At 44.4% G+C, this 67,432-nt stretch overlaps 2 protein-coding genes across 5 annotated transcripts; one reads left to right on the forward strand and one right to left on the reverse strand.

Moving 5' to 3' along the window:
• Positions 1–2,535: 2,535 nt before the first annotated feature.
• Positions 2,536–24,324, forward strand: SERINC3 (serine incorporator 3). The gene is made up of 10 exons (XM_004430370.3): positions 2,536–2,687; positions 7,417–7,578; positions 8,428–8,621; positions 9,984–10,063; positions 10,737–10,874; positions 13,634–13,803; positions 14,817–14,907; positions 15,991–16,171; positions 20,529–20,756; positions 21,636–24,324. Exons 1-10 carry the CDS (start codon positions 2,649–2,651, stop codon positions 21,772–21,774), a joined length of 1,422 nt encoding a protein of 473 aa, XP_004430427.1. The 5' UTR covers positions 2,536–2,648; the 3' UTR covers positions 21,775–24,324.
• Positions 24,325–26,889: 2,565 nt separating this feature from the next.
• TTPAL (alpha tocopherol transfer protein like) lies at positions 26,890–42,795 on the reverse strand. Of its 4 annotated transcripts, none has more exons than XM_087445234.1 (6): positions 42,707–42,795; positions 39,562–39,704; positions 38,307–38,766; positions 35,220–35,413; positions 33,115–33,225; positions 26,890–31,205 (listed from the first exon to the last, which is right to left on the reverse strand). In XM_087445234.1, exons 3-6 carry the CDS (start codon positions 38,749–38,751, stop codon positions 30,927–30,929), a joined length of 1,029 nt encoding a protein of 342 aa, XP_087301360.1. In that variant the 5' UTR covers positions 38,752–38,766; positions 39,562–39,704; positions 42,707–42,795; the 3' UTR covers positions 26,890–30,926. The 4 variants fall into 4 exon arrangements, with proteins under 4 accessions (XP_087301360.1, XP_087301361.1, XP_004430428.1 ...); XM_087445235.1 differs by having other exon boundaries at positions 39,562–39,707; positions 42,707–42,792; XM_004430371.3 differs by lacking the exon at positions 39,562–39,704 and having other exon boundaries at positions 42,707–42,777.
• Positions 42,796–67,432: the final 24,637 nt, after the last annotated feature.

The raw sequence follows: 67,432 nt of genomic DNA on the forward strand, positions 1-67,432 counted from the left end.
AAAGGGCTGAGGTAGTGTTGGGGCCCAGGGCAAGCCACCCCAAAATATCCCACAATAGCATGTTGATTATTTTGAATTGAAGTTACCTGAGAAACAAAAACGGCATTTCAACCCCCCGTCTCTGTTCCCCCTGAAAGCAGGAAATACATCTCCCATGTGAAAGGTGCTCCCCCTGCATCCTTATCAGCAGAGCTGGAGAATTCTAGCCAAGAAGCCTGCATAGACAAACCTTGCTAAGTTACTATCTCAAGCCTGAACTCTGCTTAAATTCCACACTAATTACATACCACAAACCTAGTTTCTTTGTCCTGTCAATTCTTCACAAATTTACTGTTTCTTTGTGTAAAAGATATATATACTGCCTGCTTTGTTCGCTCTCCAAGCATCATTTCTTTATGATCTCCAATACGTATGTATTAAACTGGGTTTTTCTCCTGTTAATCTGATCTTGTGTCAATTTTACTTTTAGTCCAGCCATAAGAACACAGGAAGGGAAGAAAGGGGATTTTCCCTGGCCCGACAGTAGGAATTAGAAAAGTTTGGTAATTCTTCTTCCTCTGCCATCAACCCTTTCTGTGGCCTTGGGCAAACCATTTCACTTTGAGCCTTTTTCCATTTCTGTAATAGAAGAGATTGGGAGATATCTCTAAGGCTTCTTCCAGCCTACATAGTCTAGGATTCTGAACTCTACAGGTTCTTATCTTCCCAGGCAAATGTTTCCCTACATTAGTCATTTGTATAACATTGTCATCATTGTTGCCATATCTGCATACCACCTGTACTGTTATGTACATAAATAAATCATTTTTTTCTTTAAATGGACTCTCAATTTTTACTTAAATTTACATCACTGCTTAAATGGAAAACCAGGGGCCGGCTGGGTGGCGCAGTGGTTAAGTTTGCACCCACATGCTCCCATGTGCTCTGCTGTGGTGGCCCGGAGTTCGCAGGTTCGGATCCCAGGCGCGGACCTACACATGGCTCATTGAGCCATGCTGTGGCCGTGTCCCACATATGAAATGGAGGCAGATTGGCAACAGATGTTAGCTCAGGGCCAATCTTCCTCACACACACACAAAATAATAAAATAAAATAGATGAATACCAGCATTGCTTGGTAGAAATGGAAGAACTTCTGCAAACACACACACACACAACCCTAAAACAAAGCAATGTTATTTAACTGTAGCTGTGGTTGCCTTTTGGAGACAGCTAGAAAATGAAACTTCATTTTGTTGAAAAGGGAGATAAAACATGTGTTCAGAAAATGTTAAATGTGGACTAGTCTCAAACAACTTTTCTCTTTGGTTTGAAACAGGACTTCTCACTCACTCTGCCTTTCAATGTTATCTAATGTCATGTTCATGCACCCTGAGATCTTTCCTTTATGCCAAATGGCATATATAGCCTACATTTTAGGTGATGAATAAATGAAAAGCAATAAGATATATTGGAGGTATGAAGAAGCTGTTTGGTTTAAAACTAATTCAGCCTGACCTTTTTTTTCCAGAAGGGCCTGACATGGCCTGTTGAGCATGTATTGTACATCTGCTTTAAACATTTACAATGTCCCAAAGCCGAGAATGATGCCCTTCGAGAAAGGGATGTTGCCTCTCCCTATATCAGCATTTCTTTATAGATAAGCATTTCTTCCCAGAGACCAAGGATTAATTACTGACCTACTGTGCTCATCCCATGACCACTGACCTGCTGTGTCAGCAAAGCATCTAGTGACTGTAGTCAAAGGGATATTCCTGTCATATGTGATGCATGTTCCTTGTTCTGATACCATCTATAACCATTCAGTACATCTTGCTTCTTTGAGGAGCTTCCTTCCTTGGTTAAGGTCACTTTGGTCTATAGTCCTTAAAACTGGCTCATATAATAAACTCATCCTGATTTTGATTTATAGATTGATTATGGATTATTTGAATCCACATAGGAAACAATGCCCGTCTTTTCCTGATGAACTTGGACTCACCCTTCAGTTCTCAGATTAAATATAAATTCCTCAGAAAGGCCTCCCAGGACTACCCCCCAAGGAAATTACTTTCCCCTTTCAGAGTAGGCATTGAATACACTGTTATTGACAGAATACTCCCTCAAAACTACTTTTTCATGGTACTCATCACAATATGTTATGGTGCATTTCTGTTTGTTGTCAGTCTCTTCTTAACTAGGCCATAAATTCTTGTACACTTCTGTACCCCAGATCTTGACACATAATGGGCTCCCAGTGAATATAAATGAGGTGAAGGAACAAAGCTTTCACAGTTTCCGCAGCCACGGGCCGGTTAGCCCCGCCTCCGCCCTCAGCCCTGGCTGGGTTAGCCCCGCCTCCGCCCTCAGCCCTGGCTGGCTTAGCCCCGCCTTCCCCTCAGCCCTGGCTGGTTTAGCCCCGCCTTCTCCTCTGCCCCGGGCTGGTTTAGCCCCGCCTCCTCCCTCAGCTCAGCGCTGATTTAGCCCCGCCTTCCCCCTCGGCCCGGGACTGGTTTAGCTCCGCCTTCCCCTTCTACCAATGACAGCTGGGGACACGCGATGACGCGTTTCCGGCCTGAGAAACTCTGGCGTTTCTGAGGAGACGCCTCAACTGGCAGATACCACCCGGCTGGAAGCCTCGGGACCGGCCGCGTCCATCGCAGCGTCACCATGGGGGCTGTGCTGGGCGTCTTCTCCTTCGCCAGCTGGGTGAGCTCGGGCTGTGGTGTCTCCGTCGGACCTGTGGTTTGGGGGAGGGCGATAAGGAGCCCGAAGCGCAGACCCACTCGGCCTCGGCTCCAGAGGCCCGGGGACGGGTGAGGCCGCCCCTGGGCTGCAGAGGGTGTCCGGGGGCCCAGGCCGAAGTCCGCGATGTCCCCCCGTCGGGATCAGGCGGCTCGCCTTCCGGGTTTGTTGAGAAACGCAGGAGCGGCCGCCATTGTTTACAGTTTCGATTGCCCCGCCCCCGCCAGCCTTCCGGCCTTGGAATTCCTTGGCAGCGGGCGGAGCACCGAGGAGTGAGCTCCCGACGGGGGCTCCGGTTCATTTCGAAGCACCTTCCTAGGGTGGCGTCATTTAATTTTGGGTGGCTTAAATAATATTTTTACTCCATAGCACGGGATTTGCCAAAGCTGCAGAGTATGTGGCAGAGCTGGAATTTTAAGCGAGGCCCGTCTGCAGTTCTGATGCCCGGGAAAGGCGGCCTTGTGCATTATTATTCAGAATTGAAAGCCATGGTCTGAACGTTTTGAACCCTTGTACAAGTCACTTATCTCTGGCTTCCCGTAGGATGGGGATAATCAACCCAGTATTCCTCGCCTCGATAGCTGTTGTGAGGATAAAGTGAATAACTGGGTTGAATCACTTTGTAGATTGTAAACGCCATGTTTTAAAAAGGAGATTTTAGGATCTATAGAGGAGAATATGTTGAGTTCCCTCGTATACTCGCTCCAGAGGAGCATGATTCCTTGAAATCATTTTCTTGTCTTCTCGTTCCCCAGCTGATTTAATTGACCAAAGACGGCATCTCAGCTCATTCCGCTACTATATCTTAGGGACAGAATGTATTTTCCATCCTTTAAGGTTGTTGCTCTTAAACCAAAAGGGCATTTGGTCATTTACGGGTTCCTTGAGAGCAGTGGCTTTCCGATTTTTTTGACCTTGACCCAAAGTAAGAAATACGTTTACATAGTTGATTTAATACACTCAAGTGTTATGAAATAATTCTTACCTTTACCATCTGCTTTACAGTTTTTCTATCACATTAAAAAAGAAATCCTAGTCAGTTGATTTTTGCCATCCACTAGGGGGTCAAACTCACTATTTATAAAATAGATTTAGAAAAAATACAGTTAAGAAGCTCGTTATTAAGGGATGAATTTGTAATTAGAAACAAATATGTCTTTCCTATCCTAATAACCTGAAACACACTTTGGCTTTGATGTAAAGCTAAGATCTGAATTGAAGCATCAAAGTATTTCTTTCTATAAATCGCTTTTATATTTTATGAATCCCTTTTGTTCCATAGGAACAGCAAGGAGTTCAGTGTACCAATGAATGAAATGAGTGAGGGGAAGAATAATAGGAAATGAAGTCAGAAAGGTAGCAGGGAGCCAAATCGTGTAGATAACACATTGTATGGTCTTGTACTTTGGCTTTTACTCTTAAGTGATACGGGGATCCCTTACAGAAAAGAGGAATCGTATGATCTGGCTTGTGTTTACACAAGGTTGCTGTGTGGAGAACAGATGGTAGAAAAGAAAGGGTGAAGCAATGTAGGGGAGAAGAAACTTTTCTTCCACCCTCTGTGGGGTTAGGAGTTGGGGGCCTGCAAATTAAACTGACAAAAGACAGATTAGCAAGAGAAAAAAAGAGTTTATGTACACAGGCAACACACATACACATGGCAGTGCTCAGTGATGAATAACTCAAAGGGGTGGGTAGAATATAGGGCTTATTATATATCTAACTTGATGGGGGAAAGGAGAGGGGAGAAAAGGGCTTCTATAGGAAGAACAAATAGGTTTCTTTAGGAAAGACAAATGGGTTTTTAGGAGAACAAACAGCAGATAAGAAAGCTTGTGATAATGCTTGTTTATGTAGGTGCAGAGGTCTTTTTGTCTTCTTCATGGCCATAAAACTCCCCTGGAGAGAGAATTTGTGGCAGCCTCATATCCTAGACGTTGCTGCTTTTAGTCACATGAGGAAAGCTCCAAGAACGCCTTTTTTCCTGTATCTGTTGAATCTCAAATGTCTTCATCTTAAAATAATCTTTATACCAATTCTGGGTTCTGAATGGGTCACTACAGCAGTGAGCCAGGAGCTACTGCGTTTAATCCAGGTGAGAGATGATAGTAGTGGCTTGGACCACCGTGATAGCTAAGGATGCTATGAAAGTGGTCAGATTTCTGGATATACTTTGAGAGTAGAGCTGATGTGCTGACAGATTGGATGAGGGTTTTGGAAGAAAAGGCTCAAGATGACTACAAGGTTTTTGGCCTGAGCAAGAGTAAGAATAGAGTTGTCATTTACTGAGGTAGGGAAGTGACATAACATATAGTAAGATAGGTTTGTTCCACAGATCAAGTACCTACTGTGTAAAGGTGCAAGAGATAGAACACTGGGTGCCCCCCCTCAAGATATTTACATTCTCATGACAGTTATAGACAAGTGAGTAGGTGTATTAGTTTGCTAGGGCTGGATAACAAAATACCGGAAACAACAGAAATTTATAGTTTCACAGTTCTGAAGGCTAGAAGTCAGAGATTAAGGTGTCAGCAGGGTTCATTCCTTCTGAGGGTGGTGCGGGAGAATCTGTTCCAGCCTCTTCCCTAGCTCCTGGTGGTTTGCTAGCAATCTTTGGTGTTCCTTAGCTTGTGGATCTCTGCCTTCATCTTAACATGGTGTACTCCCTGTGTTGCGTGTCTGTATCCAAATTTCTCCTTTTTATGACACCTGTCATATTGGATTGGGTGCCCACTCTTCTCCAGTATAACATCATTTTAACTAATTAAATCTGTGATGACCCTATTTCCAAATAAAGTCACATTCTGAGATATGGGGATTAGGACGTCAACATGAATTTTAGGCGGGGGGACACAGTTCAATTCATAGCAAACAGTAGGGAATTATTATGAGATTATTTAGTTGGACAGAAGAAAAAAATAGCTAAGGAAGTCAAGAGTGAGAGAGTGCAGACAGAATAAACCTGAAGCAATTATTGTCATTGTTTTTGGCTATAAAATATCTGTATTTCTGTCTGTAGCCAGATACAGACTTTTATTATGGTCTTTTGGCCCAGATTGTAGTTAAGAATTGGAGACTGAGGCTGGGTGGTCAATATCCCATGCCGGTTGCAATTACAAATGTTAATGGCTGCCATGATATGCCGAGCCCCTGTTAATGTCAGGCATGCTGCTAGGTGCTGTCTGTTCCTGACACTGTCTCATTCTTCACACAGTAACTCTGTTTGGGTAGCTGGTGTTATGCTCATTTTTATAGCTGAGAAATCTGGGCTTTTAAGAAGCTTAGCAGCTTCCTCCAAAGCACACAAAACCATGGTAAAGTCCACACAAGATACCATCTATGAAAAGTAAGGATTGTTACTTAAGTAAAGATTGTTACTGTACTATATGACCAGAATCCCCAGTTGTTTACATTTGCTGCTTTGGCTGATAATTCTGAATTAGTCTCTCCTTGTAATGTGACTTGATAATGTGACCTGTCAAAGCAGTTCAAGCAGTTTCCTAATCAAGCATATATAAGAACAACTCAAATTATATCCTCTCTCATCTGGAATGCTCATTGGGAGATTTTGGCTGACCAAAGATCCAAGTTACTCTTTTCTTTTTAAATTGAGGTAAAATTCACGTAACATAAAATTAACCATTTTAAAGTATATAATTCAGTGGCATTTAGTATGTTCACAGTGTTGTGCTGTCATCACACCTATCTAGTTCCAGAACATTTTCATCACCTCAGAGGGAAACAGGATACCCGTTTAAGCACTTACTCCTCACTCCTCTCCCTCCATCCTCTGGAAACCAGTAATCTGCTTTCTGTCTCTGTATTTACCTGTCCTGGATATTTCATATAAATGAAATCACATGATATGTGCCCTTTTGTGTCTGGCTTCTTTGACTTAGCGTGATGTTTTCGAGGTTCACCTATGTTGTACCATGTACCAGTACTTCATTTTTATGGCTGAATAATATTTCATGGTGTGGCTATGCTACATTTTACTTATCCATTCATCAGTTGATAAACATTTGTGTTGTTTCTGCCTTTCTGCAATTGTAAATAGTGCCACTTTGAACATTCATGTACAAGCTTTTGTTTTAATCCTGTTTCAGTTCTTTGGGTGTATGTTTAGGAGTGGAATGGCTGGGTCATATGGTAATTCTATGTTTAACTTTTTGAGGAATCTCCAGGTTACTCTCAGTGGAGCTAAATGGCTCTTGCTATCATTATTTATAAGGGTTTCCATGTAATGTTGCTTTATGCTGTAATATCAGATTTGTTAACTAGGATTCTCAGTAAACAGCAAGTGGAGTTAGGTTTGTATTTTTCTCAATATCAAGGTATATTGTTTTTAAATAAAATATGTTCTCTATGGATATAACCAATTTATTGGGCTTTTATTATATTTTAGGTGCTGTGTTGAGTGCTCATTTAGTACAGCAATGTCTGAGGGAGGAAAATTCTGTTCGAGTCTATTTTACAGATGGAGAAATTGGCTTAGATTATGTAACTTGCTGAGATAAAGTGGCAGAAATAATATTGACTCCAGAGCCCCTGCTTTTAACCACTTCCTCCAGCTGTAATGCTCTCAGTTAAAACTGTTGAAGCCTGGTTTGCCTCATCTGCTGTTCTGCGACACCCATGTCTTGAAGGAGTCCACTGAAGGAGGTCTCAAATGGCCATGATGTGGTTGTTACAGGTTCCGTGCCTTTGCGGTGGTGCGTCATGTTTGCTGTGTAGTTGCTGTCCCAACACTAAGAATTCCACTGTGACTCGCCTCATCTATGCTTTCATTCTCCTCCTGGGCACTCTTGTCTCCTGTATCATGCTGTGGGGCGGCATGGAAAATCAGCTGAAGAAGGTAAGTAGAAGTAACAATACCCTTAAAATGTACTGGTTATTTTTATTATTTTTGTATTTTGCAAAATTTTAGTTGTAATTAATGTTCTTACTTATTTCTTCACTGTTATGAAACTCAGTCAAGTTCATTGTAATTGTTGGGTTTTTAAATTACTTTTGGGTAGAGTCAAGACACAGAATAGGAAGGTATTAGTCCTTTTCCAGAAATAAAGGTAGTCAGAATGAATATCTTCAGCTCTAGTCTAACAACTGAGAGAAAACAGAGTGGCCCTAAAACGTTTTCTTTCCCTGTATGTTTAAGATTTAAAACATTTACAACTAGACTAGCCCTTCACCTTTGGAAGGAGTGAATTGTAGCATGAAAATTCATGGGAAAATGGGAAACAACCTCATCAGCAGAAAAGAACAAAGAAGAAAGCGTTTCACTTTTATTTTCAAAATGTAAGTTGTTGGGCCAGCCCCGTGGCTTAGCGGTTAGGTGTGCGCGCTCCGCTACTGGCGGCCCGGGTTCCGGATCCCGGACGCACGCCGACGCACCGCTTCTCCAGCCATGCTGAGGCCGTGTCCCACGGGCAGCAACTAGAAGGATGTGCAGCTATGACATGCAACTATCTACTGGGGCTTTGGGGGGAAAATAAATAAATAAATAAAATTATAAAAAAAAAATGCAAGTTGTTTATGCTTTTTGGTGACAAGGTTTTAAGTGAATTGGAAGGCAAAGAGAAAAATCCCACAGGACAGCCTTGGAGTTGTTGAAGTAGTCAGTTTTATAAATTCAGCTTTTCCTGTGGTGGGATAGAATCTCTGTTTACATGTGGCTCTTCCTGTAGCACTGAAATTATTTTTTCAGATTCCTGGATTCTGTGAAGGGGGATTTAAAATCAAGGTGGCTGATATAATGACAGATAAAGATTGTGATGTGCTGGTCGGTTATAAAGCTGTGTATCGGATCACCTTTGCCTTGGCCATCTTTTTTTTTGTCTTCTTTCTGCTCATGTTAAAAGTGAAAACAAGTAAAGATCCCAGAGCAGCAGTACACAATGGGTATGTAAGATCTATTTGTTATTGTTAACTTGATATGTTATGGTGTGAATCCTCCCCTTCAGCAGTTCATGTTGCCATTTGGTGGAAGCAGTAGAGTATGTAAATCAGCGGGCCAGGGGTATTTCTGACCTATTATACATATGAGGTTGTTTCAGTGTCATTTTCAGTTGGAGTCCTATAGCTTGGACGATGTGGAGGGGATGAGGAGAGTCTTGTCTTTTTTTTGTTAATACCTTTGCTTGAAGTTCCTAGATTTTTATTGAACAGCTGAGAAGCAGTTCAAGCACTGTGCTGGGCACTATACACACATTTTTTTTCCCTTTTATTGTTAAAAGATAGTCGTATACCTGATATATCTAAACAGTATACAGTAATATACACAGTGAATACATTTGGGCCACTGACTTACATATTCTGTTGCTTCCCATTCTTGACCCCCTTTTACATATTTTTCTAATTCTCGTTTGAAGACCGAAGGGAGTTTTGTAAACTTTATATGTATTATATTCCCCTCTGTACAGATGCAATAACTGCATTTCAGAGAGGTTAAATAAATTGTCTGAGATGTCTCGGCCAGTGAGGGTTGGAGCTAGGATTGAAACTCAGGTTGGGGGGCCAGCCCTGTGGTGCAAGCGGTGCGTGTGCTCCACTGCCGCGGCCGAGGGTTCGCCGGTTCGGATCCTGGGCTAGCACTGACGCACCGCTTGTGAAGCCATACTGTGGCGGCGTCCCATATAAAGTGGAGGAAAATGGGCATGGATGTTAGCCCAGGGCCAGTCTTCCTCAGTAAAAAGAGGAGGATTGGCAGATGTTAGCTCAGGGCTGATCCTCCTCACAAAAAAAAAAAAAAAAAAAAGAAACTCAGGTTAGTCTGGCTCCAAAGCCTGATTCTTTCCACTCTGCCATACAAGACAGGCTGTAAGATCATGGACTGAAAGCCAGGTTTGGTCCTGGCTTTGCCAGTGGTGAACTGTGTGATTGTGGGCAAGGCACTTAAGTCCTGTGTTATAAAGGAAGGATTAGGTGATACCTTTTCCCCCAGATCTAATAGTTAATTGCCCTATGTTTAGCTAGCATTATTAGTTTAGAACTCTCCAGAATTCTAGAAAAATTCCTATTTTTAAGTTCTAAAAGTAGGGAAACTCTGAAGTTATGAATGTGAATGGTTTGTTCTCTGTGCTAATATTTCTCCTTAAATTGTGTGAAATATTGTGTGAAGTAGGTTCATGTCAAATGAGGAAATAAGCCCAGACAATCAGGTTGGAGGCTACTAAAGCTTTATTTTTGCATTTCAGAAATTCATTTTTCTCAGTGTAAGGATAAAAATTAGCATTTCATAAATGCACTTTTATATTTTAATAGGTTTTGGTTCTTCAAAATTGCAGCCATTGTTGGTATCATGGTTGGATCTTTCTATATCCCTGGGGGCCATTTCACTACAGGTATGGCTCACTATTAAGGGGGTTAATTATAATATATACAGTCTCTACAAATTATTGAACTAAAGCTACATTTTTCATTACTGATTTTGCAAAACTGGCAATTAAATGAGGTGGTGCCCAGTTATATGATTTGGTACTAATATTAAGACGTTGATTGAGTAAAGCCAGGAGGCATTCAGCCCACTTCTCAGCTGTTCTGGAACCATATGTTAATCATTTGCCAGTATTTTAATAGTTTACCTTCTCATTTGGCAATACTGAGTTAATTGGAGAGCTTGTCAACATAAGGACTTGTAACTCATGTGCTCCACTATCTCTGTCTTAACCTGCTTTCCTAACATGGCATCAAGTGACATCTGTGAATTTCCACTGTGATTTTTTTCCCCCTGTAAAGTAAAGGAAAAGGCTTTATAGTACCATTTGGAATGTCAGATCCTAGGCTCGTCTTGGCACAAGCTAGAACAAGTTTTAAAAGGTCTGAAACCCAACAGAATACTTCTCAGAGAAAGCCTTTGAGTTTGGAATTGAAATAATCTTGCTGTACTGCTGGAGACAGAATATGTCCTTACCACCTCTCTCTTACTTGAACTGAAATCTTTTTAGGATGTTGGACAGTAACATTCTGAAATATTACTCCTATGGTAAATAACAACTTTGTTCTTTTGGTTTGTAGCCTGGTTTGTTATTGGCATGGTAGGGGCCTTCTTCTTTATCCTCATCCAGCTCGTGCTGTTGGTAGACTTTGCTCACTCTTGGAATGAATCCTGGGTAAATCGAATGGAAGAAGGAAACCCAAGGTTGTGGTATGCTGGTAGGTATCTAAACACACCAGTGAGAGCCATATTGCATTATGCTACATTAAACAGGGAGTGCGATAAAAATCTACACTGATTTAAAGGTATAAACTCCCAGTGTAGAGCTGATTTTTTAAAAACTACAATTTCCTAGTTGAGTCAATTCTGAATTATATATGTTACTAGAAGGGAGTAGAGTAGCACAGATAATATAAGTCATTGGATTCTCCCAGTTCATTTATTTTGATATTTGTAATGTAACTACATGTGTTCAGATAGGGAAAATATGTTGTATTTAGTGGCATAGTCCTGGTTTTGATTACCTTGTTTCCGTGGACAGGGGCCTCAGATGGAACATCTACATATGGAACCTCTGCTCACATACCTCAGGCAGATGGGGGTGAACAGTCCTTACTGCTTTATTCAGAGTCTTACCCCACACCTCTTATAAAAGCTCTCTGGTAGAAAAAGGGCGTTTGAAATTTCTAGGTTGGGAGTAGGATTTATAGCCTGTAATTATGGGGAGGGACTTTGGAGCCCACTACTTATTAGACATAGCCATACCTCATTTTAAAGAATAATAGTTGTTGAGATTCCTTGCCCCTCCTCCCCATAAAAGTAATAGATGCTCTGTGTCGAGAACTTAAAAAACCAAAAATCACAAAAGAAGAGAAATTCCCCCGTAATCCAGCTCTCCAGTGGTTATTACTTACTGTTAACGTATTAGTCTGTATTCTTCCAGCCTTTTTTTCTGTATGTACATGTGTTTTCTATGTACAGAAAAAAAGTGATTGAAAAATGTGTGTAATATATTTGTGTTTTATTTATTTTTTAAATGTATAATACATTCAAATAGTTTATAGTCTGACTTTTATAAAACTAAGAAATAGCTTGTGAATATGTTTGGCTACAGTACAGCAATAAATACCTAATATATCTTTGTGCACATTTCTCATGATTTCGTTAGAATAAATTCCCAGAAGTAGAAGGGTCAGAGTATGGATATTTTAAATGCTTTTAGTACATATTATCAAATTGCCCAGTTTTCTTTTCATCTTATTTATTTAGCTTGCTTCTTTTTAAATGATAAAAAAAATGTAAAATAATACTATGTTCACCATAAACACAAATGATAGAACTTTATAAAGAATAAAACATGCAAATCTCCACCCACCTGCAACCCACTTTCCTCTCCAGATGTGACCACTATCACTGGACCTTTATTTATACACATATACATATATGGTTTTGTATTTAAATATAAATAGGTTCGTACTATGTATTCTTCTATGATTTGCTCTTTTCAGTTACTCTATGATTAATATCCTTCCATGCCAGTGAATATAGGTATGTCTTATTCATTTAACAGTTGCATGGTATTTCATTCTGTGCAATTCCATGGTGTTCCATGGCTTGGCATACTATAATTTATTTGACCGTTGCCGTATTGTTAGTCACTTAAATTGTTTGTAATGATTATTTATTTCAGCAAAAGATTTAAAAAATTGTCTTTATCGTTATGGGTTGAGAATCCTGAAACTTGTCCTTTACTTCTTTCTGACTAATACAATTTTATTTTTTACCTATTTGCTTCTGTTTTATGTAATTCATTTTGGATTCCTCAGCTCTAGACGAATTTAATAATGAATGAATTGCAGATTGGCCATACTTTGGAGTAGCTAAAAGTAGAGAAATCTTGTATATTCAGATGGAAAAACATTAAGAACTGTGCTAGTAACTTAATATACAGTATATGTAATTTAATTTTACATATGCAAAATCCATTGAAGTTGAGATAAGTAGAAACTAGTTTTCTCAAACAAGACTGTTCTTTGAATTAAACACAAATTGGGCTGGCCGGGTGGCACAAGAGGTTATGTGCGTGTGCTCCGCTGCGGCGGCCCCGGGGTTTGCTGGTTCGGATCCTGGGCACGCACTGATGCACCACTTGTCAAGCCATGTTGTGGCGGCGTCCCATATAAAGTGGAGGAAGATGGGCATGGGTGTTAGCCCAGGGCCATTCTTCCTCAGCAAAAAGAGCAGGATTGACAGATGTTAGCTCAGGGCTGATCTTCCTCGCAAAAAAATAAAAAAAAATAAACACAAGTTCATTGAGCTCAACATGCTACAGTTGGTCTGAGTATGTTACATGCTCTGTTTGATGTTTTCTGTTTTTCAGAGTTACATAGCTAATTGTTGATTATCCATGTAAATAGAAAGGAGCATTACTTTAAATATTTGAAAATAGCAAATGAGCCGCTTTCTCACGATGATGTGGTCTCATTATTTGTGATAGGAAATGGTTTTTTTTAGCCAGCTGCTACAGGGGAAAAACTGCCATAAAAAGATGCCTGTCTATTCTGTTTTCCACCAGCACTATCCCTGGCATTTAGCCTCCTGTGAACTGGGCTATTTTGAGGGCCCAGGAGCCTTCTAAGTTCCTAATAAAAGCTTATAATGCACATTATTTAGCATGTGGTTAGAGTTTACCCTAGCTGGAATGATCATATGTGTGGTTTTCCAACCCGTGAAATCAAGTTAGGTAATCTAGGAAGTGAATTCAGTTGCATGGTGGATTTTGGAATTTCACGTTGAGCCAACTCTAACACAATCTGAAACTTCAACCTTGGGGCCTCTATTATTTTGCTGTAAATTATTGACCATCTTAAAAATGAAATAATGCCTCTTTATTTTTATATGGAGTAGAAGAAAATTGCTCTTCATTATAAAAGTTTGTTATAATTGTGGGCATTCATATCAGTTTCCCTTTTTCCAGCTTTACTGTCTTTCACAAGCATCTTCTATATCTTGTCAATCGTCTTTGTTGGGCTGCTCTATACATATTACACCAGACCAGATGGCTGCACAGAAAACAAGTTCTTCATCAGTATTAATCTCATCCTTTGTGTTGTGGTTTCTGTTATATCAATCCATCCAAAAATTCAGGTATGGTGGTTTTTTGCTTCCTCCTGTGACAGATTTTTATTTAATCCTGAGTTTGAAACCTAGGTATTTTATGTGAATTTATATCCAAGTTTATCGACTTAAACATTTTTCCATATTATGATAAAGTCTTCGTAATTATAACTTAGTAACAATAAAATGTGCCATTGAGTGCCTGTATCATAATTAAGTGAATAATTTCCCTATGAAAAAAAACCCGTAGGTAACTTAAGAATTTATAGTTCTTAGAAAATTGTTTACATCATGAGCATGATTCTTATGAATCATTAGCCAAGATATTTAGGGGAATTAAACTAGAAAAAATAATTGACTTTAGTATTTAAAAACAAAACTCATGCTCTTGAGTTTTAAGCTTTTAAAAATTCATACAGTTTTAGATATGAAATATGAATAGAACATCTAGACATCATCCCTCCTTTTGAAAGTGAGAAAACTGGGGACTGGCCTGGGGGTGTAGTGGTTAAGTTCGTGTGCTGTGCTTTGGTGGCCTGGAGTTCACAGGTTCGGATCTCAGGTGTGGACCTACACACCGCCCATCAAGCCATACTGTGGAGGTGTCCTGCATACAAAATAGAGGAAGGTTGGCAACAGATTTTAGCTCAGGGCCAGTCTTCCTCACACACACAGACACACACACACACAAAAACCAAAAGTGAGAAAACCAACGTTCCAGAGAGATGATGGGTCACCTAGGTAGTGGCAGAGCTGAGCTTAGACTCCACTACACCCAGGGACTAGTAAGTTAAAGCCTTTGTGTGATACACAGGAATTTCCAGGATTATGAAATGCCTCGAGAACCGTAGTACATGCTTCTTCTTTCTTGGTTCTTGTGCAAGCTAGGTCAGACTGAAAGGTTCCTTGTCATCTTTCAACAGTCAAGCAGAATCAGAAGGTTCTCAGTTAATAACAATTCTGTGGGCCCTAGGGAAGTATACTGCTTTTTAGCAAGTCAGCCTTGCAATTCCTGTGGTATTGTTTTCCTTTTGATTCCATAGGAACACCAGCCTCGTTCTGGCCTCCTGCAGTCTTCCGTCATCACCCTCTACACCATGTACCTCACGTGGTCCGCCATGTGCAATGAACCTGGTAAGGGAATGTTGATAGCACATTCATTTGATGAAAAGAAAGTAGGAAATTACTCCTTTGACGGGTGCAAAAACTAGAGCTAGAGCAAATGTGATATAAGTGAACAAACAAAAACGTCACTTAAATGTACAGTGTTCACTGTATGTAGATATTTACCTTTTGAGTTTTATTCCCCATGTCTATTCATAGCTATTCATAGCTGACAGCCTGAAGGACCACAGTCTTTCTGATAGTCTAGTCTAGGCTTTTCCCTGGACTAAGTCAAACTAGTTAAGAGCTGGACAAGGCTACATTGTTTTGACCTTTTGTAGAATTGTTTTACTTTAATTTTGCTTTGGTGTTATAGCCTCTAGAAGAAATAGCCCTAGGAAGTCTCTTTCTGTAGTTATTATAGGATTACTTCTCAATAGGGTATTCTGTGGACTCCTTTATTTTTTTTTGTGAGGAAGATCAGCCCTGAGCTAACATCTGCCAATCCTCCTCTCTTTGCTGAGGAAGACTGGCCCTGGGCTAACATCCATGCCCATCTTCCTCCACTTTATATGGGATGCCGCCACAGCATGGCTTGACAAGTGGTGCGTCAGTGTGCGCCCGGGATCCGAACCGGCGAACCCCGGGCCGCGGCAGCGGAGCGCACGCACTTAACCGCTTGTGCCACTGGGCTGGCCCCTGTGGACTCCTTTTAAGGGAACACAATTGTTGCAGACCCTCCAATGATGATTCAACTTATTTTTATTGTATTCCTATGTAACTAAAAACTAAACTAGGGGTAAACTCCTTGTGCTTAGCCTTTGCACAACTATAGAACCAAAATGACTTGCCAGTTAAACTTCAAAACCAGTAAAATCAAGATTGACATTTATGAAATTTGACAAACACTTTGTTGTTGTTTTCTTTTTTTCTAAAACTAAGTCATTGGTTGTAACAGAAATATGTCAGTAACTGCCAAGTTTCAGGTTCTTTGAAGTATAGCATTCCTATGTTTTATGTCATGGCTGAATGATTTGTAAGCACACCCCTCAAATCCTTTCTTGGAACAAGATGAGTTATAACCAAGGATAATAAAAAGTTTCCCATTTTCAGATCGTTCCTGCAACCCTACCCTGTGGAGCATCATTACACGCATGACTGCACCAACCTTGGCTCCTGGAAATTCAACTGCTCCGGTCCCTACCTCTACTCCACCATCAAAGAGTGGGCATTTTCTGGATACAGACAATTTTATTGGGCTGATAGTCTTCGTTCTCTGCCTTTTGTATTCTAGGTAAGTTAGAAAGTACTTAGGACAAGATTCTCATGAAAGTTAATATTAGAGTGAAGAAACTGTTTTGCTTTCAAAAAGCAGTGTGAAGAATAAAAAAAAAACCAATTTAACTCTCTTTATTGAAAGTCCTTGACTTGCCTATATAGTTACCATTTCTTTTTTTTTTTTTTTTTTTGGTGAGGAAGATGGGCCCTGAGCTAACATCTGCCAATCCTCCGCTTTTTGCTGAGGAAGACTGGCCCTGGGCTAACATCCGTGCCCATCTTCCTCTACTTTATGTGGGACGCTGCCACAGCATGGCTTGCCAAGCAGTGCGTCTGTGTGCGCCCGAGATCCGAACTGGCGAACCCCGGGCCGCGGCAGCGGAGCGCGCGCACTTAACCGCTTGCGCCACCAGGTCGGGCCCCAACCCAGCTATATATGTTTCTTCAAGTTCAGTTAAATCCTCTCGTCAAGTAATTCTTCCCAACATTACAGATACCTTCTCTTCTGTGTAGGAGGATAATATCTTCACCTGACCCCAGATTAGCTGGAATAGTGGCTCTGAAAATTGGTTGGCTTATTTTTTTTTTAAATCTTTATTTCCTGAGCATTGTAAATGATATTTGAACAACTACAGAATTATATACATCTAATGTTAAAGTCTCTAGTTAATGCAAGACCCCAGATATAGCCTGTGTTAGTAGTTTGCATTCATCCTTCTATTGATTTGTATTGATATTTACCATATAATAGCATACATTGCTTTAATAATTTAAAAATATGAAATAATAGAAATGGGCAAGTATATATTTATATAAACTAATAACACAAGTGAGAAACGTATAAAGTAGGAAATGAAAGTATCCTCTCTCCAAATTTACTTCTTCCGTGGTTAACACTTTGTTACGTCTTACTTCAAGCTTTTTTCCTTTGCTTGTACTTACTCTCTGTCTATTGCTCTAGCTGTATCTATATAGATAGATGTAATTTTGTGTATAATTATACATGACTTTATAGTTACATGCATAATTTTACTTATATTGATATATAATTTTTAAAAATAAATTAGGAACATACTATATAAATACACATGCTATTCTAAAATAGGAATTTGTCATTATAATTTGGACAGCTTTCCACAACATTATATGTAGATTTACCTGTTTTTTTTTTATGATTGCTTAAAATAGAGGTTGGCAAACTACAGCCCTTAGGCTGGCTGCCTATTTTTGTAAATAAAGTTTTATTAGAACACAGCTATGCTCATTTGTTTTTGTATTGTCTATGACTGTTTTTGTTTGTTTTGCTTTTGGCCTAACTTTTTTCTTTTTGAGGTATAATTCACATATCATAAAATTCACCCTTTTAAAAATGTACAATTTGTAGTATTTTAGTATATTCACAGGGTTGTGCAACTATCACCACAATCAATTTTAGAACATTTCATTTACCCAGAAAGAAACGTCATACTCATTAACAGTCTCTCCTCATTCCCCCTCGCTCAAGCTCCTTGGCAGACACTAATCTCCTTTCTGTTTCTGTAGACTTGCTTATTTGAACATTTCATATACATGGAATCATACAATATATGGTCTTTTGTGACTGGCTTCTTTCACTTTGCATAATGTTTTCTAGGTTTATCCATGTCATAGCATCTGTCAGTACTTCATTCCTTTCTCTTGTTGGAAATAATATTCCATTGTGTGAATATACCACGTTTTGTTTCTCCATTCATCAGTTGATGGACATGTGGGTTGTTTCCACTGGGGCTCTTGTGAATAATGCTGCTATGGATATTTGTGTACAAGTTTTTTGTGTGGGTGTACATTTTCAGTTCTCTTGGAGATATTCCTAGGAGAAGAATTGCCGGATTATATGATACCTCTATGTCTGCCTCTTTGAGGAACTGCCAGAGTGTTTCCCAAAGTGGCTATATCGTGTTACAGTCCCAATCTTTTGCCTTTTTTTTGGTGAAGAAGATTAGCCCTGAGCTAACATCCGCCGCCAATCCTCCTCTTTTTGCCGAGGAAGATTGGCCCTGGGCTGACATCTGTGCCCATCTTCCTCTACTTTATATGTGGGACGCTGCCACAGCGTGGCTTCATAAGCAGTGCGTGGGTCTGCACCCAGGATCTGAACCCCAGGCTGCCAAAGCAGAGTGTGTGAACTTAACCACTATGTCACCAGGCCAGCCCTCTTTTGCCTATTTTTATATTGGGTTATGTGTCTTTTTATTATTTTTATATATATTTTTTTTGGTGAGGAAGATTGGCCCTGAGCTAACATCTGTTAGCAATCTTCCTCTTTTTGCTGAGGAAGATTAGCCCTGAGCTAACATCTGTGCCCATCTTCCTCTATTTTGTATATGGGATGCCACCACAGCATGGCTTGCTGAGTGGTGTGTAGGTCCATGCCCGGGATCTGAACCCGCAAAGCCTGGGCCGCCAAAGTGAGCGCGCGAACGTAACCTCTACCCCACCGGGCTGGCCCCTTGTCTTTTTATTATTTTTGAATATGGTTTGCGGTAAGGAGTCCAACTTCATTCTGTTGTATGTGGATATCCAGTTGTCCCAGCACCATTTGTTGAAAAGACTTCTTTCTCCATTGAATTGTCCTGGTATCCTTGTCAAAAATCAACTGACCTTGAATGTAATGATTTATTTCTGTACTTGTAATTCTATTTCATTGATCTGTATGTCTGTCCTTATGCCAGTACCACACCGTTTTGATTACTGTATCTTTGTGCTAAGTTTTAAAATTGGGAACTGTGAGTCACCCAAATTTGTTCTTTTTTCAAGATTGTTTTGGCTGTTTTGAGTCCCTGCATTTCCGTGTAAATTTAGGTTGTCAGTTTCTCCAAAAAACGGTAATCGGGGTTTTGATAGGGATTGCTTTGACTTGACACATCAACTTGGAGAGTATTACCATCCCAACAACGTTAAGGCATCCAGTCCATGAACATGAGATGTCTCATTTAGCTCCTCTCTAACTTCCTGCAGTGGTTTATAGTTGTTACTGTACAAGTCTTAAACTTCTTTTGTTAAATTTCTAAATATTTTATTCTTTTTGACGGTATTGTAAATGAGATTGTTTTCTTAATTTAACTTTTAGGTTGTTCATTGCTAGTGTATGGAAATAGAATTGATTTTTGTATATTGATCTGGTATCCTGCAAGTTCATTTATTGATTCTGATAGTGTATGTGTATTTCTTTTTTTTTTTTTAATTTTTAAAAAAATTTTATTTATTTGTTTATTTTTCCCCCAAAGCCCCAGTAGATAGTTGTATGTCATAGTTGCACATCTTTCTAGTTGCTGTATGTGGGACGTGGCCTCAGCATGGCCGGAGAAGCGGTGCGTTGGTGCGCGCCGGCGATCCGAACCCGGGCTGCCCAGCAGCGGAGTGCGCGCACTTAACCGCTAAGCCATGGGGCCGGCCCAAGTGTGTGTATTTCTTAAGCTTTTCTATATACAGGGTCAAGTCATCTACAGATAGAGATCATTTTACTTCTTTTCCAATCTGGATTTTTTTTCTTGTCTAATTGCTCTGGCTTGAACCTCCAGTGCAATATCGAATAGAAATTGTGACAGTGGAATACTTGTCTTGTTCTGATCTTAGGGGTAAAGCTTTTAGTATTTCACTGTTAAGTATGATGTTAGCGCTGGGTTTTTCATAGATGCCTTTTATCAAGTTGAGGAAGTTCTCCTCTATTCCTAGTTTGAGTGTTGTTATCATGAAAAGGCATTAGATTTTTGTCAAAAATCGTTTTTGTTTGTTGAGATGATCATGTGGTTTTTGTCTTTTATTTCTATGTACTTTTTTATTCAGTCATTTAACAGACTTTTAGTGAGCATGTGCCATGTGCTAGAAATGCATAGATGATTAAGGTCATTGTTGTTAAGGGGTTCTTTGAATAGCAAGAAAGACAAGAATGAGAAGTGCTATGGCAGAGGGAGGCATGTGGAACTGTGGAAATTTAACCCAGTCTAGTGATGAGGTGATGTCAGGGAAGGCTTTTTAGAGGACATGGCAAATAGACGATTGAAGAATGAGTAAGTTAGCTGGGAGAAGGTTGATGGGTGGTACATTCCATGCATAGAAGAGGCACTTGTGAAGTCATGGAAGCAGACATGGAGAGTATAGTGTGTTTTGGGAAACTCCTAAGCAGTTAAAGCATCAAGTAGCAGCTGAGGAGGGAGTGTTGTCTGTCTTGTGATAACAGGCAGCAGTTCGGAACTTTAAGCAGGGTCCTTGGGAAGGCCTTCAGTCCCCACAGTAGGAGCAGTTCAGAAGTAACCTTCGTGTGTATGGGCCAATGGCAGCAGTCCGTCTTCATGGTCCTTTTCTGATTTGTCTTCTTTCTGATGGCTTTCCAGCATCCGCAATTCTAACAACAGTCAAGTAAGTAAGCTGACCCTGTCAGGAAGTGACAGTGTGATCCTCCGTGATACTACCACCAGTGGTGCCGGCGAGGAAGAAGATGGGCGGCCTCGGCGGGCTGTGGACAACGAGACAGAGGGAGTGCAGTACAGCTACTCCGTCTTCCACCTCATGCTCTGCTTGGCTTCCTTGTACATCATGATGACCCTGACCAACTGGTACAGGTGGGAGGCACAGACAAAACTGATGGAAGACCACGTGGCCCCCTTGGGCTGCCTGTAAAATCCCCATCCCTTGTCTTGAACTCACAGTCCCCTTTTCTTACCCACGTGGTGAAGTTGTGTTCAGTGCTGACTTTTCTGAAATACTTTTGACTTTTTCTCCTCTTACATTTAAAATCCAGTTGGAATTCTTGCAGTGCAAATCATGGGGAGCTCTTTCAGACTTGAGTTACTTGAGAGAGAAAACCATGACATAAAGCGATCTGACCTGTCTTTTTTTTTTTTTTTTTTAAAGATGTTATTTATTTATTTTTCCCCCAAAGCCCCAGTACATAGTTGTCTGTCATAGCTGCACATCGTTCTAGTTGCTGTATGTGGGACGCGGCCTCAGCATGGCCGGAGGAGTGGTGCCTTGGTGCGCACCTGGGATCCAAACCCGGGCCGCCGGCAGCTGAGCTCACGCACTTAACCGCTAAGCCACGGGGCCGGCCCTGACCTGTCTTTATTCTAGTTTTTGTCTGGCCTAGAGATGGCTGTATGCGGTGTTCTGATCAAAGTAACGGTGTGGTAAGGAAGGCAAGTTGCAGGGAGGCCGTTTCAATCTAGACTTTTGCCGTTATCTAGAATAGCCAAATGTTCTTGAAGAACTTTGCCTGAGGAATAGAGTAGACAGGGTTCTTCAAGCTGGCAAGAAGATAAAAGCCATTTGAGAGGCAGAGTCCCCTGCTCATAAAAGTTAAAATGGCAGTTTCCTCAGGTCCCTTCTAGAATTTTACTAGGGAGTAGTGTCAGCCAGGTTTCACTGGGGAATTTCTTGGCTTCGCTAGGGGGCTGCTAGATGCTGATATCAAGCTCCTTTATCTGCTTTTCCTGTTTTCTTAGCCCTGACGCAAAGTTCCAGAGCATGACCAGCAAGTGGCCAGCTGTATGGGTCAAGATCAGCTCCAGCTGGGTCTGTCTCCTCCTCTACGTCTGGACCCTTGTGGCTCCACTCGTCCTCACCAGTCGAGACTTCAGCTAAACCTCGCTTGGTGTGCCCAGGACACTGCTGAAATCCATGAAGGTCTCCTTCATGGATCTTGCTGAAAGTCCATATCCCTTTTGCTTCAACTAAAATATTAAGTGAATGCTTTGCAGATGTCGCCATATTCAGGTTTATATCAGAGGGCAAGATTGAATAATGCTTAATGCAGGATCTGAACTTGTCATTTATATATATATTATGTTTATTTGTAAGGATATAGCACAAAGGAAACATTTTTGCATTTTAAAGTGAACGACAGCTGTGCTGTGAAGAGAGTTCTGTATTAAGACCTGTAGGTTCCTGCAACTCTGATTTAAAATGTAAGGTAGAAAAATGTTGGATATTTGAGGCAACTGTTAATATATTTCTATTGCGGTATCCTTAAAAAGCAAAAGTAATGATAACGGTGATGCATTTCTATGACGGTTTTCCTCTGTGAAAGTCTTATTTGTGTGATACAAACGCTATTGAGTCCTTAGCCTCTTAAGAGGTGTAGCGTCGTAGTACGTGGGGGAAGGAGTATGTGTGTGGGTCTTTCCTCAGAACAGGGGTTGCTGATATAGCTACTGCTTCTACATCATGAGTTTTTTCATTTACTTTTTTTATAGTACAACATTGATGCTGCTTGATTCGAGTCTGTGGCTTTGCCAGAAAGGTTAATTTCCATAACTACTTTGTAGGTTTGGTTAAAATGAAGATTCACTTGGGAAAACAGTGCACCTTTAGGCTATGTCATTATCTTGTTATGAGTATGTAAAAGTAAAATGCATGTGAATTTATTATATTTGCACTATTTGATTAAAACAGAAAGACTTAAGCTTTTAAGGCCCTTTCTTTAACAGCTTTTATGAGTTAGCAGCCATCCTATATTTGTTAGACTTATATGGGCAGTCAGGTTTATCAAGCATCTAGCAGAATGCTCCTATTCCTTCTAAAACTTGAGGTCTGACTGGTGAGTAAAGTCTTGAACTCATTCAAAAGTTGTACTAAATATCTTCTCTGGGTAAGACACTTGGGTAGATGAGAGAGAAGGCAGGCTCTGTCAGGAAACTTTCAGGAGAGGTAGCACGCAAGGAGGTAGAACGGTTTGTTCTTTCAACAAAGATTTCCTGAGTGTCTGTTCTGTACCAGGCCCTGTCAGGTTCTGGGATAGAACTTTAAACATGACAGGCACTGGCTTTGCCATCTTAGACTTAAGGAGGGTGCAAATGAGCCAGCAGGTGGTACAGTTGGTATAATTAGTGCTGTGATTTAGGAATTGCAGAGCAGTCAAAGGAGAGGTGCCTGGGGTCGGGTAGGGGTGTCGTCGTAGGCTTCCTGGGAAAAGTGATGTCTAAGCTAAGAAATGTTAGGAGTTAGCTGAGAGAGAAATGGGGAAGTGGGATGGTATTGCTGAAGGGTGGACAAAACTGTATGTTAGAGGCAGGGAGGTTAAAAAAAAAAAAACTCATTCAGGCTAGAATGGGGAGAAGTGGGCAGGGACTAGGTTATGAAGGGCTTTGTAAACCACACTAAAGAGTTTGGACCTTACATGGAGGGCAGCAGGGAATGTATTCGGTGACATGAAAAATGGTGTCTTCATTCACTGTGGCTGATATATAGAGAATGGTTTAGAAAGATGAGACCAGGGGCAGTCCATATAAGATTTGATACAAAGAAGTAAAAGTGAAGATGGGGAGAAATTGACAGCTGAGAGCTACTTAGTAATTAAAAACTTAAAATTGGCAAATTGATTAGTTATGGAGGAGAGGTGGATTCCTGAGTGATGCTGGTTGAATCACGTGGGAGGATGGTGGTTCCATTTATTTAGGGGAGAAAGAGAAAAAGGAACATATTGTGCTAGAAGAATGATGGAGATGGTCCCTAAGCAAGGCTGAGAGCCTTTTTCTATCAGCCAACCTGGTCAGCTAATATTTATTGAGTACATACTCTGCTTATTACCTTGGGCAAACGACTAGCTGTCTGAGCCTCAGTGTTTTCTTTGTTTGAACAAAAGATAGTACCTCGTACATAAGATTGTTTAGAGAGTAAAGTTACTTTGGAAAGTGCTTTTAACCCATTTTAAGCACTCTGGTTGTAGCTGCTAATCTCGATAGGGGCTTAAAGTAAGAGTGGACAGTATTTGAAGGTCAGAGGTGTTCAGCCAAAATCTGATGGAGGCTAGATCTGAGGTGTTCTTAACAGAATGAAACAGATGGAACATGGAGGGGACAGGCTCAGTGTAGGTGGAGGTGGAGGGGAGGGAAGCAGGGCTTGATATGAATTGTTGGAACCACCATCTTTTAAACCAGTGCTTTATGTCAGGGTATAGAGATAAAGTTGCAAGGGATTTGAGGGGCTGATAGGGGTGGTTTAGCCCTTTGCTTTGCCAGAGTTAAGCCAACACCGCATTTTCCTTAATAGGGCCAGCCAGATTTACACCTTCCAAGATTCTACACGTCAAAAACATCCCAGTGCGCCATCCCCCATCTTATGTAATTCTAAATAAAAGCAATACTAAACTGTAAAATAAGTGTAACAAAGTCCAATAAAGTATTTTTATCATGATGATAACTTTGATATTAATTTGAAATAATATATTTCCTTTAAAAATTAGGGGGCACTGTCCTTACTGTGCTTGGTTGTACCCTAAGAATGAGTTAAGTTGGCCTATTGCTAGAAGTTAAGTGAATTATACACACGTGTGCTGTATTACACACATGCATAAATAATGTCAGCCTTTTGAGTAAGCCCAGGATCATACCTCAAAGCAGGGGAGGATTCTGAATCATCAGACCTCACGGTGCTGTCTCATTCCAGATGAGTCACCTGGTGTTTCATCACCATGAACAGGGCTCTCTGTCCTCCACGATTGCAGATTGAGAGTCCTGGCTTTGAGGTTAGCAGTATGCTCTAGGAATTCATTAAAGGTAACAGCAGTGGCCACCACTTTTACTTAGTTACAGCTGGGAGAACGCTTGTAGGCCCCTGCTGGTTGTTTACTTTCTAGGTTGGTCTTGCACGGTTCTTAGTGGGTTGGGAAATAAAACTTTCTCTTGACATTCAAAGATACTGCCAAAGAATGGCCATGGACCTGGTTATCAGCGCTTTAGATGTTCTGGACCAAACCATAACTCAAGCCAGGACAGCTTTTTTGTCCATTACAAGTCCTTGCTTGATTGTGTTTTTCTTTTGATACATTCAAGCTAAAGTGAGTATTAAATAATGTGAGTCATGCATTTGATCTCTGCAGATGGATGGCAGATACCATACTTATGTTTATTAATGGGAGCTGCTGTTTGTCTCCTTACTCCTTTTGTGTTGGTCTATCCATTCTGTTACCTAGGAGCCCAAATCAGACAGCCCACTCAGGCAGTGGTGTCCTGATTACTGCTTGGTGACTCAAGCCACAGGATGCTGATATCCTCATTAGCTATTAGAATATTAGCTACTATTAGAAATAGCTACATGTACCAAGCAATGAACAGACATTGTCTACACCCCTCTAAGGTAGTGATTATTTTCCCCCTTTTACAGATCAAACTGAGGCTTAGAGAAGTTAGTGACTTGCCCACAGTTACTCAGTAAGAGGTGAAGCAGAGAAACAAACCCAGGGCTTGACTTACGAGTTCTTTTTTCAATTAGACCCCATTGTCTTTTGGCCCTTAAGGATACAGCAGACAACATAAACTAGAAACTGCTTGGAGACACATAGGGGAGTCAACTGGCTCTCTAAACTACCCATCACAAACACAGGAAAGTTAGTAATCCCTGAAGGCAGTAACTAGTATCTTATTAGGTCACCGTATCCCTAATTATTAGGTAAGAGGGTAAACATTTGGTTAAAAAGATTTTTTTCCAGAAAAACAATTTTGTTATTAAAGGATTTTGTTACTCACCAGCTTTACATGTAATAATGTGAAACATTTGCTGCCACTGATTATAGGTGTGCTAAACCAGTGCTATGTGAGGAGTGGGCATTGGGGAAAGCTAAGAGGTATTTTAGAAAAGAAACCAGAAAGTGCTGACTCATAACCTAGAAAATAACTTCCATGGCTTATAAAGTGCCTCAGTTGATCCTCGTAACATTTCTACATGGTAAAAAGGATTAGAGCCATTAGCTCCATTTTTCCAGATGTGAGAAACAGACTGAGCTTAAGTTCCACAGCTTCCTCAGGGAAAGGCTGACCTGAAGAGCTGGTATGTTGCAATGTAAGTACTTACCTGTTGCATCATCAACAGCCAACAGTAGGGCTGTGGACATCCTGCATGAGAGTATTTCTCAACTGACCCATCACCACACACCAGACCCACCATGGGGACCTAGCTTTTGTCTCCTCTGGGGCAGAGTACGTGCTCCTCTGTAGAAATGAACAGGGGCCAGGTAGAGAAACAGCTAAGCATGCATGGGAGCACACACCCTTGTGACCCCTCAAGGAGTCTGGGTTGACTTTCAGGTACTTCTCGAAAAATGTTGAGTTACTACTTGGGTCTCAGAAGTTAAGAACCTCTGCTTTCTAAGAAGCCAGGAAACAAGCCAATTTTTAGACTGATGCTTTTTCCATCTAGAAAAACTTCCTCCCTTTTCCCTCTGTTTTTTCTGGGGGCTAACGACAAGAATAAGAGCACAGCCTAGCTCTGACCACCAGGAGGAAATCGTGGGCTCCAGTCAGACCGCCTGGCTGAGTCCCAGCTCTACTACTTGACTAACTGTGTGTCCTTGGGCAAGCTGCTTAACTTTTCTGTGCCTCACTTTCCCCACAAGGGCAATACTACTACTTCAGTAAGTGTCTTTGAAGATTAAATGAGATGGTGTATGTGAAGCACTTAACTTGATTGATGTCCAGCCCACGTGAGCACTCAGGAATCGTTACGTCCGGGAAGTACATGCATGTCGTCTCTACCACTGTGTGCATCTGGCGCCATTCTCCTTTCTGCACCCTGGTATCTTCTAATTGTGCATGATCTCCAGGGGCAGCCAGCCCAACATCTGCGGAACGCACTGTGCTGCCACAGTGCCCCTCCTTGGCTCACCTGGAGAGAGGCTCTGCCCAGGCCATCGTGTACCATGAAGAATAAGACCTCAGAACCTTTATCCAAACTGTCACTGTCACAAAAGAACTTCACACATACTCAACCTTACAGGGATTTTTATTGTTTAAGACTCAGTCATGCATACTAAAATTACATGTTTTCACCACTTTGACTTAGAAAATGCACTAGAAAAATAAACTTTTGGTCGAAACAAACACTGAAGTAGATGAATCCACCACCATGTGTCCCTATAGTCAAAGCCAAACTGAACTTCACTTTGAAGTGAGGAATGAGACCAGTGGCTGAAATGGTGCCCCAAAATCTGGACAGAAGATTAGCCTGCCTCCCACCCCGTCAGAGTGGTGTCAGAGGCTCGTGGCCCCAGAAGGGTTTCAAGTATTTCACGTGTAACAGGTTCCCACCTGATATACCAAGAGACGGAGGCATAGCCACAAGAATTCCCAGGGGCATCTGACTTAGTGCCCGACTAAACATGCCACCCAGTGAGATGAAAGGAAAAGCAGCGACTTGGCAAGCAGTAAATTCATCACTAGCATCTCATCCACAGATCCCACTGGGCCTTCCCACGGAGCAAGCTCTATTGAGGAATATTTGACTGATGATGCCTGTTACTTGCATTTCAAGCAAACCATTTCTGAGTCAGGAGAGCAGAAAGGAATTGACTTTAGATTTACAAAATTAACAGATCCCATACTGAGAGGCATTACCAGAACTGACATCTTTCCTAGACAGTCAACATGTTTCTGTTTGATACCTCCACACCTCTCATGCCACAGGACAGCCACACTTGTATCATCACCTTAGCTAACGTTTTATTCCTAAATGAAAGAGGTTTCAAAGGAAAACTGTAAAAGCTGAAAACGTCAAAATGAGGTATTAATGCCACAACAGTACAATAGGTTTTGCCCACCCAAATGAAAAAGGAATCCCATGACTGATCAGAGAATCAGGTGGGATTTTAAGAAACTGCCCATCCAGGGAGAATTCTGAAAGGCTCACTATCTCACAGGAATTTAGGGAAATACCTCTGATTGCGCTAACCCTACTTCTGGCAAAAATGGAGTATCTTGTGAGCTGAAGTCTTTGTGAACCTCTAAGGACAGGTGGCTCCTTGTGAAAGCAGAATGAAGTATGAGGGAGCTAAAGCCACCTTCGCCCAGAGCCAAGGAGCTCGAGATGGGAGGCCAGGGCTGCCCTTCCGATGGTTTCTGTCGATTTCTTGCAGCCTCTCCCTGTGAACATCGAATAGGATTCCAGCAAGAGGCACAATTTTCCCAGAATTCTATGTAGGAGAAGAGGGGGAAGAAAACCCCCATATTACCTAAGCTTAGATTCATTTAGAAGCTTTAGGTGTCAATTCATTCAGACCTCAATTTCCTAAATAATCCGGGGGGCGGGGTGGGGGGCTTTTAAAAGATAGAGTACAGTGTCCCTGTGGCAGTAAAGCCAGTCGATGCCGGAACCGAGGGTTCAGAGCTCAGTGTGCAGGTCCCCTTTATCATATGATGATGCGGGGGTACTCAGTGGCTCATCCAAAGCCACACGGCACGGTAAGGCTGGAGCTCAGGTCTCCTAACTTACTATTCCTTTCCCTTCCCTACACCATACTACCCCGACGTTAGGGAAAAGGTCAATTTCAGGGGTTTGTGAAATGGGCCAGAACTTTTCCCTGCAGGAAAACACTCCCAGTTCTCCCGACGTTCACTTGTTTGCTCTGTCAGTGTGCCCACTACTGAGGACGGCTCACTGTGCTCCCTGGGTCACCCCCGGCCGGCTGGGGCAACTTTATACAGTTGCCTGGTGGAGTCACACAAGACGGCCTTGCCTTTCACCCAGGGAGGCTCTGCTTTTGCAGCATGGGTCACACCCCCTGGGGTGCCAAAACTGTTTGCTCTCTCTCTGGAGCCAAAACAATGCACAGCAGCTCTAGGAGGCAGACAAACCTGGACTCCTCTCAGAAGCTGAATGAAACAATTCCTTGGACCAACCGGAAAGGTCTGAGCAACATCCTTCCTGGTCTTTGAGACATCCTCTAGGTGAGCTTGGCCATCTCTGTGTTGTCATATAGACAAAGGTAATCGGCCAGGAGTGCAATGCAGAGTTTAAATCTTGGAAACTTGATGGGGCTGAGTGATTCATTTCTCTGTCTACGTTTTTTTTTTTTTTTTTTTTTAATCTCTCTTCCCTCTTTGGAACCTAAGAAAGCTTCTAATCAATTCTCCCATGTAGGCAGTTGGGTTCTGAACTCTCTACGTTAGCCATCCCACATGTCCTGTTGAGATCTTTTCAGCAATGCTGGTCAGGCCGTCACTGTCAGATGGAACTAGAGGCAGCCAGGGGTGTGCATTTTGGCACGTCCAGTTCAGCCAGGCCCCTGGAGGATCCAGGGTTAGCATCTCTGGTGAAAAGAGCTTTCCTCAGAATTGGCACTAATGAGGTAAGTGATTCCCACCACCAACTTCTCCAGACATTTAAAAAAGTGCTGTAAAGATGAGCAGCTTAGTAACAACAGGCTGGCCTTTGCATTTCAGAGCACTGCTCTCTTCCTAACTGAGCTGTCCACCTTGCCTGGTGGTCTAATAAATGCACAGAGAAGGAACACACACAACACATGGTACTTGTCACTTTTTAACACCATAATTTGCATGGAATGAATGTGAGAGGAAACAGGTCAAAAGCCACCAGATGAACCACCTAATTTGATGCTTGGGCTAAGGCTAAATTCTTGACAGGAAGGGTCTAAAGTGCTGAAATGCAGAACTAACATTCAGTCTGGCTGGAGAGACTGGTCTGTTCACCCACACAGAGAGAAACTCAAGTGGGTTTGGGAGGGCGGGGCCCCAGAAATGACCCAGCAATAACCTGCCCTTGCTTTCATTTCCAGAGACCAAAATTTAAGATCCCACGTAATTTAACCATTCCCCATTTCCAGTGTTACAATACACCACCAGAGTATGGTGTGGAAGGGATGGAAGGAATTCAGACAAGATCCTGGTCATCTCACCTGCCCTCCTCCTTTTCAAGTTTAGCCCTTGCTATGAAAAGGGATTGGTATCTCTGAGTCCCAGGATACATACTAGTTTCTTTAAAGGCAGGGCTGAACGGTGACACATCCCTCTTGGAAAGGCCCAGGTGTACCACAAAAAACAGGATCCAACCACTTGCATCTAGAGTCATATTGCTAGGCAGAAAACCGATGTCTAACATTCAATAACTAAACCGAATCTCAGAACCTCAGCAGCCAGAAGGGCCCTAGGCCTCATTTTACAGATGAGAAAGCTGAGGCCCGCAGAGGCCCATGCCTTGTCCACAGTCACACATCTGAGGCTGGAGCCCAGGTCTCTTAATTCTTAGGCCAGAATTCTTTTAGCTACACAGGCCTGGCTTCCAGTATTTTAGGGTGAGTAAAATTACATACTTCTAGGGCCCCGTCTGATTCTATTGAGAACCAGGGCTAAGGCTTATGGGTTTGGGAAAGCTTGTTTCTATTGCAAGATTCAACCAATGAATCCCAGAGGTGCTTGAAGTCTCTGGCTCCCGAATTTGATCTGAAAGTGCTGCTTATGTCTCAATGCTTGTATGATTCAGTTAAAGTGCTTTTCAAACCCAGTGATGATGGCAACTGGGACCTGGAACTCAAACTTGAAGCTTCCTGATGAGCAACAGAGGTCTGCAGTTAGGGTTCATGTGAAAGGCAACAAACTACCCAAGTCTCACATGTGGCCACCTTACAGGCTCGGCCAAACTCTTTCATGGGAGTATGCTGCCTGGCCAACCAGGTTGTTTTCTCCTGGGATGTAGGATCAAAGTGACTTTGGTCCTGATTTTTCTTGCTTTGAGATGTGTAAGAACCAGAGACGGCTTCCAGATTAATGGTTGCGAACTGGGATTCCAAACGTTTGGGAATCACTAGGGAACATTTTCCATGTCTTACACAGAGTAATTCAAGTAACCAAGGGCTTACCCCATGGCTCACCCTCAAAGCTCTACAGGCTTTTCCTCCATGCTGCAGTTTAATTACAAGGAGCAAGACTGAATCCATGGCACTTCAAATTCTCCTTGTGCCTCTCCAGAGAAAAAAGGATCTAAAGATGGTGAGACTCCCAGGGGCCTGGCTAATAGCAGGAGTACAGCTGTGATTTCACAGCCCGCATGGAGTCATCACACTGCGCATCTGAGGTCAGCCCCTCGGGCAGCAGGGCCCCGCCCAGGATGTCGTCGCAGGCGGGATCGGGTTGGCAGAACTCTCTCACAAAGTCCTCCTCCGAGGCCAGCAGCACCGTGTTCCAGGCAGCGATGTCCAGCTCTCCAGCCGTGCCCCCGTACTCCTTGGGGAGAATGCTTCTTGGAAGGTTTGTGTGGAGAGAGTTCAGGTCAGACCCATGGAGGAAAAACTAAAGGGGAATGAAATGAAAACATATGTCCTTAGGTTAATCAGCAATTCAGTGACCTCCTTCATGGTAGATGCCCAAATAAATATCTGTTGAATGAATAAAGGAACGGATGATGGCAACTCTGCCCTTCCAGTTCCTCAAAAAGCTTAAGGATCCTTGATTCTCTTTTCCCTATACTCCGTGCCCTGTTGGCTGGTCCTTCAAAATATATCCAGAATACGACCACTGCACTGCCCCCCATATGGTACCATGCCACCATCACTTCTCACCTAGATTCCCACACTAGCCTCCCACCTGGTCTCCCTGCTCACACCCTTGTCCCACCACAATCTAAGCTCTTTCCATGTCAGTCAGGTCATGCCACTCCTCTATGTACAACCTTCCAGTGCTCTCATCTCAGACTAAAAGCTGAAGTCCGTACGGTGGCTCACAGGGCCCATCACAATCTGGCCCCTGTTCCGTCTCTGCCTCCCCCTCCTCCCACTTCCCCCTGCTGCTCCCCCGGGATGCCGAGCATGCTGCTACCTCAGGGTCGTGCTGTTGCTGGTCCCCCAGAGATCTGTAAGGCTCACTCCCTCAGCTTTTTCAAGTCTTTGCTCAAATGCCAACTTGTCTACGACACCACCTCTAAGCACCCTATTGAATACTGCAACCCTTCCCCCTCCCCACCCTCACTATCCCCTTCCTCTGCTTTATTTTTCTCCATGCACTTATCACATTTAGTACTAGATAACACACATAATCCATTGTCTGTCTCTCTCTAGAATGTCAGCTTCTGGGGGCAGAGACTTTGGTCTATTTTGTTCATCTAGAACATATATGCACATAGTAGTTGATCAATAAATATTTTTGAATGCATGAACGAACATAGGAAGGACCAAATGAACAAGATTATGAGCCACAAATAAGGTCATTCTGCAGATGTAAGAGACCTGGTCCAAAGGCCACTTTGGTAAAAGCAGGCTCCAAACAGGATCTCCAGGAACCAACATGGGTTCAAACCCAGGCACGGAGGGCACTAAATCAGCAATTCTCAAACCTAACTGCATCAGAAACACCTAAGGAGATTTTAAAAGCACAGATTCCTCGGCTCCACCCCTTAAGTGATGACTTAAAATCTTCAGGGAAAAGGGCCTGGGAATCTGGATCTGGATTTTAAGTTGCCTCCTTTGCAACCTTGAGATTCTCTATCTCTATCTGTTTCCTCTCTGAAAAAGAGTACAAAATTCAAGACCCAGTCTTGAGTCACTGAGTGACCACAATACGCCCAGGGAAGAAGGAGAAAAATACCACCCATCCAATTTCATCTCGGTACTGGGAAAGGTTAAAAGAGAAGTGGCTCTTCTGGGTCAGAAAGGAAGACCATCTTTTAAAGTGTCATCTATCCTTTCTTAAATACAAGTTAAGCTAAAAACTCACATTTCTCATAAACCATGAGTTATTCCACAAACTTTAAACAGAGAGACAACAAATTATGTACATGGAAAGGCTTAAATAGCATTTTTAAACCCCAAGGAGCTGTGGTAAGAAATCACCATAACTCTTTTTAACTACCTGCCCAATGACTGCCCTTCTCCAAGTCCTCTTAAACATAAGATGCAGTGTTGGATCACATGCCCAGGTCAGGATATTAAAAAGTCTAAATGATTACAGAGCAGGGAAGCTCTTCTGATAACAATCCTGGCTCTGCTCCCTCTAGTGTTCATATTATATTCTTATTAATTTCATCTTCCCCTCACAGAAAGGATTCTTCATTTATTTTATCTGTAACCCTGTTCTTTCCAAATTAGTAGTCCCAGGGCAAAAATAATAAACTAAGTTTACTGTTGTCACAATAAATTTAAAGATGTCACAAATAAGGGAGCAAAAAAAAATTAAAGTATCTTAAGTCAATAGGATCATCACTTACCCTGTTTGCTATTTTCTCCTTCAGAAATGGTTTTATGATGGCAAAAATGCCTTTAAATATTCGAGGTTCATTCACTACATGGACTGCTTTTATCCGAATGGGGAAACCATCCTGTGGGGAGAGGGTAGGGGATGTTAGAAGATGGGGAATATCTGCAAACTGTCTGTTTCCACAGTCTGCCTCCCCCATTTAAATCTTCTTCATTTTAGGCCCCAACATCAGTCTGGTCTGATTCTCACGGCCTCCTCAAAGACAGCCCAAGTGGGGGCTCAACAGGAAGTCAAGCCTCAGGGGAACAGTCTCTCTTGGGACCCAGAGCCGGCTTAGAACACAGTTAGGCAAACAAGAGCTGCTCCTCTTGTGGTAAAAATGGTCTGAGTCCACATGGATGGATCTAGCAAATATGAGACTTCTGGATTAGTGTTGCCCAAAGTGTGTTTCTCAGGATGTTACTAGGCGTGATGCAAAAAAGGGTTCCATGGTAGATAAATAAGTCTGAAAAACAGTAGACTAAATCTAGTCAAACAGGTTTCCTTAACTGCAGGACTGTTCAGAGCTTTTACTCTGCAAATGTTTATTGTGAAATTAACAAGAAAGACTTGCTATCCCACATTGCCCAAACTTTATTTAACCCTGGAACTCTTTTTTGTTCCCCAGATCATCTTACAGGACTAGAAAAACACTGATCCAAACTCTTTATCCTGACACTGGAATTGACACAGTATGTAGCAGGAGCCTCAAAAGACGAGTGGAAGCTAAGGAAAGCCAGAGTACTGGCTCAAAGCCAGAATTCAAATTTCTGATAATGACCCAAGGTGACATTGACCTTTAAATAATCAGCCTGGTGCACAGTAGGAACCCAAACACACTGTGGAATTCAGCGGGGAGAACTGTTCTATCTCTGGTGCCCCACAGCTCACAAGAGATGGCACCCCACGGGCTGGGTCAGAATGGACGAGGAGCCAACCCTGTTGGAGCTGGAGACTTGGGCCAGGCTACATCTTCTGGGTCTCAGTTTCCCCATCTATCAAAAAGGAAAACTTATGGGGCCACCCCAGGGCCCAGTGGTTAAGTTTGGCACGCTCTGCTTTGGCAGCCTGGGTTTGTGGGTTCGAATCCTGGGCGTGGACCTACACTACTCACCAGCCAGGCTAAGGTGGCATCCCACATACAAAATAGAGGAAGACTGGCACAGATGTTAGCCCAGGGACAATCTTTTTTTTTTTTTTCCATCTGTTGCCAATCTTCCTCATTTTTTTTTTTTGCTTGAGGAAGATTAGCCCTAAGCTAACATCTGTACCAGTCTTCCTCTGCTTTATACATGGGTTGCTGCCACAGCATGGCTAACAAGTGGTGTAGGTCTGCACTCAGGATTCGAACCCGCAAGCCCAGGCTGTGGAAGTGGAACGCAGCGAACTTAACCACTACGCCACAGGGCCAGCCCAGGGACAATCTTCCTCAAGCAAAAAAAGAGGAAGATGGGCAACAGATATTAGCTCAGGGCGAATCTTCCTCAGCAAAAAAAAAAAAAAAAAAAAAAGGAAAATCATTCTTGCCTTGTCTATCTCAGGGGATTCCTTGAAGGGTTGAATGGGTTATAATGACTGTCAAAGTGCTTTGCAAGCCATTAAACCCTGTGAAGGTAGGTAAGGAACTTTACGGTTGAAGCACAGAACGTGAGGTGTGAAAGTATCTGGCCAAGAGTCCAACAGTGCTCCACGTCCCCAGGTCCCACAGAAGGCAGGACAGGCTCCATCACCTCAGGCAGAAGCACAATTTCTCAGTTTCATTTGTTAGGAGAGTTTCTGCTCTGTCTTCTGGACACACACACACAAAAATGCAGAAAGCATTTCTCTGGTGTTGGGACTCTTGCCCTAAAGCTGATCTTGTCCAGACTAAAGGCACCTCAAAAACTACCAGGGAGCCCGATGAGAATGAGGGGTAAACAGGACGTTTACACTTCTCCCCACAATGCACCTGTACTCTTCTGATTGTGGGAGTGGGGAGTGGGGTTTGTGCATCGCGCAGAGTCTGAAATGAAAGGACAGGGCCCAGGGAAAGCCAGAACAAGCACAGAACAGGCGTGCAACACACAGGGGCCGTACCTGCAGGATGCCAATCACCTTTTTGGCTATAAAAGGGCCAAAATGAGATGCTTTTGATAAGCTCACTCCTTTGTAGTCTGCAAGAATTACAATTCCATTCACCTGGGTTTCTTCAGACTGAATGAGTTTCTCTAACGTCAAGTATATGGCTCGGATGTTTTCAGTAATTGGATAGTTGCTCGGTATCCATCTGTCTAAGGTCGTAAGAAATGGACTATGTTACAGAAATGAATGCAAACAAGTAATCAGACAGGCTAAGATGTATCTCCTTGCTAAAACTGTTGTTTAAAAATGGAAAAGAAAGATACTCTACTGGCATGACTCTACTTGGGTTAGTAAAGGGGAGCCTTTAAGCAGCAGCTAATGTTTCTCAACTCCAAACACAGCAGCACATTCTGAAATGGAAATGCAATCGAGCGTTACGGTTAAAAGCGTATGCTCTGAAGTTAGACACACCTGGGGGTTTGAATTTTACTAGCTGTGTGACCTTGGGCAACTTACTTCCTCACTCTGAGCCTTCATTTCCTCCTAAGTAGAGTGGAATAATAATACTTCCCTTAATGGACATCTGTGCCTTATGCCATCAGATGTGTCCTCTTATCTTCATACCACCACCCTGATTTTCCTGGGGGAACCACCTCTTCCCACGCTAGCCATGCAGTTTGGGTAAAATTGACTTGACTCCTGGCTCCAGAAGTGGGCTTGGCCAACCTGGGTATTGCAACCTCCTGGCCACAGTGTGTGATCCAAGCCAGGTCAAGCAGAGCCAAGGGGACTCAATTCTGGGAGCCTGGCCTTTGAGAAGAGAAGATCTCTCTTCCCTCTTGTAGTGGTGGGGCTGGGAGCCTGAGACTCAGGGGCCCATGAGGCAAGCGCTGGCCTGAGACTGAAGCCAGGCTGAGGACAGCAGAGATGGAAACGGCTTCCCAAGGCTGCAGTTTGAGCAAATTCCCCTTTCCGGGCTGGATGCTCTTTAATACTCCCCATACATTTAAGTAGTCTTTCCTCTTTTTGGGAAAAACATGAAAATGACAACTTTTGACTGTTAACCACTATTCTCAAGAAAATCCCACCAAGATCTGTGTGTCCCTTTCTTTGAACGATAAAACTCCACATGAATGCCACCAATGGGATATGTAACGTGCAAAATTTCTATGAAAAAATCTTTGGCCAAAATTTGTGCCAGCTTGCTGTTTAATGTTGCTGCCAATTAAACCTGCTTCTACATGACTGCGTGTCATCCTTTTCAATCACGTGCCTCAAAAGCGCTTATAAGAAAGCAAAGCCCAGGGGCCGGCCCCGTGGCGTAGCAGTTAAGTGCGCGCACTCCGTTGCTGGCGGCCCAAGTTCGGATCCTGGGCGCGCACTGACGCACCGCTTGTCAGGCCATGCTGTGGTGGCGTCCCATATAAAGTGGAGGAAGATGGGCATAGATGTTAGCCCAGGGCCAGTCTTCCTCAGCAAAAAAAAAAAGAGGATTGGCATGGATGTTAGCTCAGGGCTGATCTTCCTCACACACACACAAAAAGAAAGCAAAGCCCATTCCCACTGGAGAACAAAACCTTCTGTGTATGCCTCCTCCTAAAATGTTGAGTCAGTGGGGAGGGGTCTAGATCTGCTCCAGACATAGGGGAAAAAATTCATCTCACAAGCAAAGGGTTGAAATCAGTGTGGTAATGTTTTGTAATATTCTTATGTGTTGAGTACAGAGGCGCAGCAGAAAAATCTGCTGACTGGTTTCTAGGTCTCCTGGTGCCCTGAAATCTCCACTGCCTTGCTTATTTTAAAATATACACCTCTAATTTTGGAAAGTGCCTAAAATAGCAGGTAAAGCAGTTAACACTGTGCCTGGTACACAGTAAAGTCTCAAGAGAATGGGTTAGTCCCCAAAGAGGGTTTGGTAAGTGACTAAAGGCAATGGTGATGTGGGGCTCAAAGGCAGAGGAAGGTGCATGCAGGTTTCCCCTCCCCAATCAGACTTCCCTCTAGGAGGAGTTTGTATGCATGAGCAAAGAGGGCTGCCAGCATGTTCTCATTTTCCTGGCTTGGTTGGGAAGAACACTGCAATCTGACTTTCAAATTTTGTCTCAGCTCTGGTCTGATGGACCATGTTGAGGCTGGGGGTGGAGTGGAGAACAGTCCTGAGTTTATAATGCATCTGGTGTCATGGACGAGAAGAGGATCAAGAATCAGAAGGCTCGAGTTCCAGCATCCCCTAGTCGTCGTGTCAACTAAAAAATGTTCCTACACATTTCTAAATGCTTTTTGGGGGTGGGTGGGTGGGGAGCTGCCCTCAGTTGAAAACTACCGTGCCAAAGAATGTAAGGTATCCTCATTACCATCATGAAGTGCTAAGATCAAAAAGTGAATCTAAGGTGAATTCTTTCAATGGCTTAACGAAGTAGAGGAAAGGAGGGAAAAGTTGGAGGAGGCACGTGGTAGACAGACATCTTTCCAGGCGTCTGCCCAGCCCACACCCTTTCACTGATTTGTGTACCTCACCTACTCACAAAGGAGGCACGGGGGTATGAGGGTCCTGGCCTGTATCCTATGAGCGGGGCAGCTTTCTCAGCCCACCAGATTCTCAACCCGAGAAATCTGGAATCTGCATTGAAGGAACTTAGTTGGGTGGCCAGGTAAACCTGGGAGCTGAGGGGTGCCAGAACTAGCCATGTGCACAGGGGCAGCAAAAGCCAGTCTACAGAGAGGCGTGTGAAGAAGATATGCGAAGGGCAGCAGAACGTGTGGCCCAGAGAGATGCACAGACTGACAGACAGACAGAAGCAGAGACGAGGAGAATGGCTATCTTAGTTCCTGATGGCGAATGGACTGGATTCTGGTTCTTAGTTCCAGGGCCTCTGAGAGCTGCTGCACTGTCAGCTCTGGTTCTGTGAGATGCTCCTGTTGCCTTAGACTAAATTCTCCCTTTTTCCTTAAGGCAGGTTGAGCAGGTTTTTGTCACCTGCAATCAAAAGAGCCTTGAGTAAGACAGGGAGGGGACAAGAGGGAGTAGGAAAGTGGGGGAGGATGCCGGACAGACACATCCCAAACTGTACACGCACCCCCTGCAACAGTCTAGGGCAGTACCTGGGCGGAGGCAAAGGATGTGGCAGCCCCGGGGGTCGGTGTGGGGCAGCACAGTGAGGAATCCGGAAGCAAGGACATCTTTTAAGGCTGACGGCTTCAGGTTATCGAAGACTTCGGGCCAGCTCCTCCGGCAGCTGTGGTAGTTGATCAGGAGCTGCAGGGCCCGGTCGTAATCAAACTTGCGGGCTCGGAGGAAGCGCAGCAGGAAGGCGTCGTCGAGAGAGGTGCTCAGGTTTGGGCACTCCTTCCGCACCATGTCACGGAGGGCCTGGACGTCTCGAAGTCTCCATTCCGGCTTCTCCTGCAGCTCCTCCCTGGCTTTCATGACCAGTTCTTCTGACAGCGAGCACACGTAGCCAGGAGGCTCGGGCCGTGCTGGCAGCTCATTTTCTGAAAGTGAGGCCGCAGAAGGGCTGGTTCTCAGAGAGTCACTTTCTTCTGACATTAGCTACCAGGATCCCTGCCAAAACAGAAGCCCCAGGTGGAGTTAATAAAGCCCAGAGCTGCTCATTTCAAACCCCAGGACATCATGATGCAGGGACAGGAACATTTTTGTCAAGCCAAGTAACCTCAGAGCAGTGGTTCTCAAGCTGGGGAGTGAACTGGATCTGAACCATGCACCCAGGTCTAACCCCAGACTGAATGAAGTCAGAATCTCCACGGAGGCACCCAGGCTGCTAGGGCAGGATGTACCCACTCCTCATTAGACACCATGGCCTTGCTTACAGATGTATGAATAGGTGCTTCACTTGACTCATAATTAAAGAAATGTGAATTAAAACAACTTTGAAATTCAGATTGCCAAAAATACAAAGCAGTAACTCTGATACGCTTGCTGTGGGTGGGAGAATAAATTGACATAGCCTCTTTAGAAGGCAGTTTGTCAATATCTACCAAATTTAAAACCACACACCCTTTGGCTCAGCATTCCATTTCTAGGACATGTACTTGTATGTGTGTACAAAATACACACACCAGGATGATCATTACAAATATTGATTATAAAGACAAAAACGGGAAACCCTTTAATGGCATACCAGTCGGAGACTGGTTAAATAATATTACCATATGAATGGGATAATATTCAGTCATGAAAAGGAATTAGGCAGATCTTTATGAACTGACATATTAAAGAAAAAGAAAGCAGGTTGCAGAGCAGTGTGCATAAAATAATCACATTTATATTTTTAAATATACACATAAATACACTTGTGAATGCACCTAAAATTTCTGGAAGGGGATACAAGAAACTTACCAACACTTCCCAGGGAGCAGAACTGGACGACCGGACATTTAAGGTAGGAGAGAGACTTTTCACTGTACCGTTGTACCGTTTTAATTTTTTACCATATACACGTGTGACTTATCATGGCAGCTGTGAAACTGAGCTGATCAGATCTGCTGGGGTGGAACATAATCGGTGGATGCCCTCAGCTGGTGGATGCCACACTTTCCAGGCTGCCCCCAATGACTGAGTGAGACCTGGGCCTCCTCTAATAGGCAACTTTGCCTGGAGGATGCCCTATCAGCCTGGCCTGGCCGAACCCTTTGTGGAACTGCCCTGCAGTCCGAGACCTCCCGCCCAAACCTCCTTCACAGGGGCCGGGCTCGCATGGCTGTCCGAAGGCTCTCCCTGACTTCTCCAGCTCCTCTCCCTTTTAAGCTCCACAGGCATTGCCTCCAATAAATTTCTTGCATGTCTAATCTCATCCTACTGTCTGCTTCTTAGAAGACCTGAACCAACACATTTATTGAATGAAAAACAAAAACAAAACAGCTGCCTTAGGTATCCCAGGAATATGGTAGCAGCAGGACAGCCCAGTTCGAAAGCCCAAGCTCTTGTCCATGGGCCATCACTGATCCCCCACTCTGAGCTCAACAAGGAAGCAGGGACCGTCTCAGGGTCTCTGCACATAGCCAGTCTCCCCCCAGTCCATAGCAGCCAGAGTGACCAGGTCACCCCCTCTAAATCCTAGGTCTGCCCACCCCATTCCTTGTATTCTAACCTCTAGCCCCACTCGGCTTCTTTCACTTACTCCCGAAGATGTGTTTTCTCGTCTAGTGCACATCCTGTTTCCTCTGACTAGCATGCTCGTCCTCCAGTTCTTCACCTGACTGATTCACCCTCAAGTCTGATTAGATGCCACTCCATCCATTCAACAAACACCGAGCACTTACTGCGGACCAGGCTCTCTTCCTGGCACTGGGGATACAGCAGTGAACAAATAAAAAATCTTGCCTTCATTGAGCTTAGATTCTAGTGGGGGAAACTCTAAGCAAAATAAACTATATAGTCTACCAGAAGATGATGGGTGCGAGGGAGAGAAATAAAGCAGGGAAGTGGGCTGGATGTATCTGGGGATGGGAGTTGCAATCTTGAATAGGGTGATCAGGGAAGCCCCCATCTAAGTGACATTTGAGCAAAGATGAAGAAGATGAGGGAGTATGCCATGCAGATGTCTGGGGGAAGAGCAAGTGTAAAGCCTGAGGCAGGAACATCCCTGGCTTTTTCAAGGAATAGTAAAGAGGCCACTGTGGCTAGAGCCAAATGCCCAAGGAAGAGAGAAGGAGCAGATGAATTTAGAGGTGCGGGGGCCCCAGTGGTACAGGGTTTGGTAGGCCAGTGAGAACTCTGACTTTTACTGAGGCCGCCGGGAGCTATGGAGGGTTTTGAGTAGAATGACACGATCTGATTTATATCTTTAAAGGATCACTCGGCTGTCTTGCGAATGGACTGTAATGGGATGAGGACAGAAGCAAAGAGACCATTTAGAGGCTATTGCAATAATCCAGGCGAGATGATGCTGCTTGAAGCAGGACGCCTTCTCGGACTCCAGGCCAGATTAGGAGGCTCCCCAGCAGCAGCAGCTCTTTGGCACAGCACCGCTCCCACTCTGCTCTAAGTGTCTCTAGGCAATCTGTGGACCACATCCACATCTGCCTTGTTCATCGCCTTAAACTCAGCACCTAGCAGGGTGTCAGACACAAAGTCTGCACTCCATAAATGTTTGTTGAATGAGTTTAATCTGTTTGATAGAGGTATGCTGAGTGAGGAATGGAACAACACTCATGGTTCACGGGACTCACCCTAGGCTCTGTTTCCATGGGAGTCACCAACAGATGCCTGTAATCCCAATCCAGGGCTATCTGGAGACAGACTATAGGGTCCATGAGCTACAGGTCTAGCCTCAAAGTCCCTTTCCAGTCTCTCTCCCACCTTTCCCCCCTCAATGCACATCAAATGCCAGTGAAAACAAACCAATGAGCCACCGCTCTCGGAACACCTCATGCATGTCTGACACCTCTGCCTGGAACTTCCTCTCCTTCTTTATTCCCAACCAGACAACTCATCACCTTCCAGGCCCAGCTTCAATGTCACCTCCTCTGTGAAGCCTTCTCTGACTCCCCCAGGGTGATTCCCTCCAGTTTTCCACAGCACCGGGCTCCTATTTCTCTTTCAGAAATTGCAGTCAGTGCCATGGGTGATTACATGAAACTCCTCAGAGTGAGTTTCACCATCCACTCATTTATCGAATAATTACTGATCACCTACCACACAGGTAGGTACATGCTCACACATGCTGGGCGCACACAACAGTAAACAATGTCATTCTTTGCCTTATGAAGTTTAACTCATGGTGGAATGGTGAAAAGAGATAACACGTGCTTGAGCGTTTTGCTAAGTATCAAGCACCGTGATAAGCACTTTACAACCGTCTCTCATTTAATCTTCGCAGTATTTGGTGAGAGCACTATTACGGTCCCTATTTTACAAAGGAGGAAACTGCCCACTAGAATGTAAATCCCATGAGGGCAGACAACTTGCCTGCCACGTTCACTGCTAGCCCCAGTGCCTGGTGCATAACCGTGCTCAGTAAATATCAGCGGATGATACGAGGGTAAGTGATGTGCCCAAGGGTACACACCCAGTGAGGCCGAGCGAGGATGTGTCTAGCCCCACACTGGGCGCTACACTCCACCTGGAGCTCCCTGTTTAATCTCCAGGGCCTCGGCAGCGTTAAGCAGAGAGCAGGACCCAGTGACAGTCTGGCGAATGAACGGATGGGTGGGTATAGGGCTGGATGCAAACACCATTCGTGAGGGAGAAGCCGGGAATCTTCCTCACCTGGAACCCATCATTTTGTGAGCATCACCTTCTTCCCCACCCCATCCCACCAAGGAGAGGTCAGGAAGCCATCGCTCCTGGAGCCCCAGAGACCCCACGTCCCGTCGACAACCTTCGAGCCCCCTCATTTCCGGTTGTCACCCCTTCCCCAGGCGTCCCCATTTCCTGGGGTCTCTCTCTCTCTCCTCGGGTCCCCCACTTCCGGTTACCCCTCCCTCTCAGCGGTCCCTCTCCCCGGCCCCCAAGGCACACGGAGGGGCTCGCGGGCACTCACCGGCCCGGCTACGGGGCGGAGCGCGGGTCAACGGGCGGCGGGAGCCTCGTCCTACAGCGCGCACAGAACCTACCCGCACTCCCCGCCCGGCCGGCCCGGCCCCTCGCGCCGGAAGTGACGTCGCAGGGCGTGGGAAGGCGGGGCGCCGCCGTGAGTGCGCATGTGCGGGGGCTCGCCGCAGTGCCGGCTTTCTGTCCCCCACTAGCGGCCGGGATTCCGCGCTGTGGGACGAGAGCCCGGGGAGGGGCTGGCCGGGAGAAACAGGGGGCGCGAGCAGGTGTAGATGGTATAGATGGGGAAACTGAGGCCCAGAGAAGGAAAGAAAGAAACTACCGCCTCCTGAGAACATACTACCATGTACCTGGTGTTTTCTATCCGTTATCTCATTAAATCCTAGTATTCATGGGATTCTCCTGTTTCATGAAGGGAAACTGGCGGCCAATGAAGTAAAGGGCTTCAAACCTAGACCTCGGGATTAGCGTTCCAGGATTCTTCCCACCACAGCTGCCGTCGGGACTGGCTACTCCAAAGCGGGAGCTTCCACTTCAGGGCGCATCTGTGGCTGTCGTTAGCTGAGTGGCCTTGGGCAAGTCCCCGTTCCACCCTTGGGCTTCAGTTTCCCCTTGCTCTGGAATCCTGATTCAATAATTACTTGTTTCCTGCTTTGGGGTTCGTGAAGTCCACTTCAGAAAGTGGTAGCTTGAGAAACCCAGTCCCCTCTTCCCCAGCATATATTTTGTGCAACTACAACTTTGAGACAAATCTCCCAGGTCCCTTTTTCGAGCAGAGTAAAGACGCTAAATCATTTCTAGAGAGAAATTCTCTGGTCTAGGAGGACTCAGAGCCCAATGGAGTATCCAAGAGATGACCTTAAACAATCTCTTCCTTCCCCTACCCCAGGGGCAAGAGGAGTCCGAGGGAGATGGGAACTGACACACGGGGGCCACAGGAACATGACAGTTTCTGCCAGATGCTCGATTGTGTTGGGGGAGGGGAGAGGGGTTCCAGGGAACCATGAGTTTTGACTTCTGCTCTCAGCTCCACCACTTCTAGAGTTGCCAGATAAAATACAGAACACTCAGTTAAATTTGAATTTCATGTAAATGACAATTTCTTTTTAAGTATGTCTCATGCAACATTTGAGACATACTTATACTAAAAAAATTATTGTCTAGCAGAAATTCAGATTTAACTGGGCATCTTGTTTTTTTTTAATTTTTTGCTAAACCTGTGTATTAGTTTCCTATTGCTGTTATAACAAATTACTACAAACTTAGTGGCTTGAAACAACACAAATTTGTTCTCTTACAGATCTGCAAGTGAGAAGTCTAAAATCAAGGTGTTGGCGGGGATGCATTCTCTCTGGGGACTTCAAGGGAAAATCCATTTCCTTGCCTTTTCAGCTTCTAGAGGCCACATGCATTCCATGATTCGTGGCCCCTCCTCGAATCACTTCAACCTCTTACTTCTGTTGTCATGTCTACTGCTAACTCTGATCCTCCTGCCTCCCACTTTTTCAGAAAACCTTTTTATTTTCTCAGGCTAAGAACACTTAACATGAGATCTACCCTCTTCACAAATTTTTAAGTGAACACAACATTATTGTTGACTAGAGGTACAGTGTGTCCAGCCTCCCTTTTATGAGGACTCTTGTGATTACATTGGGCCCACCCAGATAATGTAGGATAATCTTCCATCTCAAGATCCTTAATTTAACCACATCTGCAAAGTTCCTTTCACATACAAGGTAAGATATTCACAGGTTCCGGATATTAGGACGAGGACGTCTTTGGGGTGCCATTATTCAGCCTACCATAGTCTGGCAACCCCAATTCTAGCTATGTGACTTTGGCCAAATCATTCAAACTTCCAAAGCCTCTAGTTCCTCGTGGGCAAAAAGCTGATTAGATGAGCTCATAAGAGGAAACGCCTTGCCCCCTGCCAGGCAAACAGTAAGTGTTTTACAAATGGCACCTCTTGTGGCAAAGGGTAGGGGATAACCCTGTCCAAACCATGCTGTCCTAGGCATTGGGATAAACCCCTCTGAACCCAGACCCAGGATTGATCCACTGGTGGTACCCAGTCCGGATTGCAATCCCACATACTGCCAGCAGGAGGAGAGGAACATAGGTCCAGAACCTGGTCTCAAGGGCACGGAAGGGTTGGGAGGAGATTCAGAGATGCCCCAGAAGGCCCTGTCCCATCCCTCAATTGAGGGCCATTATTTTTGGTTCCTCCTGGTGTTACATTTGAGAACCAAGTTATCTCAGGATTGGAAGAGTCAGATAAACAACAATGACAGCAAAAAGAGTTCCCATTTTTTGAAGAATTAAATCTGCCAGGCACTATGCTAAATAATTTGCTTATATGATTTCAATTACACCTTACTATAACCCTGTGAACAGCAAGTAAGATTGTCCCATCTACAGATGAGAAAACTGAACTCGGAAAGGGTAAGTCACTTGCCTAGGGGCTCAATATAGTCAGTGAAAGAGCTGGATTTGAACCCAAGTCTGTATGACATCACAGCCCCAAATTTTACTTTGCCTTAGAGGTCATGTAGTCCTGCCTCTTTGTTCTTTCAGGTTGGGAAACAGGCTCAGAGAAGGAGAAGAAATTGCCTGCAGTCACATGATAACTCTGTGGTTGAGCTGGGATTTGAGCTTCTGTCTTCTACATTTCTGCCTTGGGCATTCAGAAGTAACAGACTCTGAACTACCCCTTGAAAAGTTCCATTTCTTCATGTGTAAAATGAGGGATGGTACCCCTTCTTTAGGGGGTCCTTAGGAGGATTCAGTGGGATGGCATGCGCAGAGTTCTGGTACATCGTATCATGAAATGTCTGTTGATTGGTTATGACCACCCCACTTGAGAGCAGAAAGATCACCAGAGGGAGGGCAGCTTGCCATGTGTCTTGGTTTGGAGGGCTGCAAATATCCTGCTTTCCTAGCTTCCTCTAGTCTCTGAAGAAAGAAATCTGGGCATTGGGTGTGTGTGGAGGAGGCCAGGAATGCCTGAGCTGCCTCTGTTTTCAAGGCATGTGACTCTGAGTTAGACAATCTCCTAGAACCAGCTTCAGTACTGGTTCTAAGGTAAGGCTCGTTTAGGATAGCACCGTGGTATAGGGCATAGTTTCTCAACCTCATCACTGTTGAGATTTGGGGCTAGACAAGTCTTTGTTGGGGGTAGGGGATGTGCCATCCTGTACGTTGTTGGATGTTTAATGGCATCCCTGGCCTCTACCCACTAGATGACAGTAGCACCCTACACTCACAGTGGTGAAAACCAAAAATGTCTCCAGACATTGCCAAATATCCCCCGGGGGACAAAATTGCCCCCAGTTGAGAACCACTGGTATAGGAGAAAGAAAGTTGGCTTCTGGTCAGACAGACCCGAGTCTAAATCCTCTCTGTGTCACTAACCAGCTGTGTAACCTTGGAGCAATTATTTACCTCTCTAACCCTTGGTCTCTTCGACCATAAATTCTGTACTAACAGCTACCATTTATTTAATGCTTTTTTGTTGTCAGTGTGATGAGCTCTTTGCCTGGATAATCTCGCTTAATTGTCAGTAACAGAATCCTGAAGAGACACTGACAGGTAGAAGCAGAAAGGAAGATGGAAAGGAGACAGAGGGAGAGTGGTGTACATTAAGCATCTTCTCTGTACCATGCAGGACAGCCGGTGCTCTCACGGATATTTATCCTCTGTCACTAGCTGTGTGATCTTGGGGAAATCACCTCCCTGGGGCTCAGTTTCCTCATTTGTAAAAATGATAGCCCTCAGGGAATTCTGGTAAGATGAAGGCAGTGATGCCCTGCGTAGATTTGATTCCTGCCAAATCCCCACATAAAAACAGAAACAAAATTCCAGAAACACATTTACAACGAAACTAGGGGACAGGTATCTTCACAAACTCAAAAAACAAGTTGGTGAGGACAAATCAGCCATAGCTACAAGGCCCGTGTGCCATTGGGGCCTCTGCGTAGGAGAAATAAAAGGGAAGTAACAGGCATCTGATGAACCAGAGAACTGGAGAATCCCAAAATTGCAAAATATATTCATGGGAAAGCATGGCCGGGCATGAGAATTGCAGCTGGAACTGGGAAGGGTTTTGTTAACTCCAACAGTGGGTGAGGGCAAGGGGTCTGCCATAAGGCCCACAGGCTAAAGAAGTTCAACCCCTATGAATTCTTGAAATGACCACCAAGTCTTCTTTCCAGGACAAGCCTCGTGCTGAGGAGAAACTACTGAGAAAGGAATCAAAATTGGGCAGAATAGGGAAAGCAGAAATAAAGGAAACAGAAGGGCTGGATAAAAGTGGGGGAGGGGAACAGAGCCAGAGAACGAGCCATATATACATATATATATATATTAACAATGTGCAGAGACAACAGAAGGGAGAGCTCTGGGAAGATAAAAAAGCTATCTTAACCAAGCCTCCTTCTAAATGTTCAGAAAGGGGGCCAGCCCCGTGGCTTAGCAGTTAAGTGCGTGCACCCTGCTACTGGTGGCCAGGGTTCAGATCCCGGGCACGCACCGATGCACCGCTTCTCCGGCCATGCTGAGGCCGTGTCCCACATACAGCAGCTAGAAGGATGTGCAACTATGACATACAACTATCTACTGGGGCTTTGGGGCAAAAAAAAAGAAAAGTAGGAGGATTGGCAATAGGTGTTAGCTCAGAGCCGGTCTTCCTCAGCAAAAAGAGGAGGATTAGCATGGATGTTAGCTCAGGGTTGATCTTCCTCACAAAAAATAAATAAATAAATGTTCAGAAAAACTAATCTCATGTAAAAATGAGCAATGGAAAAGTATCCAAGTTAAATCCTGGGAATACAAAATGACTATGAGAGAGAGAGCAAGAGAGAGAATAAGGAGCAGAATAACATCCCTACAGATAGTGAAAGCATTCCAGGAAGACGTTTTTTTAAAAAAGATGAAAACAAGCTAAAAGACATCAACAAAAATTATATCTTTTTTATAATTGTATAAAAAAGAACATAAATTGAAATTATAAAAATTCAGAAATGAGGTGACAGAACTCATGAAGGAACTAGAGATGAGAGAAAAAAATATTTTAATAATGAAAACTAAAATAAATAAGAGCAAATGAAAAAATAAAAAAAACAAAAACGATTTTGAGATAAATAGAAAGTAAAAAGGGGGCAATTTTAAAAATAAAAATTAAACAAAGACGTAAAAGAATTGCAGAGAAAGGGACAAATATTGAAGATGGGCAATGAAAATGTGTGAACAATAGGAGTCACTGAAAAAAAAAAAACAAAGCAAAGGAATACATCATTGACTCAGATTAATCAATATCAAGACATAGTTTGGTAAAATTACTGGTTTATAAAGAGAAAGAAAAAAAATCTTTAGGCATGTTGGATGTCTAGGCAAAAAGTAATGAAATGAGGTTATCATCAGACTCTTCAACAGCAATGCTTTATGTCAGTGCCAGAAGGAGATGGCATATACTTTAAGATACTCAAAGAAAGAAAGTATGAGCCAAGGATTTTATATCCAGCAAAACTGACCTTCTGTAAAGAACTATTATCAACTTGCAAGCACTCGGGGAGTATTTTTTCCATGAGTCTTTCCTGAGGAGTCTACTGGAGAATGAGCTTCAGACCAACAATGTGGCTAGAGGGACATTGACATAAGAACTGGTAGTAAGCATTCAATATATATTTACTTGTGGGACTAAGGCTAAATGATGGTTAAAAGACAATAAAGTATGGAACACCTATATGCTCTAACAATGTAGCTATAGAACAATCCCCCAAAGTGGTGGAGAATGGGCCTAGTGCATGCAAAAATTTTTATATCCATTTTCAATAATTGGTGGTGGTAGCTTTACTGTTGTTATTCTGGGACTGTTGTGTGTGTAAAGTGGGCTAAAGGAGATCAGTAATTGTAGAATCTTTCAATTTTATAATCTCCTGTGTCCTTGAAAACCAAAGTGTCTAATATATATATTATTTATATATGTAATAAAATCTATATCTATATATATATAAAATACCTACTTGTATTCACTAAAAAGGCCTAGAAATAATGACCAATGTAGTACCAGTGAGTATACCTAGCACTCAGATTATAGTCTTGAAATGCCATTTTCTCTTCAAAAAAATAAAGGGACCTCTTGGAGAAATTGCTGTTTCCAGATCTGTAGCAGGAAATATACAAGACGAGCCTGTAATATCTTGTCATACCAGATAACAAGGAAGCGATCAAATGGACTTGCAAACCAACCTGAAGATGGTACAATTTCAGCTGCAACAAAGATAATAATTACAATTGATTGAAACTCATCGAATATGTTTCAATCCCTGAGTTCATAATGATATTCAGCGAAAACACTAATTGATCACCTTCTGAGGATGGCATGGAATCAAATTATATTCTTGAAAACTAGGTAAATAAAAGGAAAGAATTGAGTATTAATCTCTCCTTTCCTATATGAACTGTACCACTGGGTAACCAAATAACAGATTAAGAAAACATCTTCTTATAAAATTATTACAACTAATACATGAAAACAAAATGATATAATATTGCCATTTTGCAACCTGCAAAAAAGAATTCATGTATGTAGCCATTGTACACAATAGCAGCTAACATCAAAAAAGAGCCAAGTCCAGCCACATATGTGCTTCTTGATAGAGGAACCCAGAACCACCTATAATCATACCCAAGGGATGGAACCTGAGTCTGATCCAGCTACTAATTCAAGGGACCAGGTTGAACTGTACTATGAGGATGTGATCGACAAAACCCAGACTTTGAGATCTCTACAGTTCAAGAAGCCTCAGTTCTTTGAAAGAAAAACTGCGAGGAAAAGAAAGAGATATAGGGGGGCCAGCCCAGTGGCGTAGTGGTTAAGTTTGCGTGCTCTACTTCAGCGGCCCCGGGTTTGCAGGTTTGAACCCCAGGCGCGGACTGATGCACCGCTTGTCAAGCCATGCTGTGGTGGCGTCCCATATAAAGTAGAGGAAGATGGGCACGCATGTTAGCCCAGGGCCAATCTTCCTTAGCAAAAAGAGGAGGCTTGTTGGCAATGGATGTTAGCTCGGGGCTAATCTTCCTCACCAAAAGAAAGGAAGGAAAGGAAAGGGAAGGGAAGGGAAGGAAGGGAAAGGAAAGGAAAAAGAGAGAGAGAAAGAAAGAAAGCAAGCTATGGATTAAAAGAGGCTTACAAGACACGTCAAGTTTTTTAAAAAGGGGCAAAACTGAACTATAATGTTCACACTTGGACCATTAAACCATAAAGAAATGCCAGGAAATAATTACTGTAAGAGTCAGGTTAGTGGGTACTTTTGTGGGCAGGGGCCAAGATTGGGAAGGGGGACCTGGAGGGGCTCCTGGGATGGCTGGCAAAGTTCTATCTCTTGATGTGGGTGGTGGTTACAAGTCTGATATAACTCACCAAGCTGCAAATCTAGTTTGTATGATTTTCTGCATCTGTGGTTTATTTTACAATATAAAGGTTTAAAAAAATGAAAACAGAAATACCTACCTCAATGTGTGTGTATGTGTATACATGTACACATATATGAATATATGGCTTCTGGGAGCACCAGGTACGTAGTAGGTGCTCACTAAATATGAATTCCCTTCCCTGTTAATTCCATCAAACCCCCTTCCTGTGTGATTTCAGCGCCATTACTAACTTGTGTGACTAATAAAAAATAGTCGATGCTTATTAAGTGATTATTATGTGCCAGGCACTGTTCCCCACATCTAATCTAACTGAATCCTCATAACCCTATTATTATTATTCCCATTTTACAGAGAAGAAAAATGAGACTCAGAGAGGTTATCTGTGGGCAAACAGAAGGTAGGAGAGCAGCCTGGTTTTGAACCCAGGCAACCTGGCTCCCCAGTCTGTCCACTGTATATATACATTACTGTTTTGTATTTGGTGTCCAGTGCCCCTGTTTGTAATAAAAACTCCCCCCACTGAGTGCCTGCCAACATGTGTGCCATCCCTTGACACTCATTACTCAAATCTCACAACCCTGGAAGGTGGAGGTACTTAGTCTGCATTTGACAGATGGGAAAACTGGAACTCAGAGAGGTGAAGGAACTTGGCCAAAGGAGAGGGCAGTGTCAGGGGTTTGAATTGTGGATGGGGAGAGTTCATACTCTTTGGCCCTTGGGACTCCAAAGAACAAAACGTTCCATACTCTTAAACAGATGCTCACCTGATGGATCTGACCCAGTCTGAGGTCATAGGTTGCCCAATCAGCCGTCCAGAGCCTGACTTGGTTTGAGAAGCATACAGACTAGGGCTGGGAGAAGTCAGGGGCTTGTCCCCATCAGCGGGTCATGTGAAGCTTGTGACCCATGGACTTGGCGTGCCTCAAGGAGCCAGAGACTTCTGTTACCATGTGTGCCAGCCTTTTGCTCACAAGCCTTGGAATCAGGACCCAGAATAGAGCTGGCTATCTCTCCGGGTGTGAGATGAAGACATGCACGGGGCTGGCTGTGTGGATTTCCCAGCAGAGGTGAGAGCCCAGCTGTGTTTTTCTGGTCACACATTGATTTTCTAACCTGAGTCAGCATGACTTGGCTTGGAGGTACAGGCTGTCCTCTCTGTTCCTTAGATCCCAGCTGGGCTGAAGCATTTCCTACGGCACAAGGAGGGGTAGAGATTCCACACCCCCTGCCCCACCACTACCACCCTAAAAGCCCACCCAGTCCACCCCTCATTGTATTATTAACACCCAGCAGGACCACGTTCTTACCAAATGCCAGGCACTGTGCTAAGCACTTTAGGTGTATTCACCCAACCAGCCTCCTGGAGATGCTCTCAGGTAGGGTCTCTCATGAGTACCATTTGGCAGATGAGAACACTGAGACCCAGAGAGGAAAAGCAGTGGTAAACAGTAACACGAAGACGGAATTGCAGGTCTGCGATTGTGGAATCCTGGAGAGCCAGATCTGGCAAAGCTCGGTAGGTTCACCATGTCACTCAGCCCTCCCAACAACTCCACTGGGTAGTGTCACCTCCATGAAGATTTGAGAAAACTGAGAATCAGGGAGGTGGACGTGAATTATACAATGTTGCTTGAAAGCTCTGCTGTGACAGCAAGCGATCCCTTTTCAAGAGCACGGTTCAAAGCCCACAGCTGCTAAAATTTGGCCATGACCACTCAAAACCCCTGTATGGATTATGACCCCTACATTCACCCACGGTAGGAAGAGGGGGCAAGGAATCTTTTGGTGGCCATCTTCTCGGAAGGGTGGAATGAGGCACGGAGGGCTCCTCTGGGGGGACTATTTGGAGAGCTTAACATGTGACCCCTACATGGGGGCCCAATGGTCTGATGCAGGCAGGGACATCTAGAGGCTGGGAGAGATGGGCTGCCCCGCTGTGCTGGTGAAGGAGCCAGAGAGTGGGTATACTGAGGTCAGCCCACACGCCCAGGTGCTTCAGGGCAAAGGCTGCTTGAGTGTTTCCCATGGACGAGCCTGGGCGAAAAACACCTACAAGGGCTTGACTTGGGCCCTGTCCCACAAGGCCTCATGGAGGCACAGAGAGGGATGGCAGCCTCAAGAAGCTAGAGTTGGATGTTGGCATCCTAAGGACTGAGGAAGGAGTTGCTAGGGCCCCCTAGTGGAAGATGCTGTGTCCTGGGGTAAGTTGCCAGACCACGGGATGGCTGGGGTTCAGTTGTAAGGAAAGAGCCACCTTTTATGAAACACCTACTATGTGCTCCTCTCTATACTATATGTTGCATACTTGCTAGTTCACCACATCTTCACTACCTTTCAAAGCTGATATGATTATCTCCATTTTACACAAGAGAAAACTGAGGCTCAGAAAGGCTAAGAAACCATCGATGAGGTCCACACGTTAAAAAAACTGGTGCATCTAGAATGGCTAAAATTAAAATGACTCTCTCTAGCGACTGGAACTCTCGCACACTGCTGGCGGGAACGCAAGGTGGTACAACTATTTTGGAAAATAGTTTGCAGCAGTTTCTTAAAAAGTTAAACATATACTTATATGACCCAGCAATCAGACTCTCAGGTGTTTACCCAAGAGTGATGAAAGTGTTTGTCCATTCAAAGACAGTACGTGAATGTTCTTAGCAGCTTTATCTATAATAGCCAAAAACTGGCGGGAAAATGTCCATGCACCAGGGAATGGGGTAAACTATACACACATATACACACACACGTGTGACTTAGCAATAAAAAGGAACAAACTATTGATACATGCAACAACATGGATGAATCTCAAAATAATTATGCTCAATGAAAAGCCAGACCAAAGAGTACAAATTGTGTGATTCTATTTCTATAAAATTCCAGAAAATTTAGAGTACTGTATAGTGAAAGAAAGTAATCTATAGTGACCTCAGTTGCCTGGAGGGATGGGGGTGGGGGGTGGGTGTGATGATGAGGTGATGGCTTATAAAGGGGCATGAGGAAACTTTTGGGGTGATGGAAACATCCATCACCTTGATTGTGGTGATGGGTTCATGGGTATGTACTTATGTCAAAACACATCGAATTATGCAATTTAAATAGGTGTAGTTTATTGTACATTAATTAAACCTCAATCGTGCTATTTTTTTAAAGAAACTAGAGAATGGCACAATTAGGATGTGGACCCATGTGTGTCTGATGTGAAACCACTCAGGAGCTGGTAAGTTATTAAAAGCCCACCTTTCTTGGCTGGAGACATAATCCAAATGGCACCACCTCCAGGAAGGCTTCCTATCCCCTCCACGGCGGACTGTGGCTTTTCAGAAATTGCCTCCCCCATGGCCTTGGCCCACACCACTCTTCTGCCTGCGTTTAGGATTTGTCAGTGGCTCCTTTCTCCACTTGGGGACCTTCCCTTGTGTCCTCCCCCATATTGTCTTTCAAATGTGCTGATTGAGAGCCCAGGGTCAGAATCAGACCCACCTGGGTTTGAATCCCAGCTCTGCCATTCACACCAGCTGTCTGGCCTTGGATGGTTCCTTTACCTCTGGAAGTTCAGATTCCTCATCTGAATAATAGTAGAAGCTACTTCGAGATTGCCTCAAGGATCAAATGAAAGATAGTTCATATTAAACGATTAGTGTAGGGCCTGGTGTGTAATAAAACATTCAATAAATGTTAACTATTATTGATCTTCACCTGGGCAGTGGCTGCTGACTGTTTGTTTCTCAGCCTTTGAATCAAGTACTTACCGCCCCAGCTATATTTATTGACATGGAAAGATGCCCAAAGCGTACTCTCGAGGGGAAAAAAGCGGGCTACAAAACAATATATGCCTCACAGGTCATTTTAAAGATTAAAGGAAAAAATGGACGTACGTCTCTTAGCATGGTGCTGGCACACGGGAAGCGCTCACTGAAGGCTGGTTGTGGTTATTATTAATGTGAAAGCATTTTGTAGCCCATCCAATCCTACTTTCAAATATTATCATGTGAGTTGCTGTGAAACAAGATAATGTTGGCAATTGTGCTGTGACAGTGAGTCAGAGAGGGGTAGACCCGCGCATTCCCTCTGCCTTCCTTCTGGCACACTTCAGGGGGCCATTATGGGCGGGGCTGGAGCTGGACTTGGGACCCATTTGTCTAAGGTGGATTCTGGTACTTTCTTACATGGTCCTGGAGCAAAAGCAAAGCAAAGTATTGCCCTTTGGAATTGAGACTCCAGGCTTGGATAAAGGGTATTCTTTGCACTAACTGAGGTGCTGTGACAAAATGTGGACACTCGAGGGCGCTCCAATCAATCTGCAGTAGAGAAAGTCTCAGAGGGGCTGATGATAATGATGATGATATGAATGCTGCTGTTACATTTAACAGTGGTTTCCATTTATTGAGTTCTTACTTGTTTATTGTTAGTGCTGTCGAGTCGATTCTGACTCTTAGCAACCCTGTGGACAGCAGAGCAGAACCCTGCCCGGTCTTTCTGTGCCATCCTCTCACCTTCCAGCTCTATCAGCCAATGCTCTGCTGCTATTCATGGGGTTTTTACCATGAGCTCCTAAAATGTGCTAAGAGAGTCACAAACTTTATCTTGGTTACTATTACTAAAGATTTTATAGACAGCGTGTATTGCTCTTTAGAATTTTAAAATATTTTTTATAATGGAGTCACAATTCACAAATCATGTAAAATGTACAAATAATAAGTGTACAGCTTGGTGAGTTGTTACAAGTGTACACACACTGGTAACCCCCACCCAAATCAAGGTATATAACTTTTCTTCCTCCCCACCCCCAAAGCCCCAGTAGATAGTTGTACGTCATAGTTGCACATCCTTCTAGTTGCTGTATGTGGGACGCGGCCTCAGCATGGCCGGAGAAGCGGTTCGTCGATGCCCGCCCGGGATCCCAACCTGCCGCCAGTAGTGGAGCCCGGGCACTTAACCGCTAAGCCACAGGGCCGGCCCTATATAACTTTTCTAACACACTTTCCACGCACCCCACCCCCACCCAAGACAACTGCTGTCCTGACTTCTATCATCATTTATTTGTTTCGCCTGTTTTTGAACTTAATATAAATGGAATCATACATACATAATATTTAGGGTTGCCAGGTTTACCACATAAAAATCCTGGATGTCAGTTAAATTTGAATTTCCCATGGGACTTAGTTATACTAAAAAAAAAATTCATTGTTTATCTGAAATTCAAATTTACCTGGACATCCTATATTTTATCTGGCTACTCTAGTAGTCTTTTGTGCCCGGCTCCTTTCAGCATAATTGTGAGATTCACCCATGTTGTTGTGGTTATCAGTAACTTACGCCTTTTCATTGCTGTGTACTATTCCATTCCATGAATGTACCTCAACATATTTACTCCTTCTGCTATTGATGGGGAAGAGTGAGTTACTCTCAGAAAGGCACTAAAGAGTGGTGTTAAGCTGTGCACTCTGGCATCAGAGGCCTGGGGGATTTGAATCCTAGCTCTACCTCTAGTAGAAACCTTACCCTAGTAACTTAATCTCACCGTGCCTCTGCTAGTTTTACTTTCGTATGAGCTGATAATAGTACCTGAAAGGGTGTTGTAAGGTTTAAAGGAGATGTTACATATAAAGCACTTAGAACAGGGCCGAGCACAGAGTTAGCACTCAATAAAGGTGCCAGCGTCATTGTACCCATTAGGCCTAGGAGAAAATTGAGGTTCAGAGGAGTGAGACGATGTGCTCCAAGTCACATATCTAGTAAGTAACTGAGGCCTTTTGTCATTGATATTGGCTAAATTAGAGTCATTCATTCATTCATTCCACAAATTTTTTTGAGCATCTACTCTGTGCCAGGCGCTGTTTAGGTCTTGATGATGAGCAGAGACCCTGCCCTTAACGAAATATACATTGTAGGGAGCTACCGTTGCTGTTTGTCTGGGAGGCTCTTTACCTGTGATTCTCATTAACTAACTGAGATATTGTCTAAAAAGCACTTAGCATGGAGCCCCACAGGCATTACTGTTCCAGAAACAACAGCTATTAGCCAGGAAACAGCCATCTCTGCAGCAACACTGTGTGGTGGGTATCAGCAGCCCCATTTTACAGATGAGAAAACTGATGCTCAGGAAGGTTAAGGAACTGGCCCCAAGGTGACACAGCTAGTCCTGGCAGAACAGGAGTTCAAAGCCATGTCCACCTGACTCCGAAACTCTCCTGGATGTCTCAGTGCTTGTTTTTTGGTCCTGATAGGCTACAGCTTGAGGATTAAGCTCTGGAGTCCAGATGTTTGAGGTTCAAGTCTCAGCTTTGTGACCTCGGGCAAGATATTTGCTCTCCGTGAGCCCTAGATTCTACACCTGTGGGATGGAGGTTCACGGGATGGCCTTAGGGATCTGCAGAAAGCTCGCGGTGCAGATACGGGAGAAAATAGCCTCTAAAGGGGAGCTAGTGTGGATCTACACTGGGGAGGAGGCTCCTGAATGTGTAAGCTGTGCAGCCTTTAAATCAAAACCTTACTTACCGAAATGAGCCTATAGACAGGGAAAGACGCCTAGAATATCTTGTTGAATATATTTAAAAATCAGGTTCTGAAACCACGAGCAGGTGGGCATGGATGTACATGGCATGTCCAAGAAGGACACACTGAAGGATCGTTGTCCCAAGTTCCCTGTAAGTAGTAACCCATTTAGCGCCCCTAGCAGCCCTGGTGGCAGGTGCTGCCAGAAGACAATTTTGCAGGTGGAGAAACTGAGTCAGAGGCGCGTTAGCGCTCTCAATGTCGCACAACTAGCTCACGAGCTGTCATGTGGACGCGGGCGCTTTGGCCTCCCAGGCTGTGCTCTTGACCTCTTAGTTCTGCTACCTCTGCTCAGGGTGGTCTTTCTCTAGGTAGTAAAATGTCAGTGTTTCGATCTTTCTTCCTTGTACTTCTCTGCAGTATTTGAGCTTTTGTCATACGTAGGTTTTGTTTCGTAAAAACAACAATACAGTAGGGTTCTAAGCTGGGTTTTTGATGCCTTTAAGAATCAGCTGTGAACACTTGTAGGGACGAGCCACTCCCCGTCTTTTCTGTGGTGATGAGACCACCGTCCTTGGAGTTGGGGACCTGGGTCCCACCCTGTCGTCCCCCCACCCCAGGGCACTCTGTACTCTGGGCGAGTCACAGTGCCCAGCCACCACCTTCCTCCCAGCAAGGCTCCTGGCACAGAGCAGGCCCTCAGTAATGTCATCGTTGTCGTCGTCATCGTCCCCCATCCCCCACACTGTGCCCTCTGGGTCTTGCTGCATCTCCACCACCAAAATCTGCTCTCTGCCTTCCCCTGGGGCCCTGAGAATTAATTAATGAACTAAGTTGCTATCAAGTGCTAATAGCTTACAGGTTTTTAGAAAGATAAGTGGCAAGAGGCACAAGACCCAATCAGACGGATCATTAATGGTGCCCATGGGCTGGGGGCGGGGCACGGCCTTCTGAGTCCCGGAATCTGCGCAGGCTGGTGGGAGAGGGGTTCAGGCCTCGCCCCAGGAACGGGGCAGCTGGGAGTTTTCTGCCCGTGACCCGACTCGTGACCCCAGTTCCTATCACCCCAGCCTCGAAAAGGCTGGGCCCACAGGGCCATAAATTCCTGCTATCATTAGACAGTATCTCTACAGCTCAAGCTGTTTGCCAGGAGCCCTACAATTATTTTTATCACTTTGAGTCCTATAATTATTTTTTATCACTTTTTTCTCACAGCAGCCTTGCAAGCAGGGCCAGTTTTGCTCTCTTTCGGTTTGGAGTTGGGGGAAGCCCCGGAAGGTTTCAGGGAATTTCCTGGCTTTCCCCAAAGCTCCAGAGAGGCTCAGGGTTTGAATGTACAGCCCCTCGGGGGTCCAAGCTGGTGCTCTGTGTGAGGCCGGAGGCTGTGGGAGAACTGGGAGTGGAAATTGGGAACCATGAGGAGCCAGGAAAAGACCTTAGGCTCAGTTACTTCGGAGCTGTGTGACCTAGGACAAGTCACTCAAACTCTCTGTGTCTCAGTTTCTTCGTCAGTCAAATGAGGAAGTAATAATAGTACCCACCTCATAAGTTAGTACATACAGGTGCTCAATAACTGTGAGGTTCTACTTAACCTTGAGTTAGGACCTGGATTCTAAACTCAGACCCTGGCCTGCTGGATGACTTAGGCAAGTCTCCTGCCCTCTCTGAGCCTCTGATTCCTCATCTGTGAAATGGGCATAATCTTGCCTGCCTTACACCTGGCTCTCTCATCTCCAGTCCCATCAGCTTGGCCTTCTTGAGGCCCTCAAACCACCAACTGTTCCCTCTGCTCGGAACTAAGGCCAACCTTTCACCTCCAGCTTTGCCTGGTTAACTCTGCGTTATCACCCTAGACGGCCTTCGCTCCCTCCCTCCCTTCTTCTTTTCTTCACGATTCAGTAAATGTTTAGTGAGCACGTACTGTGTGCCAGAACTGTGCTAGGGGGTGGATAAGACCCGCAAAGTCCCTGTCCTCATGAAGGGGAGTTAGACAATAAACTAAACAGACAGGAAAAGCAAACCGAAAAACCCCAAGGCAATTACAGACTGTGTTAGCGCTTCATAAGGGAAAATTGTGGCCCCAGAAGAGGAAGCACAGGGGAAGGTTACTTTCCAGAAAGGCCTCTTCAAGGAGACTCTTCAGTTTGAATTAATCATTTATTTGAATACGCACGTGGTGCAAAATTCAAGCAACACCACCCAGTCACAAGTGTTTCTCCCTGCCACCCCCCTGTTGCCAGCATTGCAGTCTTCTCCAAAGAGGCCCCTGTGTTGCCAGTTTCTTGGGGGTGGGTGACAGTTGTGGTGACATCTGAATCGCAAGAAGCAGCAGCTGTTTAACGATGTGGGAGAAGAGGAGTCCAGGCAGAGGGAACAGCCAGAGCAAAGGCCCTGAGGGCAGACCAGGGTTACTGGAGAGAGCTGGGAGAGCAGAGGAGATCAGGGTCTCTGATGTGGGGCCTGTGGGCTGTGGGAAGGAGTCTGGATGTGACTCTGTGTGGCCTGGGTGTCACTTTCGAGTTGGGGGTGGGGTAAAAGTGAGAATATTGTGATTTGTGTTTTATAAAAACGCTGTGGAGCATGGATTTAGGGGTCTGAGTGGGGCAGGGAGACCAGCCAGATGGCAACTGTGGAGTTGGGGATGGTGAAGACCAGGGCCAGGATGGAGGAGTCGGGGGCCGGGGGAAGGGGTCGATTTGGGTTGTTTGGGAGGTGGGGTGGAGACCAGCGAAGGTCCAGCCATGTACTCTCATGATTCTTCCTGCTGTTGGTAGTTCTGTGTCTGTGGTTATTGGATTCACGTGCACCCTTGTAACCTGGCGCGGAGTGGGCACTTGGGACGTGTTTGCTGAAGAGGTGACCGAAAGATGAAAAGGCCCTTTGTAAACGGAGACACGCCCTTTGAGAAATGGCTGCCGCAGCCTCCGACGGGCACCCTCCTCCCAGGCCTGGGCACTCCCCTCCCACCATCCCTGCCAGGGAATCACCCCCAAATCCATGCCGCCATTTGGACCTTCTTCTGATAGGCAGGATTTTAGAACCTCAACCTGAAGGTTCTCATATTTTCTTTGCTGTGAACCCCTTTTCCTACGAAAGCCTGATATAAAAAATGTATAGAAAGTTATTTTATAACTTCAAATACCTGAGAACTTGGGTAAAAGGTGAGCAATACAGATGCAATTCTCGACAGATATTATTATACAAAGCAATCATGGAGAAAAGCGGGCTGCCTTATCAAGCCCCGCAGTGTCACATTGGGGCATACCTGACAATCGCATTCATTTCATTTATCCAACAAGGAGCCGTCACACGCTTCCTGAGGGAAGCCAGCCTCTGAATCCAGTTATTTCAGCATTTAGTTTCATTTACATCCAGTTCAATCTTGCTTCATCCGGAGAAATATTTCCAAATGGTAACAGTCTGTGTGTACGTTTTAGTATTTTTATATAATTAAAAAAAATAACATACAGTAAAAAAATGCACAAAGCCCAAGTGGACAGCTCAATAATCATCACAGAGAACACCACATGTCACTGTCACCCGGCTGAAGGCAGAGAAACCACCAGGTCCCCCAGAGCCCTCCTTATGCCTGCTTCCCATCCCTCGCTACCTACTCCTCTCGAGAGTAACCACGATCCTGACTCCAAACACCCTAGATTAGTTTTGTCTGTTGTTGAAGTTTATAGAAATGGAATACACAGAGTGTATTCGTTTGTGAGATTCATCCATATTTGTAAATAACTGAAGTGCATTCATTCTCGTTGCTGTACGGTGTTCCATTGCATGAATATACCACAATTTCAAATAGTAATTTTTTTTTGGTAAGGAAGATTAGCGCTGAGCTAATATCTGTTGCCAATCCTCCTCTTTTTGCTGAGGAAGAGTGGCCCTGGGCTAACAACCATGTCCATCTTCCTCTACTTTATATGTGGGATGCCTGCCACAGCATGACTCGATAAGCAGTGCCTAGGTCTGTGCCCGGGATCTGAACCTGCGAACCCTGGGCTGCCGAAGCAGAGCACACGAACTTAACCACTAAGCCACCGGGCCGGCACCATGATTTTTTTTTTTAACAGCTTGCTGGTGGGAGTGAGTGGATGGGGGGCAGGGACTGGGTTTGGTCCACAGATAAGTTGTGTTTTACTCACCTAGTGTTTTTGTTTTGTTTTCACGGAATTAGTTGCCATTAAATATAGATGTCTGGCTTCTCCTGGGAGATCTACCGTGGTGGAGCTCCTAATCCCAAGTGCCTGGAGATGAGTCCTGGCTGTTCCTTCTCAGCGTGTATATTCCACTCCCATTTTGCCACAGTCCCCACCACCCCCTTTTGCACTACAACCAGGCACACCTCACTCACCTATATTGCCCACCTGGCCCTGTAAATATTTGAGTCTTCCACTCCAGCTTTAATTCAGCAGAAGTGGCCCAAAATGTTTTATTCTGAGGTCTACACAGCAGCGGATAGATCTGGCAGCCTGAGATAGAATATAACTTGTCTCCACTGGGTTTAACTTTGGAATATATATCTGAGTGCTCAAAAAATTTATTATTATCATTGTTACTATTTCAAAAAATAGTAATATAATATATTACTATTACTATAATATACTACACTATTACTATAATATATTACTATTACCATTTCTTTTTTTTGTGTGTGAGGAAGATTAGCCCTGAACTAACATCCATGCCAACCCTCCTCTTTTTGCTGAGGAAGACCGGCCCTGAGCTAACACCTATTGCCAATCCTCCTCCTTTTTCCCCCAAAGCCCCAGTAGATAGTTGTATGTCACAGCTGCACATCCTGCTAGTTGCTGCATGTGGGACGCGGCCTCAGCATGGCCGGAGAAGCGGTGCGTCGGTGTGCGCCCGGGATCCGAGCCCAGGCTGCCAGCAGCGGAGCGTGTGCACCCAACTGTCAAGCCACAGGGCCAGCCCCACTATTACAATTTCAAAAGATGTTTTAAAATCTATTAAAATGTATAGTAGAGGTCGTGGTTAAATATGGGCCCTCTGGACCCAGACAGCCTAGAATCAAATCCTGGCTTTACTATTCAGGAGCTGTGTGACTTGAGGCAATTATAGAACCTCTTTGTACTTGTGCCACTGTACAAAGGGGGATGCTAATATTACTTACCTTACTGGGTTCTTATGAAGATTAAATGAGCTGATACTTGTAAAGTCATTAGAAAAGCTCCTGGCACATAATAAATACTCAATATATGAGTATTTTAAAAATTATGATTTTTAAAATTATTGTGGGCAAGCTGATATCTGACCTGCTGGGGTGACCAACCATCCCAGTTTGCCCAAGACTGAAGGGGTTTTCAGGACACAGGACTTTCACTGCTAAAACTAGAAAAATCCTGGGCAAAATAGGATGAGTTGGTCACCCTAGGCCTGCCTGACAGTTTTTTCTCACTGTAACTTAGACAGGGCTTTTACTTTTATTAAATTATAGATTTGATTTTGAAAATGTATTTGAATCACATGTTGTGGAATCCCCAGAGCATCCCTTATGATCTAGTTTCTGCAAAGCACTAATCTTGCCTACATTTTGCCCATTTTACAGATTGGGAAACTGAGACCCAGGAGTGCAAAGCAGCCCCCTGTTAGTAGCAGAGCTCTCCCCCAGCCCCCACCTTGATGCTTCTCCTCCATCACTTCCTCCAGATAGCTGATGGCTACTGTTTCTTTTGTGCTAACAGGTACTAGGTAGCACACTAACTCCTTTCCATTAATTGTCCTCACAATAATCTTAGGAGGTGGTTCTACTACGATACCCATTTGAGAGGTGAGACACCTTCTTCTTGCCTTCCATCCTGCCCACCCACCCATGTCCTCAGGACTAACATTCATTCATTCTGTATATATTTTCCTGACTGTGGTTTCCTTGGAACTTCTGTCACAGGGGAAATCACCCAGGTGCCTTGGGTCTTATTTAGCCACTGAGTCTAGTCCCTTGTCTTCTGCAACCTGTTGCAAGACATTGTCGAAGGATTTTTTTTAGGCTCCATGAGCAAATGTCTGCTGAGCTCCTACTGCTGGGGCTGTGGGGTCAATGAGGACAGAGACCCTGTCCTCAAGGACTCAAGTCTCGTGGGGGACCCAGTTCACCAGGGTCTCTTCCCATTGCACGGTGGGTGGCTTGAGGGCAAAGACTGGGTCTTTTCATCTCTGTGCCATTAAGAGGAGGCCAACAGCATGCGTGTAAACGAGCTCACACAACAGTGCAGAGAGGGCAGTGGGCGTTCAGACCTCTCGGCCATGAGCTGTCAGTGTCCAGGCAGGGAGCGGTTGGCGTCTCAAAGATTTAAGTCAGGGTTTCTCATCTCAGCACCATTGACATTTGGGGCCGAATAATCCTCTGTTGTGGGGCCGTCCTGTGCGCTGTAGGATGTTTAGCAGCATCCCTGGCCTCCACCCACTAGATGCCAGTAGCACCCCCCACGCCAGTCATGACAACCAAAGATGTCTCCAGATATTGCCAAATGTCCCCTGAGGGGCAAACTCATCCTGGGTTGAGAACCGCTGGCTTACCTGAAGCAAATTTAATGAAGGGAGTATTTACAGAGGTGTGAGCAGGCTACTGGAAACTTCAAGGACTAGTGGGGCACCCAGGGAGAAGAAACAGTGGGGAGCGATTATCACCCCAAGGCCTGAAAGGACGAGAGGGAGAACAGTGTTCCTGCCCCGGAGACGGCTGAAGCTGTGCAAGTGAGGCAACCTTGCCAAGATTAAGGCAAAACAGGGAGGGGGCGGGTGGCGTAAACACTCCCACTTTTCCCTCATCCTGCCTTTTAATCTCCCATTGACTTCTCCCTTTGACGGGATCCAATGGAAGTCAGGAGGCATGGGTGCCTCCTGGGGTACAGAGCAGGGTAGATGAGGGTGTGTGGAGGTGGTGGATGACCAGGGAATAACCATCACAGGGAGGTGGCAACAGACCTCAGACCCGGGACGTTTGAGTTCAGTCTTGTAACTTGCGTAGGAGTTTTCCCAAACTGGGAAAGGGTATTTCAACCAGCGGGAACAGTATGTACAAAGGCATGGAGTTACAAAAGAGCCTGGATCGCCTAATGGTTTATTTAATTATGATTGTTTGTTTGATTGATTGACTCTGTTCTATGTGCACTGGGTGAAAATAAAACATTCAAAGGGTACAAAAGGGCATAAAATGAAGAGTAGGTCTTCCTCCCACCTCTGACCCTAGCTATCCAGGTTACCTCCCCAGAGGCCACTTTTCTCTCCTGTCTCTTATCACCTTCTAGAACTAGTCAATGAAACGCTAGCTGGTAAATGCATATGATGTGTGTCATTGAAACTCCTAACTTGACTTAATTTCACTGACGTTTGTGGAACCCCCACTTGTGCAAAGAAACGGACTGAGAGCTCTGGCCTTGGACTCTAAGCCCAGCCCTTCACTAAACACTGTAGTCTTAGGCACGCCGTTAACAGCTTCCCATTTCCACCCCCCAGCAAGGAGTGAGTCTCCAAGCGTCCTTCCAGCTCTGAAGGGCTTGCCCACAGTTACGTTCTTCAATTGGCGTTTTGTGGATTAAACTGAATTAAAGCTGAACCACTGGCAAGAAGTAAATTGTAACACAGGAGCACATATAACCCTTGGGTGTGGTTCTGGAGACTCTGCATGTTGTCCTTTTGGGGAGATGAGTGAGGTTTCTGTCTCCAAAGACCTGCTCTTGTCTGAGCCAACAGAACAATTGCCTAAGAAGGGAATGCCTATGGTACGGCCTTGAGGGTGGGCTGGGTTGGGAGCACCCAACCAACTGGGTGGCCCTTGGCCCAGGGAAGACCAGATCCTGCCTGGCTACCCCCGGCTGGTGTGTGCAGCCCTGGGGGGAGTTTAAGATGGAGGAGCTGGGAGGGCCAGCAGGCTATCCGTGTAAGGAACCCCACAGCCAACTGGTAAACCTGCTGGTGCCTGGAAGCAGACAATCCAATCTGGGCACCAGATGCCCAGCCAGAAGCCCGGAAGCCAGACTAACCCAGCTCACCGGGAGTAGATGAAAGCCTGCTTAGCTCTGCCCTTCCTCATCTCTGCTCTTCTATTCTGGTCTCTCTTGTTCTCTCAAGAGCCAGTTCTTTCCTGACGGTGCCTGTAGGTCGAGCACTTAGGGGAAACATGCCCACCATGGACGGACCACCCGCTTTGTGCAGGGGCTGCCTGTACACCAGCCCTCACCCCTCCGGCTGCTCTGCAAGGAAGATGTTGATGATCCCATTTTGCAAACAAGGAAAACTGAGTCTTGGAAAGGAGGGATGCAGGGCAGTGTGAGGTCAGGGATTGTAAACGTATGGTGATAACGATGGACATTCTGTGTTGAAGAATTATGGCATGTTGAGCACAGATCAGAGAATCTTAGAATCATGAAGCCCAGGAATCCTGGACTCACAGGTTACCAGTCTAATCCACATCCCCATCTGTTCACCGCAGAGCGGATGAAACGTCTCTCTTGGGCCCATCTCCCATCCATTCAGGCCCTTTCTTCTCTCACCTGGGGTCTGGTTCCAGCCTCCTCTCTGATCTCTCCTCCTTCCAATCCTGCATGCAGCAGCCAGAGGTGTCTTTCCAAACTCTCAGCAGACTGTGTTACTCTTCCCCTTAAAACCCTTCACTGGCTCCCCTTTGCCCTTAGGATAAAGTTCAAACTCCTTGACATGGTTTACTAGGTCCTCTGTCATCTAGCCAGTCTCTTGCCACTCTGCCTCTCTCCAGCAACCCCCTCCCCAACTCTAACGAACTCATATGGACCTCATTTTAGTTCATCAGATATGCCAAGCACTCTCTTTCCCTCACCCTAACCCCTGGACCTTTGCACTTGCCGTTCTCTCCACTTGGAACACAGTGCACACCAGCACCCCCTTCTCTGGTTGGAATATTCTCTCTCTCTCTTCCTGTCTCCTCTGGGAAGCCATTTCTGCTCACATCCCTCCCAAGGAGGCTGCTTTGTTGCCCTCCACTCCTCGTTCCTGTGCCTACCTGCATGACAGCTCACTGTGTATCATATACGCCTGCGTGCTTCCCTGTGTCCCCGTCAGCTCATGAGCCACAGGAAGGCAGAAACAGCGTTCGTCTTTTCTTTACAGAACCCCCAGCTCCCAGCACTGTGCCTGGCAGAGAAGAATTGCTGAACAAAGATATGGATTCGTAAACAAATCATAATATGTTAGAATCACAGAATCACAAAATTTTAGAATCACGGACTTGGTGAAACAGAAGCCTAAAACCTCAGAATCATAATCCTAAACTTAGGGAGTATTAGAAACAGAAACTTAGAATCCCAGATGCTTAGGATCTCAAGGTTGGAAGAATTCTTATACAGGTATCTTGTCCATGGACTGTTAGAAGATTAGGAAAAGGCTCAATTGTGCCCTTCTCTCTTACTGAATTTATATTTTTACATATATTTATATAATATTACGTTAATGTCTTTCAATTATTTATTTTTATAATGTGTCCTTCTATAATATTTATTGAGTACCTAACTTGATTTAAAACAACGAACATCTATTATCTCACAGTTTTTATGTGGTAGGACTTCAGGAGTAGCTTAGCTGGATGGTTGGCTTAAGGTCTTTCATGAGATTGCTGTCAAAGTGTCAGCCAGGGCTGTGGCCACCTGAAGGCTTGAGTGGGGCTGGAAGATCCACTCCCAAGATGGCTCATTCACATGCCTGGCAGTTGACAGGAGGCCTGAGCTCCTCTCCATGTGGACCTCACCACAAGGCTGCTTGAGTATCCTTACAACATGGCTGCTGGCCTCCTCAGAACAAGCAATCCAAGATGGCACAATGGAAGCCACAATGCCTTTTATGACTTAGCCTTGAAAGTCACACCTCGTTGCTGCAATATTCTATTATTATCCACAGCCCTATTCACTTTGGGAGAGGACTACGTAATGGTGTGAATACCAGGAAGTGGGGCTTATTGGGGGCCATCTCGGAGAGTGGCTACCGCAGCAGTGTTGAACAAGACTGACAAACTCCCTGCTCTTAGAGTTACCAGTCTGAGGGATAGAGGAAGACAGTAAATTGATATACAAATAGATAATTTCAGATAGTTATAAGCTCAATGAAGAAAATCAAACAAGACAGTAATCTAGAGCAGTGGTCAGCAAACTACTGTCATTGGCCAATTTTGGCCTGTTGCGTGGTTTTATAAATAAAGTTTTATTGGAACTCAGCCATGCCCATTCAGTTACATATTGTTTATAGCTGTTTTCACACTGTAACAGCAGATTTAAATAGTTGCAACAGAGACTATATAGTCTGCAAAGCCTCCTACGTTTAGCTAAGTTGGTTAGGGAAGGCTTCTCTGAGAGGGAATATTTGAACAGAGACCTGAATGTTTAGAAGGAAGTGGCCATGGGAAGAGCTGTGGAAAGAATGTTCCAGAAAAAGCAACCATCAGGGTAAAAGCTGTGAAATGAGAGCAACTTTGGTGTGTTGAGACACAGGGAGGAAGCCAAGGGGGCTGGAATGGAGTGACCAGGGGGCAGAGTGGTAGGAGATGACCTCAGAGAAGTGGTCAGGGGCCCTGTTATGTAGTGCCTTGGGGCCCTGGTGAGGGGTTTGGATTTTGTTCTGGGGATGGTGGGAAGCCACTGGAGAGTTTTAAGAGGGAGAGGTAGGATCTGATGGGCATGGGAGAGATGCCTGCTGTAGTTTGGTCCCATCCTCTGAGCAGGACGGTGCCTCTGCTGCCCCTCTAAGCACAGCTCTCCCAGAACTGGTTGGTCTTGATGAGACCCAGGTAAAGACCTTC

Source organism: Ceratotherium simum, chromosome 21 (assembly GCF_057802395.1).
Source record: "Ceratotherium simum simum isolate JZ-2026a chromosome 21, ASM5780239v1, whole genome shotgun sequence".
NCBI lineage: Eukaryota > Metazoa > Chordata > Mammalia > Perissodactyla > Rhinocerotidae > Ceratotherium > Ceratotherium simum.

What these genes read in the sequence shown, in the direction of transcription:
- SERINC3 (XM_004430370.3), top strand. Translation starts at nt 2,649, where the DNA reads ATGGGGGCTGTGCTGGGCGTCTTCTCCTTCGCCAGCTGG. An exon ending in CAATCCATCCAAAAATTCAG is followed by an intron (nt 13,804 to 14,816) that starts GTATGGTGGTTT and finishes TTGATTCCATAG; the next exon opens with GAACACCAGCCTCGTTCTGG. An exon ending in CTCTGCCTTTTGTATTCTAG is followed by an intron (nt 16,172 to 20,528) that starts GTAAGTTAGAAA and finishes ATGGCTTTCCAG; the next exon opens with CATCCGCAATTCTAACAACA.
- TTPAL (XM_087445234.1), bottom strand. Translation starts at nt 38,751, where the DNA reads ATGTCAGAAGAAAGTGACTCTCTGAGAACCAGCCCTTCTGCGGCCTCA. An exon ending in AGGTGATTGGCATCCTGCAG is followed by an intron (nt 33,226 to 35,219) that starts GTACGGCCCCTG and finishes CTCTCCCCACAG; the next exon opens with GATGGTTTCCCCATTCGGAT. An exon ending in AGGAGAAAATAGCAAACAGG is followed by an intron (nt 31,206 to 33,114) that starts GTAAGTGATGAT and finishes ATTCCCCTTTAG; the next exon opens with TTTTTCCTCCATGGGTCTGA.